Raw genomic sequence first — 72089 nt, 5'->3', positions numbered from 1 at the left:
AACTGCATTCAGGTGATATCCAAAGACTTCATTCAGGTGATAAGCCAATTAACACAACAATTAAGCCATCAATCTTAATTGGATTTGGGGTGTGAGGAGAGGTGACTGACTGGCTGGCTGGGTTGCTTGGTGCTGGAACAAACCCACACTCAGGTGATGCAATTAAGAGATTGACAGGCTAGATGCAGCAGCAGGGATGCAGAAAGCAGCACAGCAAAATACTCACAGAGGAAGGAGAAGCTGAAGTGCAGGACTCCTGAGGCAGGGCACAGCAACTTTCCACTTGCTTGCTGGAAGGATCCTTGAAATCCATCACTCAATTTCATTCTGTTTTTTTATACTGGAATAGAAAGGGTGCACCGGTTTTGGAGGTACTGCAATACCAGGTCAATGCGTGGAGTGGACAGAGCAAGCTCTTTTTCCATCTCCCTGTTCGAAAAATCCATTTAATATATGGTCCCCAGATAGGGGACGTATCAGATATTAAACTGATAAGAACAGATTTTTTTTTTTAAGTTGATATTTACCCATCGAGGGGTAAAAATCGTTTATTAAAACCACAGCAACATTACATCACATAAATATTATAAAACCATTTGTACATGTAACTTATTAAAAAGCAGGTTTTATAAAATCATATGACTGACCCCCATTCCCTTAAAAACCACTTGTGGCACATAAAAGGTGTTCTTTTTTTGTCGAATAAATAATAATTGTACATTCCATCTAAAACCATCTTTAAAACATTTTCTTCAGTAATAACTTCATTTTTAAAACATAAAATGTTCCGGGCCAACCATAGAGCTACTTTGACGCAGTTCGTGATCTTCCATGCCATAGTCTTTTTTATTCTTGAAGGGCACTCCAGACACCCATAAAAAACACCGTCCATAGATAATGCTTTCAGTCCTGTAATCTTCTTCATCAAGGGGAAACATTTTTCTCCATATTTTTTATGCGAAATAACAATAACAAAGTAAATGGTAAACGTCCTCCTCCTCTCTGCATGCTCCCCTAGGACACTCCGCGGTGCTTGCCAATCCTTTTCGGTGCTGGAATGCCCGGCATGGAAGACACTCATATACGCAGCTCCAGGCCAGGTCCTTCTGTGCGTTAAAAAGATAGTTTTCGTTAACATTTTTCCAGGTCTGCTTACATTTATTTTCGTTAAAATTCTTAAGTTGACTACCCCAAAGGGGTATATTTTATTAAAATCAATCAAATTTTACAGAAATAAAAACTCATCATAACATTAAAACATTAATCACGACATGTTATATAAAAGAGTTTTTATATATATTAAAATGACCGAACCCCATTCCCTTAAAAACCATTTAGGACACATAAAAGGAGCACGTTATTTCTTAATTAAATAATACTTATACATTTCATCTAAAATCATCCTTAAAATCATGTTTAAAACATAAAATATTTCTGGCTGACCATAGAGCTGTCTTCACACAGTTTACTATCTTCCATGCCATAGTCTTTTTAATTCTGGGTGGGCATTCCAGACCACCATAAAAAACACCGTCCATTGTTAAAACTTTGAGTCCAGATATTTTCTTCAGTAGGGGGAGTATCCTTGTCCAGATTCTTTTCGCGAAAAAACAATGCCAGAATAGATGATATATATCTTCCTCCTCCCTACAGCCTCCTCTTGGACATTCGGCAGTGCCAGTTAATCCTCTTCGGTGCTGGAATGCCCGGCATGGAAGACATTCGTGTACACAGCTCCAGGCCAGATCCTTCTGTGGATTAAAAAGATAATTAATACTCACATCCTTCCATATCTGCTTACATCGTGTGTCATTAAAATTTTTAATCGGGGCTGTCAATTTTCCATCATTTATGTTTTTTAAAATATTTTTACTATTTTTTAGCTCATGCACCCTTTTTCCACTTAAATTAAAAGAGGTCACTATTTTATCTAAAATTTTATAATCTTTGGGCAGGTTAAAAGAATATGGGGAATTTAAAACAGTGTCAAACCACTGATACCTCCTCATAAAATAACCTGTATTATAACGGATAAAATAAGACCATGCATTCAAAGGGTATTAAAACACAAGCTAAAATACTTAATTAAAAGAAACGTCTTAATGTCAGGAAAGTCCTTTCCACCTTTGCTCTTAGGAAGTATTACCAATTCTCTTCTTAATTTTTCCATTTTAGACCCCCATAAAAAGTTAAAACAAGCTTTTTTAAACTTTATTTAAAATACGTTCTGTGGGAGGAAAAACCATACTTAAATACAATAAAATTGGTAAAACAATCATTTTTGTGATTAAAACTTTTCCCTCCATCGTTAACTTCCTAAGGTTCCACATACATAACTTCTTGTTCACCTTCTCTGTCACCGCATCCCAGCTTTTGAGCCCATCGTTTGACTCACTGAAGGTGATTCCTAAAATCTGTACGGACTCGGACTCAGGGATAAGAACATCTGTTAAAACCATATCACCGATATTTAAAACATTACTTTTATTAAAATTTATCTTAAAACCGGACGAACAACAGAAATGTTCTACTTGTTTGGAAGCTTTCTGTATGGACAGGGTGTCCCTACAAATTATCGCCACGTCATCCATATACCCCACTACTTTTGCCTCTTGTCCCCCTCCACCTGGCAGGGGGACTCCTCGTATTTGCTTATCTTTTCTTATGGCACATAAAAGAGGCTCCAGCGCACAAATAAAAAGTAGTGGGGATAAGGGACACCCCTGCTTCACGCCTGATTTTAAAAGTATGTCCTGAGTCTTAAAACCATTAATTAAAATCTTACTCGTACAGTTATCATAAAAGGCTCTCAGAGATTGTAAAAAGCCCTCCGGTATACCCATCTTCTTTAAGACCTGGAACAAATAAAAATGTGAAACACGGTCGAAGGCTTTTTCAAAGTCCAGGGATAAAATCGCTGCTTTTCCTTTCCTTTCTTTAATGTTATTAATGGCATTTTTTAACCCCTTAAGGACTCAGCCCTATTTCACCTTAAGGACTTGGCCATTTTTTGCAAATCTGACCAGTGTCCCTTTAAGTGCTCATAACTTTAAAACGCTTTGACTTACCCAGGCCGTTCTGAGATTGTTTTTTCGTCACATATTGTACTTCATGACACTGCTAAAATTGGGTCAAAAAAGTTAATTTTTTTGCACAAAAAAATAAAATTTTTACAATTTTTTTTGAAAAATTAGCAAATTTCAAAGTTTCAGTTTCTCTACTTCTGTAATACATAGTAATACCCCCAAAAATTGTGATGGCTTTACATTCCCCATATGTCTACTTCATGTGTGTAGCATTTTGGGAATGATATTTTATTTTTTGGGGATGTTACAAGGCTTAGAAGTTTAGAAGCAAATTTTGAAATTTTTCAGAAATCTTCAAAATCCCACTTTTTATGGACCAGTTCAGGTTTGCAGTCATATTGTGAGGCTTAGATAATAGAAACCTCCAAAAATGACCCCATTCTAGAAACTACACCCCTCAAGGTATTCAAAACTGTTTTTTCAAACTTTATTAACCCTTTAGGTCTTCCACAAGAGTTAATGGCAGATGGAGAAACAATTTAGAAATTTCTATTTTTGGGAAAATTTTCCAATATAATCAATTTTTTCCAGGAGTAAAACAAGGGTTAACTGCCAAACAAAACTCAAAATGGGTTGCCCTGATTCTGTAGTTTGCAGAAACACCCCATATGTGGTCGTAAACTACTGTTTGGCCAAACGGCAGGACATAGAAGGAGGGGAACACCATATGGGTTTTGGAAGGCAGATTTTGCAGGACTGGTTTTGTTTATACCATGTCCCATTTGAAGCCCCCTGTTGCACCCCTAGAATAGAAATTTCAAAAAAGTGACTCCATCTAAGAAAGTACACCCCTCAAGGTATTCAAAACTGGGTTTACAAACTTTGTTAACCCTTTAGGTGTTCCACAAGAGTTAATGGCAGATGGAGAAACAATTTAGAAATTTCTATTTTTTGGAAAATTTTCCAATATAATCAATTTTTTCCAGGAGTAAAACAAGGGTTAACTGCCAAACAAAACTCAAAATGGGTTGCCCTGATTCTGTAGTTTGCAGAAACACCCCATATGTGGTCGTAAACTACTGTTTGGCCAAACGGGAGGACATAGAAGGAGGGGAACGCCATATGGGTTTTGGAAGGCAGATTTTGCAGGACTGGTTTTGTTTATACCATGTCCCATTTGAAGCCCCCTGTTGCACCCCTAGAATAGAAATTTCAAAAAAGTGACTCCATCTAAGAAAGTACACCCCTCAAGGTATTCAAAACTGGGTTTACAAACTTTGTTAACCCTTTAGGTGTTCCACAAGAGTTAATGGCAGATGGAGAAACAATTTAGAAATTTCTATTTTTTGGAAAATTTTCCAATATAATCAATTTTTTCCAGGAGTAAAACAAGGGTTAACTGCCAAACAAAACTCAAAATGGGTTGCCCTGATTCTGTAGTTTGCAGAAACACCCCATATGTGGTCGTAAACTACTGTTTGGCCAAACGGCAGGACATAGAAGGAGGGGAACGTCATATGGTTTTTGGAAGGCAGATTTTGCTGGACTGGTTTATTTACACCATGTACCCTTTCAAGCCCCCTGATGCACCCCTAGAGTAGAAACTCCATAAAAGTGACCCCATCTAGGAAACTACAGGATAAGGTGGTTGTTGTTTTGGGACTATTTTAGGGGTAAATATGATTTTTGGTTGCTCTATATTACTCTTTTTTGAGGCAATGTAACAAAAAAATTAAATTCTAAAAAATGTTCTACATTCGCTATTTAGTTTTGTGGAACACCTAAAGGGTTAACATAGTTTGTAAAGTAACTTTTGAATACCTTGAGGGGTGTAGTTTCTTAGATGGGGTCACTTTTTTGGAGTTTCTAGTCTAGGCTACATCAGGGGGGGCTTCTAATGGGACATGGTGTCAAAAAAAAAAACTGTCCATCAAAATCTGCCTTCCAGAAACCGTATGGAGTTCCCTTCGTTCTATGCCCTGCCGTGCGGCTATATAGCCATTTACGACCACATATGGGGTGTTTCTGCAAACTACAGAATCAGGGCCATAAATATTGAGTTTTGTTTGGCTGTTAACCCTTGCTTTATTACCGGCAAAAGGGATTCAAATTGAAATTTTGCCCAAAAATGGGTGTTTTGGCACCGTTTTTGTTTTATATTTTTAACACCGTTCATTCGAGGCGTTTGGTCAAATGTTATTTTTATAGCGACGATTTTTACGCACGCGACGATGCCCAATATGTATGGCTCTCAGACTTTGGAGACACTAAGCAGGCATCCTAAAAACTGCGGCCCTCCAGATGTTGTAAAACTACAATTCCCACCATGCCCTGCTGATGGCTGTAGGTTGTCTGGGCATGCTGGGAGTTATAGTTTTACAACATCTGGAGGGCCGCAGTTTGAGGATGCCTGCTCTAAAACTAATATTTTTTTGGGGAAAAAAAATTGTTTCTGTGTCTCCAAAGTCTAAGAGCCATAGTGTTTTATGTTCTCTAGTGGACTGTTGGGGATTATAAAAATTTAGTACTCCATGGAAGTGTGATACTCCCTGAAGCAATCGATAACGCAGAGGCCCGGATGATCGGGGCACGTGTCACATTGAGTGGTGGTGTCCTTCCGTATCCCCCTCTTGTGACACACTCTGCATCTTTTTTGGGTTCGTCCCTTCTTTCCAGTATGGGGGACCACACCTGGAAAGTGTTGGCCAGGGACGATCCGGGCGCCTCCAGTTCCCGAGGTACTCCGGCCTGCTCTTTCCCGGTCCGAAAAGATCAGGTCTTTGAGGACTGCCTCATAGAATTGGAGGAATGTCCCTGTGCTGCCAGCGCTTCGGGATAGTACAAAAGAGTTGTACATGGCAACCTGCACCATGTAGACCGTAACTTTTTTGTACCATGCCCGGGTTTTGCGCATGGCATTATATGGCGTGAGGACTTGATCAGAGAGATCAACTCCTCCCATATACCGATTGTAGTCGACGATACAATCGGGCTTGAGGACCGTTGCCGCGGTACCTCGCACAGGGACTGGGGTGGTGCTGTTACCGTGGATTGTGGACAGCATAAGGACATCCCTCTTGTCCTTATACCTGACCAGCAACAGGTTTCCACTGGTAAGGGCACGGGTCTCACCCCTGGGGATAGGTACCTGGAGGGGGTGGGCAGGGAGGCCGCGCTGATTTTTCCGCACGGTCCCACAAGCGAACGTGGATCTGGCGGCAAGGGACCTGAACAAGGGAATGCTGGTATAAAAGTTATCCACGTACAAGTGGTAACCCTTATCCAGCAGTGGGTGCATAAGGTCCCACACGAGTTTCCCGCTAACACCCAGAGTGGGGGGACATTCTGGGGGTTGAATACGGGAATCTCGCCCCTCGTACACACGAAATTTGTAAGTGTACCCTGAGGTACTCTCACAAATTTTGTATAGCTTCACGCCATACCTCGCCCGCTTTGTGGGAATGTATTGGCGGAAACTGAGTCTCCCCTTGAACGCAACGAGAGACTCATCAACCGCGACCTCCCTTCCAGGTACGTAGGCCTGCTGAAATGTGGCCCCAAAGTGATCGATGACCGGCCGTATCTTATACAGCCGGTCATAGGCAGGATCACCTCGGGGTGGACATGCTGCATTATCGGAATAATGCAGACATTTCCGGATGGCCTCAAACCGGGGACGTGTCATGACCATACTGTACAGTGGGGTCTGGTATAGGACGTCCCCACTCCAGTATTGCCTGACACTGGGTTTTTGGACTAGACCCATATGCAGCACGAGGCCCCAAAATGTCCTCATTTCGGCTGCACTGACCGGCGTCCAGCCACCGGGTCTAGCCAAAAATGAGCCTGGGTTTTGAGCGACGAACTGTTGGGCGTACAGATTCGTCTGCTCCACCATCAAATTCACCAGTGGGTTACTGAAAAAAAAACTAAAAAAGTCTATTTCAGTAAACCCCACTGTGGGAATCTGGATTCCAGGATTGCCAGCGAAATCCGGAATCTCAGGCTCAAAGTCCACTGGGGGACACCAGCTAAGTTCATCGGCAGGGGGCTCCGGTGAACTTATTTGGTGGGCCGGGAAACCAGTACGAACCCCAGGGCGGCTCGTACTAGGGTGGGCCACAGGATCCCTAGCATGTGTGGCCCCTGGCTCCGCCTGGCGGCGTCTCCGCCGCCTTGGTGGCTCATCGTCATCCGATGATGATGAGGAGGATGCGGATGACAGAAGGAATGTGGGGTCATCCTCATCCTCACTGGGGCTCTCGGAGTCGGAGGCAATCTGGGCGTATGCCTCCTCGGCCGAGAACACCCGGCGGGCCATGGGTGTGTGTGCGTGTAGGTGTGCGTGTGTGGAAACCTTTATTATATGTGCGTGTGTGTGGGGCAACGGGTGTTCGCGTACTAAAAAAAGGAAAATAAAGGGGCAAGTGTTAGGAAAAAAAAAAAAAAAAGTTCAAAGTTGCTGATCAGCTAACAGTGGACGGACGCTAAAGTGCCGACCAGTCAGCGAACGCAGAAAAATAAAAAAAAAGTGGTGGTAAGGGGGCTAGTGGTGAGGGGGGGGGGGCTGGGGGAGGGCTGGTGGGGGGATGGGTGGGGGGGGTGGGGGGGGCTGGTGGTGGTGGGGGGCTGGTAGGGGGGGGCAAGTGGCAGGGGGGGCTCTGGGGTCTGATAGATGGATCAAAAAAGTTTTGTGTAAAAGTTCTTTTTTTTTTTTTTTTTTCCTAACTAACTTTTCCCTTCTTTCCCTTCCTAATGGTGCCTCTCCCTCACTGACCCTAACCTACCTGAGTGGCGATGGGTGCAGGAGGGTGATGGATGCCGATTAGGGGGACACAGGAGCTGGTGCTGGACGATGCTGCACGGTCAGGGTGCTGGACAGGAAGAGGAGGGGAGAGAGGAGCGCAGGAAGTTTGAATCTCGCGCCTCTCTCCCCTGCACCAATCAGCACCCTGGACAGCAGTGTTCAGCACCAGGGCCAGCACCACCTCCTCAAATCCTCGGACTGCGATTGGTGGTGTAAAATTACGCCACCGATCGCAGTCTTTTTCCGGTTCATCGGGTCACAGCACACCCGAATGGACCGGAAACGCAGAAAACCGCAGGTCTGAATGGACCTGCGGTTTTCTGCGATCGTCTATACGGGGGGGTCAAATGACCCCCCCCTGCGTTGTTACGGGATGCCGGCTGAATGATTTCAGCCGGCATCCCGTTCCGATTAACCCCCGCGGCGCCGGAATCGCGAATTAAAGCCATGACGTACCGGTACGTCATGGGTCCTTAAGGATTCGGGAAACATGCCGTACCGATACGTCATGGGTCCCTAAGGGGTTAAAAGGTTTAAGTTATCCCATATACTCCTCCCGGGCACCCCACATACCTGGTTATGATGTATTATTTTTGCAATGATTTTTTTCATACGATTTGCGCATAACTTGGCCATAATTTTGTAGTCGCAGTTTAGCAGGGTAATTGGTCTCCAGTTCTTAATGTCAGCTTTTTCTCCTTTCTTATATAACAGTGAGACTTCTCCTTTTTTCCAGGAGCCCGGGAGAGATTTTGTATTAAAAACTTCCTTAAAAAGATAAAATAAATCCTCTCTTAAAATACCATAAAATATAAGATAAAACTCAATGGGTATACCGTCGGGTCCAGGGACTTTCTCCTTTTTAAAACTTTTTACAGTTTCTAAAACCTCTTTCTCTGAGATGTCCTGTAATAAAAATTGTTGAGAATCTTTATCTAAAATATTTTCAATCACCTTCAGTGAGTCCTTCATAAAATATTTATCAATTTTTTTCTCATCAAATAAATCTGTATAAAAACCGTGAGCTTTATTTAAAATACCGGTTATATTTCTTTCACCGTTTAACTCCTCGATCTGGGTGCGTTTGTCCTGTATTTTTTTGAAGAAATACCTGGAGCAGGTCTCATTCTCCTCAAGATGTTGCATCTTGGAGCGAAATATGATTTCTTTTCCTTTCTGCTCCAGGCATTGTGTTATTTCTTTTTTAATCTCAATAATATCCTTTTCAACATCAACACCCAGATCTCGGAGCTTATATTGCGTCTGCAGACGGGTATTTAATCTTTCATAGAAGTCTCTTTTTTCCTGGGCTTTACGCTTCCCCACATTTATAAAGAAAGCTTTTTATTTTCATTTTCATTTTTTCCCACCACATAACTATAGTTTCTTGGGGGTCTTTTACCCGTCTGCAGCGCTTGTAAAAGGAAATAAAATCGGATAAAATTTTAGGATCATTTAGTAGAGAGACATTCAATTTCCAGCTCTTTTTCTTTTTACTTTTTCCATCGTACTGTACTTTAAAAAACAATAATTTATGATCAGAAAATATATTAGATAAAAGCTTGCAATTAAAAGGCAGTATTTGACACGAACATAAAATAAAATCTATTCTGGACTTACATGTGGCACTGCACCAGGTAACGCCGGCCTCTTCAGGTAAATCACGATTACATTTTTTAAAAACATCTGTAAGCTTAAAATCAATAATAATATTTTTTAACATAGAGGAGGACTTGTCATAATTCCTGCTTACAGAGTTTGAGAACCGGCGTTCCCCTCTTAAAATACAGTTAAAATCGCCTGCTAAAATCAAGGGTTCGGTGTCATTGATAAAAAGGGGTAAAATCTCTAGCATCTTAATCCTCTCCTTCTTATCTGCAAAACCATAAAAATTTAAAAACTGCCATTTAATACCGTCTATAAAAGCTTTTACTAATAAAATTCTGCCAGGTAAAATCTCATGCACATAATCAATAAAAGCATTTCCTTTAAATAAAATCGCCACTCCCGCAGACCTGGATTCATTCGAACCTGACCAAATTGACGGTCCATGAATCCAGTCTCGTTTATATTTCCTGTAATTTTCTCTATGCGGGATGCAGCACTCCTGTAAAAATATTACTGTGGCGGTTAAAAAAGATAAATAATTAAAAAGCGCTAATCTTCTAGTTTTTGAGTGCACACTGCGCGTATTAAAGGAAATGCCACTTAAAACAGCCATGATAAAAATTTTAAAGGGTTTATCTTCTTACCTAGGCACAGTATCGGACATCGTCGGCAAACCAGATTAATCACTTCCACTTGTGTCGCCTTCTCCACCAACTGCCCCTGATCCCACTGTGTCAAATGATCCGGTTGGAGAGGAGCTTCTGTCGCTCAGCTGACCCCCCTCCTCTGCTCGCATGCTCACAGAGTATGGTTTAAAAACATTCCTCGGAACTACACAGAAACTGTCGGGACTCGGAGCCCCGGCCTCTACTCCCTCCCTTCCCAGGGCAGGGGTTTCACTCAGGGTTGTTTTAGGGATTGTGGTCTGCTCAACAGTATACACCCCCTCCCCACTGGTATGGGGAGAAAAACTCTGAGGGCCTAAGAGATCCTCGGCTGGTCCCCCAGCCGAAACCCTCCTCTGGCCCCCCTTCAAGGTTTCCGCATAACCCTTTTTCCTTTTTGAGGCCGCGGCTCCTGCCGGGTCTTCTGCCATGCTTTCACCAGGGGCCGAGTGCGGGCCAGGCGGATCAGCTTAATTCGGCTGGCCCCTATACCCCATTTCTGGAGGGGGCTTGTCCGTCGGCTGATCACTGGACTTCCGCTTTTGTTTTCCTCTCTGCTCCTTCGGCTCACCTGGTTGGGGGGGGTCTGCTGGTATCCATATGTTCAGTATCATCAGCTCGCTCCTCTCCTTGGGGTCCAGTTGGTGGTTCCTTCTGTTCTTCTGGCTGCCTCTGATATCCCGACCGTGCCTTCGCATCTGTTCTGCTGGGACAAAATTTCATGAGATGACCAAGTTTGTGACAGGCATGGCATCTCTTCCCAGCAGTACATTCACTAAAAACATGATTAGGGCTTCCACAGTTTTTACACATACTCTCGCAGCTTTCTATTTCATGGCCGTATCTTTTACACCTCCTACAGTACGATGGCATGCCGGAAAAAAACATTTCTCCCAATTTAAAACGGGCCGGGGGAAGTATAAATCCCCCATCAAAATCTGAGCTGCGGTAACAGGTAACTTTATATAACCACTTTGAGGTCCAAATCCCAGCACTATTTTAAATTTTCTTTACCATTGTGACTGTTTTAAAATACTGGCTTAAAAACGCATTAATAACACGCTCTTCAGCAAAAGGACAGTACATTTTGCTAATTACATTTTTGGACTCATCAATCTGAAGTTCAAAATTTTTTAGACCTTCTAATCTTTTATCTTTTAGTCTCAGATGGATCTTTGCAACAAAATCTTTAAAAATCACATTTGAGCTAAAAGTCACATCATACACTCTGCGCCTTGGGTAGTCCTGTATAGCTAAAATTTTCTGCTTTTGCACCCCAAAGACTCCCATTAAAACAGTTTTCACTAAATACTCAAGGTTGTACTTGTCCTTTTTCTCTTGGGTCACGAAGAGGCGCACTGTATCCTTGATACGGGCGTATGCTGGGATTTGGCCTTCCTCCTCTTGTCTCGGTATGATCTCTCTTAGTTCTTCTTCTCCGCCTCTGGACTTTCCTCTACTTGTTCCTTCTTCTCCTCTGACTACTTCATCATTAGATTTCCTCCTTCTGGATTCCTCCTTCTTTTGCGCTTTTCCTTTTCCTCCGACCACGGTAAAACTATCTCCTCCGTCTCCTCCCCCTCCTGGGTCCTCTGCCATGATGGTATTTGGCGTTTGTTTTCTCACTAGAATGCAAGGAAACAATGTGCTCCCCTAGCTGTCCTGGGACCTCTAGGGGTAACGGGGATCGCAACCCGTTGTCTGGGGACTAAGCCGGCTAACCCAATAGCAGCAAAGCTTCCAGTGCAGGCTATAAACCTGCACCTTCCACAAAGGCCGAGCGCCGGGTACCCCAGACACCTGTCAGCTAAGATCGTGTCACAGACGGTGTACAGGAAACAGGACAAAGCAACATGCATATATGACTCACTGGATCCAAAGCTAAGGAACCAAAAGGGAGACCCCTGCACAAGACCTGAGACTTTCCCTGGCTGCTCAGCCTATGCAAAGATCCCAGAGGTGGATGGTTGCATATCCACGTACCTCGACTATATAACCCCTGAACACCCTACAATAGTGAGGGGACACGACCACTGGCTCCCTACACCAGACACGGAGGGAGTCAGGGTCACCTGGGATCCAGCAAACAGAAAATAACAGATAAATGTTCAGCACTTAACTTTGTAGCAGACTGGAAAACAGGATCAGCATGCACACACACTCCAGGAAGTAGTATAAGCCGCCCAGTAATGCATTATGGGGAGGAATTTAAAGTGAAGCAATCAGTCCAACTACATGACAGCTGAGAGAGGTTAACGAGATGAGGAACTGAACAGTATAACAAAGAAAACTCAAGGAGGAGGTTCTGAAAGGCTTCTGTCAGAGCTTCTCAGCTGTCTGGTTGTGACAGATCGCCTGTACAAGTACATTTGATATTAGCCAAAAGGCCGAGAAGCGATAACCAGAAAAGGGTTCGCCCTACAGGCCGATGGTCCTCAATGCAGAACACTTGTGAAGGCGATAGGCTACAGGCCCCAGCTGCACAGACAGTCCGGGAGGCTTCTTTCTCTCACAAACCAGGGAAAACGTGCGTCCTACGCTCTGAAATCAACATCCGCATTTTTCGTATCTGCATAGCTCCACCCACCACTTTTGGTCATGCCTTTTCTTCGCACAAAATTCCTGGTCTGGTGCCAAAGCGCGCCAAGCAGAATGACCGATAAGAAGTCAATGGAGAGTAGTGAGAGAAAAAAAAAAAGGTATCTATGCATTGTTGATTGTGATGTCACGGCCCCATTGTTGAGTGTTCCACTAGTGCACTTGTGATGTCATCCACTGACCTGACCTTACTTGACCTCTGACCTTACTAGCCTCTGGTGACACGTGCAGTGTTCCGTCCATTGGCCAGACAAGGTAGGTCCAGCTGTTGCTGATACATAGGAAGTGCTGGGCTACATTTTAGCCTACAAGTCATCCAGTTTAAAAGATCCACAAGAGGGAGACACAGGAAAACAAAATTGGTTACATCAAGCAAACTTGCTACAAAAGGGTCAATTCAAAGGAACAACTCAGCAGACTGCCCAGGTGTGCACAACAGGCCCAAATCAAAACAGAGGTGCACGGAGTGGAGGGAGGTCCAAAAACTGCATTCTGGTGATATCCTAACACTTCATTCAGGTGATAAGCCAATTAACACAACAATTAAGCCATCAATCTTAATTGGATTTGGGCTGTGAGGAGAGGTGACTGGCTGGGTTGCTTGGTGCTGGAACAAACCCACACACAGGTGATGCAATTAAGAGATTGACAGGATAGATGCAGCAGCACCAGAGATGCAGAAAGCAGCACAGCAAAACCCTCACAGAGGAAGGAGAAGCTGAAGTGCAGGACTTCTGAGGCAAGGCACAGCAACTTTCCACTTGCTTGCTGGAAGGATCCTTGAAATCCATCACTCAATTTCATTCTGTTTTTTTATACTTGAATAGAAAGGGTGCACCGGTCCTGGAGGTACTGCAATACCAGGTCAATGCGTGGAGTGGACAGAGCAAGCTCTTTTTCCATCTCCCTGTTCAAAAAATCCATTTAATATATGGTCCCCAGATAGGGGACGTATCAGATATTAAACTGATGAGAACAGTTTTTTTCTTTTTTCTTTTTCTTTTTTCGAAAGCCCAAAATCGTGCTCTTACCTCGTGCAACAAAATCGTGCAGCGTGCCACACAAAAAGTGCACTCGGTCGCAGTCTATCGCAGGCCCTCTCCGAAGAGAAGGGCCCCCCACAAACCATTCCCTATCCCTCCGGGGCCAAAGCTCCTGCAAGGGACCGGGACAAGTGGCAACCCTCAGCCGAAGCCAAGGGTTCGCCCATCTATGCTCCCGGCTTTTGCCTAGGCTGCCACCCAAGGCGTCAGCCAGGAGCTTTAACAAGGTCTGGACTCTTCCCGGAGGGAGAGCCCAAGGGGTTTGGCAGGGGGTTGAGGAACCAGATGGCCACACACACCCCCCCTAGACCTCAAGGAGGGGGTACCCGTTAGGGCGCCGCAACCCTTGAAAATCCTAGTGACACACAAACGTGGAAAAATGCACACAGTGACATAAAAAATGAATAAGTGAAATGTTTGCCGTAAGGCCCGGACATTCGGCTGGAATTATAAAAATTCCTCGTATCTTCGAGGCCGAAGCCGAGCAAATAGAGGGGTGTGCTAAAATTGTGAGAAAGTAAAGTGCCTGTGCAAATGTGCCATCACTCTATGGGCCAGGACACCCGTGAGTTCAGGCACCCCAGGGGCACTACCACTTTTGGGCTTTCAACACAACCCGCACCTCATGGCTTCGATCCAGCAGAGCTCAGGGTCACTTCGCATAGGCCTCGGTTCAAACCCATGCTCCATGACCCAGAGTTGCTGTGTGGTTCTCCATTCCGCTCAACAACCTTGGGCATACCAAGGTTGGAGTACAGCCTGGAGCGTAGCTCTACAGGACTGAAGAACAGATTTTTTATTTATTTTTTTAATCGAAAGCCCAAAGTCGTGCTCTCACCTCGTGCAACAAAATCGTGCAGCGTGCCACACAAAAATCGTGCACTAGTTCGCGGTCTATCGCAGGCCCTCTCCGAAGAGAAGAGCCCCCCACAAACCATTCCCAATCCCTCAGGGGCCGTTAAGCTCCTGCAAGGGACTGAGACAAGTGGCAACCCTCAGCCGAAGCCAAGGGTAAGCCCATCTATGCTCCCGGCTTTCGCCTAGGCTGCCACCAAAGGCGTCAGCCAGGAGCTTCAACAAGGTCTGGACTCTCCCCGAAGGGAGAGCCCAAGGGGTTTGGCAGGGGGGGTGAGGAACCAATATGGCGAGACGCGAGATGACGCGCTATGCCGGCCCGCGCATGCGCAGTTCGGGCCGGCATTTCGTCGAGGACTATTTCGTCATCAGCTTGCCAGCCAATGATCGCGGCTGGCAAGCTGATGATTTAAAAAAAATCCAATCAGAGTGCCAGATAGCAGATCACATTTGTAAATATGATCTGTTATATGGCTGCCTGCTCCTCTGCTGGTTCTTTTCGTCGGTTGGATCCAGCAGAGGAGCAGGCTACACAGTGAGTACACCAACACTACACTCTTAGCCCCAGATCACCCCCCTGAACCCCAATTAACCCTTTGATCATCCCTTTGTCAATCACTAGTGAAAGGAAAAAAGTGATCAGTGCAAACTGTCACTTTTTTTTTTCACTGGTATTGACCGTTAGGTTTTAGGTATAGTTTAGGCCCCTTGGTTAGGTAGTTTAGGGATCGGTTTACGCCCAGCCCACCGCACCGCAGTCCGTTATTCGCTGATTTGCGTATCGCTAATCAGCATTTGTACTTTTATAGTATCTGGAAGTGATCAAAACTGATCACGGTCAGATCTATAATTGTATTAGTGTCACTTTAGTTCGCCCTCCACCCAAAACGCAGTGTTTGCCCGATCAGGCCTGATCGGTCACCCACACGTGCGTTCACCCACGCCCGCCCCACCGCAGTGACAATTTTTTTTTATTTTTTTGGATCACTGCACATTCACTTTACACGCACTGCGGCAATAAAAAAAATCAGTTTTAATATTTTTTATCAACCGCAGCGGCCTCCGGTACTTCGCTAGCCTCCCCTTTGTAAGACAGGCTTGATTTTTTTTTCTTGGGTAGTCTCAGGGAATACCCCTAAATTTAGTTGCCCAAAATGTCAAACAGGGGGTATTCTTCTAAAGAGGCCTACAGGCTTCTGACCCAGTCGGATGAGGAATGGGAACCCTCATCTGATGAATCCAGCGGGTCAGAATACGAACCTGTAGAAAGCAGTGGCTCTCTGACCCAAAGTTCGGACGAGGTCCCTGATAGCACCAGGCGTACCCGGCCCCGTGTCGCTAGACCGCAGGTTGCGCAGGATCCGCTTCAAGAGCAGCAGAGTGGGGCTGGTGCTGTCGGATTACGTGGTGAGGCATACACCAGCAGCCCAGCCATCCCTGGACCTAGTACCAGCACTGCCGTACAACCTGGTGAAGTAGCGAGCACCAGAAGGGCAGTTGAAGCTGGTATGGTGGCACGTGCAGTAGTGACCCTGTCGCAGCCACCGCAAAGACGTGCCCGTAGAGCCCCTAGAATCCCTGAGGTGCTGGCAAACCCTGATTGGCAGTCCCCAACTTCAGCCGCACCTGTAGTTTTCCCTTTCACTGCCCAGTCTGGAGTTCGGGTTGAGACAGCTCAGATCGGTTCGGCCCTGGGATTTTTTGAGCTGTTCTTGACTGCGGAGCTCTTAGACATAGTTGTGGCCGAAACTAGTGTTGAGCGCGAATATTCGAAAAGCGAATTTTTTTCGCGAATATCGCAACTTCGCGATTTCGCGAATATTTCGAATATAGTGCTATATATATTCGTAAAAACGAATATTCGTTTTTTGTTTTTTTTTTTCCACAAAATTACAGTACACATATAATTGATTGTTTCCCAAAGGTCCAAAAGCTCAGATCTTACTCACATTGCCTAGAAAGTGATTGAGGCGCGAATCTTCGTAAGGCGATTTTATTAGCGCAAATGCGAATATCGGCACTTGTCCCATAACAGAGACAAAGGCCTGTGCATGTATATAGTATAGCACCATATTCGCGAATACTTCGAACTTCGTAAAATTTGATTTACGAATATTCGTATTTATTTTAGTTTCCACCTTACAGATTACATTGATCTGTACTCTGTCAACTACAGTCATCACCCCCCACTGTATCTCGATTGATTCACAAAAGTTCAAAAGCTCAGATCTTACTCACATTGCCTAGAAAGTGATTGAGGCGCGAATCTTTGTAAGGCGATTTTATTAGCGCACAGGCGAATATCAGCACTTGCCCCAGAACAGAGGCAAAGGGCTTTGCATTCTTACATTAGTGATTGAATTGAGTTGCGAATCTTCGTAAGGCGATTTCATTAGCGCACATGCGAATTTTGCATCTCATAATATGTATTATGCGATGCGAAAATTCGAATTATCGCATATGCGAAATAACGAATTCGAATATTCACGAATATTTTACGAATATTCTTTCGAATATTCGCGAAATTTCGCGAATTCGAATATGGGACATGCCGCTCAACACTAGCCGAAACAAACAGGTATGCAACACAATTTATAACCGCTAACCCGGGAAGCTTTTATGCCCAGCCTTTCCGGTGGAAACCAGTCCAAGTTTCCGAACTTAAAACTTTTCTGGGCCTCCTCCTCAACATGGGCCTGACAAAAAAGCATGAATTGCGGTCATATTGGTCCACGAACCCGATTCATCACATGCCCATGTTCTCTGCTGCTATGTCCAGGGCACGTTTTGAGGCCATCCTGTGTTTCCTGCACTTTAGCGACAACACCGCCTCCCGTCCCAGAGGCCACCCTGCTTTTGACCGGCTCCACAAAATTCGGCCCCTCATAGACCATTTCAACCTGAAATTTGCAGATTTGTATACCCCAGAGCAAAGCATCTGCGTAGACGAGTCCCTGATACATTTTACCGGGCGCCTTGGCTTCAAACAATACATCCCAAGCAAGCGCGCCCGGTATGGGGTCAAATTGTATAAGCTTTGTGAAAGGGCCACAGGCTATACCCACAAATTTCGGATCTATGAGGGAAGAGATCAGACCCTGGAGCCAGTCGGTTGCCCTGACTACCTGGGGAGCAGTGGGAAGACAGTTTGGGACTTGGTGTCACCCTTATTCGGCAAGGGGTACCATCTGTATGTGGACAATTTTTACGCAAGTGTGGCCCTTTTTAGGCATTTGTTTCTAGAATGGATTGGTGCCTGTGGTACCGCGCGAACTAGTCGCGCGGGCTTCCCCCAACGGCTCGTTACCACCCATCTTGGAAGGGGGCAGAGGGCCGCACTGTGTAACGAAGAACTGCTTGCGGTGAAATGGAGAGACAAGCGTGACGTTTACATGCTCTCCTCCATTCACGCAGACACGACAATACGAATTGAGCGAGCAACCCGTGTCATTGAAAAGCCACTCTCAGTACACGACTATAATTTGCTCATGGGAGGGGTAGACTTCAATGACAAGATGTTGTCTCCGTATTTAGTTTCCCGCAGAACCAGACGCTGGTATAAGAAGGTGTCTGTATATTTAATTCAATTGGCTCTGTATAATAGTTTTGTTCTCCACAGTAAGGCTGGGAGAACTGGATCCTTCCTCAAATTCCAGGAGGTTCCGTGGCCCCATCCACCAGTGTAGTTAGCCGTCTACACGAGCGACATTTCCCCAATGTCGTTCCTGGTACCTCAACCCAACAGTCACCCCGAAAAAGATGTCGTGTCTGTAGCAGGAGTGGAATAAGGCGTGACACCCGCTATTTCTGTCCTGACCACCCTGCCCTATGCTTTGGAGAGTGTTTCCGGAAGTACCACTCACAGGTACACTATTAGCATAGGGATCATCTCACCAGGACAGGCACACAGGGCTATTAGGGCCCATTCACTCACACAGCTGCTGCAAACGTCTCCTTTCACCTGGGACAAAGTACATAACGCACTTCGCCACATCTTTGGGCGATTTGCGCTTTGCACATTGACCCATGGGGAAGGAGAGGTTTGTTCTATAAAGGTAAAAAAAACAAAAAAAAAAAACACCAGTAAGCAAAAAGGTTAATGTTCAGTTAAAAAAGTTAAAGTTTATATATTCTGTTCCAAAGTTAATAAAATTATTGCGTTGCGGCCTGGTTTTCTCTTTTTTTTTTTTCCTTCCAGGTGGACCAACCGATCGACTAGCTGCAGCACTGATGTGCATTCTGACAGAAGCATTGCGCTGCTGTTAGATTACACGCAAGTCGGTGTATGCGGCGCTGCAAGACGAGATTTCTACTCTGCAGTAACAGATACGTTTGCCAACGCATACGAGCTGAGGAGGAGGCGGCGTTCCTATGCTTTGGCAAACACTTTGTATATATAAAAAAAGTGGGTATGGATGTAGGGCGGAGCTCCTATGTCCTGGCAGACGCCTTTCCCCTCCTTTTCTTTTTTTTTGGCAGAGATTTTTTCATCCACATTGATCGATGCGAATGAAGAAATCTGTGCCGTTCATTTTTTTCTTTCAGCCCAGAGGCTAAACGGAAAAAAAAATCTCATTACCTGTATGCTCAATATAAGGAGAATAGCAAAAACTCCTAATGCTGGCCATACATGTAATGATTGCGGAGACCCTCAAATGCCAGGGCAGTACAAACACCCCACAACTGACCCCATTTTGGAAAGAAGACACCCCAAGGTATTCGCTGAGGGGCATATTGAGTCCATGAAAGATTTAAATTTTTGTCCTAAGTTAGCGGAAAGTGAGACTTTGTGAGAAAAAAAAAATCAATTTCCGCTAACTTATGCGAAAAAAAATAAATAAAAAAAATTAAAAAAAAATTCTATGAACTTTCCAGGCCCCTCATTGGATACCTTGGGGTGTCTTCTTTCCAAAGTGGGGTCACATGTGGGGTATTTATACAGCGCTGGCTTTTTAGGGGCCCTAAAGCGGAGAAGAAGTCTGGGATCCAAATGTCTAAAAATGCCCTCCTAAAAGGAATTTGGGCACTTTTGCGCATCTAGGCTGCATAAAAGTGTCACACATCTGGTATCGCTGTACTCAGGAGAAGTAGGGGAATGTGTTTTGGGGTGTCATTTTACATATACCCATGCTGGGTGAGATAAACATCTTGGTCAAATGCCAACTTTGTATAAAAAAAATTGGAAAGGTTGTCTTTTGCCAGGATATTTCTCTCACCCAGCATGGGTATATGTAAAATGACACCCCAAAACACATTCCCCAACTTCTCCTGAGTACGGCGATACCAGATGTGTAACACTTTTTTGCAGCCAAGGTGGGCAAAGGGGCACATATTCCAAAGTGCACCTTTCGGATTTCGCTGGTCATTTTTTACACATTTTGATTGCAAAGTACTTCTCACACATTTGGGCCCCTAAATTGCCAGGGCAGTATAACTACGCCACAAGTGACCCCATTTTGGAAAGAAGACACCCCAAGGTATTCCGTGAGGGGCATGGCGAGTTCCTAGAATTTTTTATTTTTTGTCGTGTCTTCTTTCCAAAATGGGGTCACTTGTGGCGTAGTTATACTGCCCTGGCAATTTAGGGGCCCAAATGTGTGAGAAGTACTTTGCAATCAAAATGTGTAAAAAATGGCCTGCAAAATCCGAAGGTGCACTTTGGAATATGTGCCCCTTTGCCCACCTTGGCAGCAAAAAAGTGTGACACATCTGGTATCGCCGTACTCAGGAGAAGTTGGGGAATGTGTTTTGGGGTGTCATTTTACATATACCCATGCTGGGTGAGAAAAATATCTTGGTCAAATGCCAACTTTCTATAAAAAAAATGGGAAAAGTTGTCTTTTGCCAAGATATTTCTCTCACCCAGCATGGGTATATGTAAAATGACACCCCAAAACACATTCCCCAACTTCTCCTGAGTACGGCGATACCAGATGTGTCACACTTTTTTGCAGCCTAGGTGGGCAAAGGGACCCACATTCCAAAGTGCACCTTTCGGATTTCACCGGTCATTTTTTTTACACATTTTGATTGCAAAGTACTTCTCACACATATGGGCCCCTAAATTGCCAAGGCAGTATAACTACGCCACAAGTGACCCCATTTTGGAAAGGGGGCACGGCGAGTTCCTAGAATTTTTTTTTTTTGTCGCAAGTTAGTGGAATATGAGACTTTGTAAGAAAAAATAAAAATAAAAATCATCATCATCATTTCTGCTAACTTGTGACAAAAAATAAAAAGTTCTATGAACTCACTATGCCCATCAGCGAATACCTTAGGGTGTCTACTTTCCGAAATGGGGTCATTTGTGGGGTTTTTCTACTGTTTGGGCATTGTAGAACCTCAGGAATCATGACAGGTGCTCAGAAAGTCAGAGCTGTTTCAAAAAGCTGAAATTCACATTTTTGTACCATAGTGTGTAAACGCTATAACTTTTACCCAAACCATTTTTTTTTGCCCAAACATTGTTTTTTATCAAAGACATGTAGAACAATAAATTTGGCGAAAAATCTATATATGGATGTCGTTTTTTTTGCAAAATTTTACAGCTGAAAGTGAAAAATGACATTTTTTTGCAAAAAAATCGTTTAATTTTGATTAATAACAAACAAAGTAAAAATGTCAGCAGCAATAAAATACCACCAAATGAAAGCTCTATTAGTAAGAAGAAAAGGAGGTAAAATTCATTTGGGTGGTAAGTTGCATGACTGAGCGATAAACGGTGAAAGTAGTATAGTGCCGAAGTGTAAAAAGTGCTCTGGTCATGAAGGGGGTTTCAGCTAGCGGGGTTGAAGTGGTTAAATAATATTTATACATTTCGTCTAAAATCATCTTTAAAACATTTTCCTCAGAAATAAAATCATGTTTAAAACATAAAATATTTCTGGCTGACCATAGAGCTGCTTTCACACAATTTACTGTCTTCCATGCCATAGTCCTTTTTATCCTGGATGGGCATTCCAGACCACCATAAAAAACACCGTCCATTGTTAAAACTCTAAGACCAGATATTTTCTTTAGTAGGAGGAACATCTTTGTCCAGATTCTTTTAGCGAAAGAACAATGCCAGAATAGATGGTATACGTCTTCATCCTCCCTACATCCTCCTCTTGGACATTCGGCGGTGCCAGTTAATACTCTTCGGTGCTGGAATGCCCGGCATGGAAGACATTCATGTACGCAGCTCCAGGCCAGATCCTTCTGTAAGTTAAAAAGATAATTAATATTCACATCCTTCCATATCTGTTTACATTTTGTGTCATTAAAATTTTTAATCGGGGCTGTCAACTTTTCATCCTTAAGACTTTTTAAAATACTCTTACTATTTTTAAGCTCATGCACCCTTTTTCCACTTAAATTAAAGGAGGTCACTATTTTATCTAAAATTTTATAATATTCGGGCAGGTTAAAAGAATAAGGGGAATTTAAAACAGTATCAAACCACTGATGCCTCCTCATAAAATAACCTGTATTATACAGGATAAAATAAGACCATGCATTTTCTTTAAAAAGGGTATTAAAACATAAGCTAAAATATTTAATTAAAAGGAACGCTTTGATGTCAGGAAAGTCCTTTCCGCCTTTATTCTTAGGAAGTATTACCAATTCTCTCCGTAATTTATCCATTCTTGATCCCCATAAAAAATGAAAACAAGCCTTGTTAATTTTTTTTTTAAATACGCTCTGAGGGAGGAAAAACCATGCTTAAATACAGTAAAATTGGTAAAATGATAATTTTTGTGATTAAAACTTTTCCTTCCATTGACAACTTCCTAAGACTCCACATACATAATTTCTTGTTTACTTTTCTGTTACCGCATCCCAACTCTTGAGCCCATCATTCGACTCACTGAAGGTGATTCCTAAAATCTGTACAGACTCAGACTCAGGAATAAGAACATCCGTTAAAACCATGTCTCCGATATTTAAAACATTACTCTTGCTAAAATTTATTTTAAAACCGGAGGAGCAGCAGAAATACTCTACTGCTTTATAAAATATACTGCTTTGAAGCTTTTGTATTGATGGGGTGTCCCTACAAATTACCGCCACATCGTCCATGTACCCCACTACCTTTGCCTCTTGTCCCCCCCCACCTGGCAGGGGGACTCCTCGTATTTGTTTATCTCTCCTCAAGGCACATAGAAGAGGCTCTAGCGCACAAATAAAAAGTAGTGGGGACAAGGGACACCCCTGGTTCACACCTGATTTTAAAAGGATGTCCTGAGTCTTAAAACCGTTAATTAAAATCTTACTTGTACAGTTATCATAAAAGGCTCTCAGAGATTGTAAAAAGCCCTCCGGTATACCCATTCTCTTTAAGACCTGGAACAGATAAAAATGGGAAACATGGTCAAAAGCCTTTTTGAAATCCAGGGATAAAATCGCCGCCTTCCCTTATCTTTATTTAATATTATTAATGGTATATTTTAAAAGGTTAAGATTATCCCATATACTCCTCCCGGGTACCCCGCATACCTGGTTGTGATGTATTATTTTAGAGATAATTGTCTTCATACGATTCGCACACAATTTTGCCATGATCTTGTAGTTGCAGTTTAAAAGGGTGATGGTCTCCAGTTTTTAATGTCGGTTTTATCTCCTTTCTTATATAATAATGATACCTCTCCTTTTTTCCAGGAACCCGGGAGAGATTTTGTATTAAAAACTTCTTTAAAAAGATGAAACAAATCCCATAAAATATTAGATAAAATTCAATGGGTAATTTGAAGAAAACAGAAGTATTGAGCAGCTCTCACCTGCCAGGGATTCCACTGGTATAGCACGGAACAGCTCCTTCACCCGAATCAGGAGAAATACGGAAGTGTAGAGGAAAAGAGATTTTGTCCAGCTTGTACTTGTGGTAATCCAAGGCTTCTTTATTGAAAATTCAGTATAAAATCCAGGTACAGAAAGCAGAGTCTACATGTTTCGGGCACAATGCAATCTTAGACCTTACTCATGACTGTTTCAGATACACTGTGAGTTACTTTTGTAGAGGGGAGGGGGAGGGTCTCTCACCTGAGATAATCAGGCTGAAAATTCAGCTGAAAATTCAACCCCTCCCTTCTACAAATGTGTACATAGGTAAAAACATGCCAAAAAGACAATTCATATGGTCCATAAAATAATACATATAAGGCTACTTTCACACTTGCGCTTGATCGGATCCGTTCTGATCGGATCCGATCATATGAATGCAGACGGCGGCTCCGTTCAGTACGGATCCGACTGCATTAATAACTTAGAAACATTTCTAAGTGCGCAAGATGCCTGAGCGGATCCGCCCAGACTCCCAACGCAGAGTCAATGGGAGACGGATCCGCCCGAAGATTGAGCCATATGGTGTCATCCTCAAGCGGATCCGTTCCCACCGACCTACAACGCAAGTCCGAACGGATCCGCTCGCCTCCGCACGGCCAGGCGGACAGCCGAACCCTGCAAGCATCGTTCAGCTGTCCGCCTGGCCGCGCGGAGGCGAGCGGAGCGGAGGCTGAACGCCGCCAGACCGACGCAGTCCGAGCGGATCCGCTCCATTCAGACTGCATCAGGGCTGGACGGAGGCGTTCGGGTCCGCTCGCGAGCTCCTTCAAACAGAGCTCACGAGCGGACCGACGAACGCTAGTGTGAAAGGAGCCTAAAGGAAATGGGAAATAGAGGAAGAAAGGAAGAGAAATAAGCCGTTAGTTAATACTGCAGAATTAGATCCAGTTTCTTATTTAAACCTTGAGGCTGGCGACTTTCAAGTCGGAAAATCCAGTATGAGTCTCTGTTTAAGAGTTTCCTCTTTCTGTCACCACCTCGTGTTGGTTTTTTAACCTTTTCAATGCCTTGTACTGACATATAGGAGACATCACCACCATGTACCATGCGGTTCTCATGGTGCGGTATGTCTGATATATGTTTTCTAATGCGTATTTTTATTGCATTTGTGGTACATCCCACATATTGTAGCCTGCAATCTGTGCATGTTATGCAGTAAATCGCATAAGTGGTATTACAATTTAAAAAGGATTTTATTTTGAAAACTTGGCCGTTAATAGTGGATTCAAAATTTTGACAGATCTTCATGTATTTACAACAAATGCAAATGGAGTGACCACATTTATAGTTTCCTGTTGTTGACAGCCATGTGTTTTGTGTTGTTCGAGATTTGTCATTTTTGAAGAGAGATGGGCTGACGGAGCTAGCTATGGTGGGTGCCTTTCGGGCTGCACATTTAATGCCATTGTGTACCATAGATGCCCATGTTTTGTCACACGCTAGCACTGGGAAGTGTTTTCTGACAATGTCACAAATTTGAGTGTATTCCTTACTATATTGTGTGACAAAAATATTTTTTCTTTCTTGGTTAGATATCTCTCTAGTTTTTTGTCTCTTTGTTTCTATATGTGTGTTCAATAGTATATTCCTGTTCATGTATTGAATGTCTCTGCTGCATTTCTTCATCTTTTTTTTCCAAATATGCTCTATGTGTTAGTCTACTTATGATGTTTTGCGCCTCTGTTTCGTATGTCGACTCGTCACTGCAGTTTCTTCTAGCCCTAATTAGTTCTCCTTTTGGTATATTTCTGATGGTATGCATGGGATGGCATGATTGTGCATGTAGTATTGTATTGCCTGATGTTGGTTTTCTGTAGGTGCTAGTGTAAATGGAGGCCGAGGCGGAGTCTCCCCTGAGGCGGAGATCCAGGAACTCGATGCTCCTGGCGCTATGTTGAACGGTAAATTGGATACCGTTCACACATGCGTTCAGATAATCTGCAAATGATGGTATGGCCGCCACATCACCAGACCAGATAAAGATCAGGTCATCGATGTAACGGCCATACCATCTTATGCTATCCGAAAATGGGTTGGTGTCGATGAGGAGAAAGCCCCTCTCCCACCATGCCATAAATATATTGGCTATGGAGGGAGAGAACTTAGCCTTTTACTGTCAGACCATGAGCTCAAGGTTCTAGGTCGAGGTTTAACATTTGCGCCGTCATGCCATTTTGATTTGTACAGGACCATATTGGACGTGAACAGACTAGCCCACAGTCTAACCCTGCAGCAACATTTCCAACCAACAGACTCACAGGTGTGTAGTCCAGGAGATGCTGCGGCTGGTGTGTCCACCTCCAACGTGGATCCTGACTTAGCTATGAATACAACTTTGAACCCAAATCATATATATGATCCAGCCAGTATGTCCTTTAATGAAATGCTACGTGTGTATGATTTATTGGAATTCGACCCACTGGCATAGGCGTTCGGAATACGACCCTATGCCTGAGACAATTGGTCTCAGTGGAGGGGGGGGGGGGAGATTGATTTATGCACTTTTGGTAAAGCATGTAAGATCGGAATAACCGGGGCTGCAACAAAGATAATCACATTCTTTTTGATTAAGAACACCTATATTGGATCCCTGTAACAACAAGTCTTTCAATTCTTTCTGAAAAGAGGGGAGCGGGTCACCAGGTAAAACATCATAGATCTTGTCATTATGTAACATCTGATGGATAAGGGATCTATAGAGTTCACTATCTAGGATGACCACCGCTCCCCCCTTGTCAGCTTGCTTCACAACAATGTCATTTCTATTGCTGAGGTTATGCAGTGCTTGGAATTCTTTTTTGGATAGATTGTGGGCATTTGGATCCCTTTGTTGTGAAACAACAGAATTGTGCAAAGAGACTAAATCCTTTTCAACTAATTCCTGAAATCTATCCAGTGCATGAGATCTAGATTGCACAGGATAGAAATCACGATTAGAGGGATTGAAATCTGACGAACGGTAAACAGGATTGGACGGTGGGCAAGTGTTTCCCAATTCCAATAAATCATACACACGTAGCATTTCATTAAAGGACATACTGGCTGGATCATATATATGATTTGGGTTCAAAGTTGTATTCATAGCTAAGTCAGGATCCACGTTGGAGGTGGACTACACACCTGTGAGTCTGTTGGTTGGAAATGTTGCTGCAGGGTTAGACTGCGGGCTAGTCTGTTCACGTCCAATATGGTCCTGTACAACTCAAAATGGCATGACGGCGCAAATGTTAAACCTCGACCTAGAACCTTGAGCTCATGGTCTGACAGTAAAAGGCTAAGTTCTCTCCCTCCATAGCCAATATATTTATGGCATGGTGGGAGAGGGGCTTTCTCCTCATCGACACCAACCCATTTTCGGATAGCATAAGATGGTATGGCCGTTACATCGATGACCTGATCTTTATCTGGTCTGGTGATGTGGCAGCCATACCATCATTTGCAGATTATCTGAACGCATGTGTGAACGGTATCCAATTTACCGTTCAACATAGCGCCAGGAGCATCGAGTTCCTGGATCTCCGCCTCAGGGGAGACTCCGCCTCGGCCTCCATTTACACTAGCACCTACAGAAAACCAACATCAGGCAATACAATACTACATGCACAATCATGCCATCCCATGCATACCATCAGAAATATACCAAAAGGAGAACTAATTAGGGCTAGAAGAAACTGCAGTGACGAGTCGACATACGAAACAGAGGCGCAAAACATCATAAGTAGACTAACACATAGAGCATATTCGGAAAAAAAGATGAAGAAATGCAGCAGAGACATTCAATACATGAACAGGAATATACTATTGAACACACATATACAGGGAGTGCAGAATTATTAGGCAAGTTGTATTTTTGAGGATTCATTTTATTATTGAACAACAACCATGTTCTCAATGAACCCAAAAAACTCATTAATATCAAAGCTGAATATTTTTGGAAGTAGTTTTTAGTTTGTTTTTAGTTTTAGCTATTTTAGGGGGATATCTGTGTGTGCAGGTGACTATTACTGTACATAATTATTAGGCAACTTAACAAAAAACAAATATATACCCATTTCAATTATTTATTTTTACCAGTGAAACCAATATAACATCTCAACATTCACAAATATACATTTCTGACATTCAAAAACAAAACAAAAACAAATCAGTGACCAATATAGCCACCTTTCTTTGCAAGGACACTCAAAAGCCTGCCATCCATGGATTCTGTCAGTGTTTTGATCTGTTCACCATCAACATTGCGTGCAGCAGCAACCACAGCCTCCCAGACACTGTTCAGAGAGGTGTACTGTTTTCCCTCCTTGTAAATCTCACATTTGATGATGGACCACAGGTTCTCAATGGGGTTCAGATCAGGTGAACAAGGAGGCCATGTCATTAGATTTTCTTCTTTTATACCCTTTCTTGCCAGCCACGTTGTGGAGTACTTGGACGCGTGTGATGGAGCATTGTCCTGCATGAAAATCATGTTTTTCTTACCTTGCAGACTTCTTCCTGTACCACTGCTTGAAGAAGGTGTCTTCCAGAAACTGGCAGTAGGACTGGGAGTTGAGCTTGACTCCATCCTCAACCCAAAAAGGCCCCACAAGCTCATCTTTGATGATACCAGCCCAAACCAGTACTCCACCTCCACCTTGCTGGCGTCTAAATCGGACTGGAGCTCTCTGCCCTTTACCAATCCAGCCATCTGGCCCATCAAGACTCACTCTCATTTAATCAGTCCATAAAACCTTAGAAAAATCAGTCTTGAGATATTTCTTGGCCCAGTCTTGACGTTTCAGCTTGTGTGTCTTGTTCAGTGGTGGTCGTCTTTCAGCCTTTCTTACCTTGGCCATGTCTCTCAGTATTGCACACCTTGTGCTTTTGGGCACTCCAGTGATGTTGCAGCTCTGAAATATGGCCAAACTGGTGGCAAGTGGCATCTTGGCAGCTGCACGCTTGAATTTTCTCAGTTCATGGGCAGTTATTTTGCGCCTTGGTTTTTCCACACGCTTCTTGCGACCCTGTTGACTATTTTGAATGAAACGCTTGATTGTTCGATGATCACGCTTCAGAAGCTTTGCAATTTTAAGAGTGCTGCATCCCTCTGCAAGATATCTCACTATTTTTGACTTTTCTGAGCCTGTCAAGTCCTTCTTTTGACCCATTTTGCCAAAGGAAAGGAAGTTGCCTAATAATTATGCACACCTGATATAGGGTGTTGATGTCATTAGACCACACCCCTTCTCATTACAGAGATGCACATCACCTAATATGCTTAATTGGTAGTAGGTTTTCGAGCCTATACAGCTTGGAGTAAGACAACATGCATAAAGAGGATGATGTGGTCAAAATACTCATTTGCCTAATAATTCTGCACGTAGTGTAGAAACAAAGAGACAAAAAACTAGAGAGATATCTAACCAAGAAAGAAAAAATATTTTTGTCACACAATATAGTAAGGAATACACTCAAATTTGTGACATTGTCAGAAAACACTTCCCAGTGCTAGCGTGTGACAAAACATGGGCATCTATGGTACACAATGGCATTAAATGTGCAGCCCGAAAGGCACCCACCATAGCTAGCTCCGTCAGCCCATCTCTCTTCAAAAATGACAAATCTCGAACAACACAAAACACATGGCTGTCAACAACAGGAAACTATAAATGTGGTCACTCCATTTGCATTTGTTGTAAATACATGAAGATCTGTCAAAATTTTGAATCCACTATTAACGGCCAAGTTTTCAAAATAAAATCCTTTTTAAATTGTAATACCACTTATGCGATTTACTGCATAACATGCACAGATTGCAGGCTACAATATGTGGGATGTACCACAAATGCAATAAAAACACGCATTAGAAAACATATATCAGACATACCGCATCATGAGAACCGCAACATATCTGCGGCAAGTCTCCATTTTGCCATGGTACATGGTGGTGATGTCTCCTATATGTCAGTACAAGGCATTGAAAAGGTTAAAAAACCAACACGAGGTGGTGACAGAAAGAGGAAACTCTTAAACAGAGAATCATACTGGATTTTCCGACTTGAAAGTCGCCAGCCTCAAGGTTTAAATAAGAAACTGGATCTAATTCTGCAGTATTAACTAACGGCTAATTTCTCTTCCTTTCTTCCTCTATTTCCCATTTCCTTTAGGCTCCTTTCACACTAGCGTTCGTCGGTCCGCTCGTGAGCTCTGTTTGAAGGAGCTCGCGAGTGGACCCGAACGCCTCCGTCCAGCCCTGATGCAGTCTGAATGGAGCGGATCCGCTCGGACTGCGTTGGTCTGGCGGCGTTCAGCCTCCGCTCCGCTCGCCTCCGCGCGGCCGGGCGGACAGCTGAACGCTGCTTGCAGCGTTCTGCTGTCCGCCTGGCCGTGCGGAGGCGAGCGGATCCGTTCGGACTTGCGTTGTAGGTCGGTGGGAACAGATCCGCTTGAGGATGACACCATATGGCTCAATCTTCAGGCGGATCCGTCTCCCATTGACTCTGCGTTGGGAGTCTGGGCGGATCCGCTCAGGCATCTTGCGCACTTAGAAATGTTTCTAAGTTATTAATGCAGTCGGATCCGTACTGAACGGAGCCGCCGTCTGCATTCATATGATCGGATCCGATCAGAACGGATCCGATCAAGCGCAAGTGTGAAAGTAGCCTTATATGTATTATTTTATGGACCATATGAATTGTCTTTTTGGCATGTTTTTACCTATGTACACATTTGTAGAAGGGAGGGGTTGAATTTTCAGCTGAATTTTCAGCCTGATTATCTCAGGTGAGAGACCCTCCCCCTCCCCTCTACAAAAGTAACTCACAGTGTATCTGAAACAGTCATGAGTAAGGGCTAAGATTGCATTGTGCCCGAAACATGTAGACTCTGCTTTCTGTACCTGGATTTTATACTGAATTTTCAATAAAGAAGCCTTGGATTACCACAAGTACAAGCTGGACAAAATCTCTTTTCCTCTAAAATTCAATGGGTATACCGTCGGGTCCGGGAACTTTCCCTTTTTTAAAACTTTTCACTGTTTCTAAAACTTCTTTCTCTGAGACGTCCTGTAATAAAAATTCTTGAGAATCTTTATCTAAAATATTATCAATCCCCTTCAGTGAGTCTTTCATAAAATACTTATCAATTTTTTTCTCATTAAATAAATCGGTATAAAATTCATATGCTTTGTTTAAAATACCTGCTGTATTTCTCTCACTATTTAGCTCCTTAATCTGGGTGCGTTTCTCTTGTATTTTTTTAAAGAAATACCTGGAGCAGGTCTCATTTTCCTCCAGGTGCTGCATTTTAGAACGAATGATAATTTATTTTCCCTTCTGCTCCAGGCATTGTGTTATTTATTTTTTTATTTCAACAATATCATTTTCAACATCCACACCCAGATCTCGGAGCTTATATTGCGTCTGCAGACGGGTATTTCGTTTTTCATAAAATCCTCTTTTCTCTTGGGCCTTACGTTTTCCCATATTTATAAAAAAAGGTTTTTATTTTAATTATAATTTTTTTCCCACCACACGACTATAGATTCTTGGGGGTCTTTTACCCGCCTGCAGCGCTTGTAAAATGAAATAAAATCTGATAAAATTTTCGGATCATCTAGTAGGGAGACTACTCTTTTTCTTTTTACTTTTACCACCGTATTGCACTTTAAAAAGTAATAATTTATGGTCAGAAAATAAATTAGATAAAAGCTCACAGTCAAAAGGCAGTATTTGACACGAACAAAAAATAAAATCTATTCTGGACTTACATGTATCATTGCTCCAGGTAACGCCGGCCTCTTCAGATAAATCATTATTACATTTTTTAAAAACATCTGTAAGTTTAAAATCAATAATTATGTCTTTTAGCATAGAGGAGGATTTATCAAAGTTTCTGCTTACAGTATTTGAGAACCGGCGTTCCCCCCTTAAAATGCAATTAAAATCCCCTGCTAAAATCAAGGGTTCCGTGTCATTGATAAAAAGGGGTAAAATCTCTAGCATCCTGATTCTTTCCTTTTTATCTGTAAAACCATACACATTTAAAAACTGCCATTTAAAACCGTCAATAATAGCTTTTACTAATAAAATTCTGCCAGGTAAAATCTCACTAACATGGTCAATAAAAACATTTCCTTTAAATAAAATAGCCACACCCGCAGACCTGGATTCATTAGAACCTGACCAGACTGATGGTCCTTGCTTCCAGTCTTGTTTATATTTTTTATAGTTCATCCTATGTGGAATGCAACATTCCTGTAAAAAAATGACTGTGGCGGTTAAAACAGATAAATAATTAAAAAGCGCTAGTCTTCTTGTCCTTGAGTGTACGCTGCAGGTGTTAAAAGAAATGCCATTTAAAACTGCCATGTTAAAAGATTAAAAAGTAAGAGTTTGTCTTACCTAGGCGCAGCATCAGACATCGTCAGCAGAATCAGATTCCAGACTCTCGCTTGAAACACCACCAACTGCCCCTGATCCCACAGTACACAACGATTCCATTGGAGAGGAGCTTCCATCACTCAGCTGACCCCCCCCCCCCCCCCCCCGCGCTGCTTGCACGCTCTCAGAGAACAGATTCCAATCTGGTGACATCGGTATCGTCTTAGTCTCATCAGGTCTCAGAGCTGTGGCCTCCATTCCCTCCCTTCCCGGGGTAGGGATTTGGCTAAAGGCTGTCTCAGGAACCCCTCAGCTGCACCCCCTCCTCACTGGTATGGGGAGGGAGACTCTGAGAGCCAGAGGGATCCTCAGCTGGTCCCCCAGCCAATTTCCTCCTCTGGCTCTCTTTTGTCGTTTCCGCATAACTTTTTTTCTTTTTGGATGCCGCAGCTCCACCTGGATCCTCTACGGTGCTTTGCTCAGGGACCGAGTGCGGGCCAGGCGGATCAGCTTCATTTGGTTGACCCCCGTATCCCATTTCTGGGGGGGGCTTGTCCATCCACTGATCACTGGACTTCCACTTTTGTTTCGCTCTTTGCTCCCTCGGTTCACCTGTTTGGGGGGGTCTGCTGGTATCCATCTGTTCTATCTGCTCCATTTTAGCAGCTGGCTCCTCTCCTTGGGGTCCAGTTGATGGCTCCTCTCGCCCTTTTGATTCCCTCCGATGTCCTGGCTGCGCCCCGGCACCTGTTCTGGAGGGACAAAAACGCATCAGGTGCCCAAATTTTTGACATGTATGGCACCTTTTCCCAACTGTGCATTCTTTTACATCATGACTTGTACTCCCACAATTTTTACACATACTTTCGCAGCTTTCAATGTAGTGTCCATACCTCTTACATCTCCTGCAGTACGGTGGTATGTTGGCAAAAAACATGTCTCCCACTATTTCTCCTATTTTAAAACGGGCTGGGGGGAGTACATTTCCCCCCTCATAGTCAGGACTGCGGTAACAGATTGCTTTATAAAGCCATTTTGAGGTCCAAATCCCAACGCTATTTAATTTTTTTTTAACTGGTGTAACCTTCTTAAAATATTGGCTTAAAAACATAGTTATATCACGCTCTTCAGCAAATGGAGAATACATTTTGATGGTAATAATCTTTGACTCATCTATCTCATGCTCGTATATTTTTAAACCTTCTAATCTCTTGTCTTGTAATCTTAATGGGATTTTTGCCTCAAAATCTTTAAAAATTACATTATTGTTAAAAGTGACATCGTATACTCTGCGTCTAGGGTAATCCTGTATCGCTAAAATCAAATTTTTTTGTACCCCGAAGACCTCCATTAAAACCGTTTTTATCAAATAATCAAGGCTATACTTCTCTTTTTTCTCTTGGGGTACAAATAGGCGCACAATATCTTTAATACGAGCGTATTTTGGGATTTGGCCTTCCTCTTCCTCCTGTCTTGGTATATTCTCCTTTAGTTCCTCCACTCTGTCTCTGGACTTTCCTCTACTGGTTCCTTCTCCTCCTCTGGCTCCTTCTCCTCCTCTGACTCCTTCATCATTGGATTTCTTCCTTCTAGATTCATCCTTCTTTTCAGCTTTTCCATTTCTCCCAACTCGGGTAAAATCTTTTCCTCCGTCTCCTCCTCCTCCTTCTCCGTCTCCTCCTCCTCGACCTCTTCCTCCTCCTCCTCCTGGGTCGTCTGCCATAGTTGTGAAGATGGCTCTTTTGAAAATATCTGCAAACGCAAAGATACTTGTGCTCCCCTAGCCGTCCGGAGACTTCTATTGGTAACGGGGATCGCAACTCGACGTCCCCGGGACTAAGCCTCTCTCCCAATAGCAGCAGGGGGGTGAAGTCCAGGCTATAAACCTGAACGATCCCCCCAGGCCGAGAGAGAGGGTACCCGGGTCCTACCTTCTGACGTCTGACCAAGTGCAGCACCAAAGATACTACACTTGATCTTAGCCAAAAGGCCGAGAAGCGATAACCAGAAAAGGGTTCGCCCTACAGGCCGATGGTCCTCAATGCAGAACACTTGTGAAGGCGATAGGCTACAGGCCCCAGCTGCAGAGACAGTCCGGGAGGCTTCTTTCTCTCACAAACCAGGGAAAACGTGCGTCCTACGCTCTGAAATCAACAGCATGCTGCACTTCGTGTTTTTCGGATCTGCATAGCTCCACCCACCACTTTTGGTCACGCCTTTTCTTCGCACGACATTCCTGGTGCCAAAGTGCGCCAAGCAGAATGACCGATAAGAAGTCAATGGAGAGTAGTGAGAGAGAGAAAAAAAAAAAAAAGGTATCTAGGCATTGTTGATTGTGATGTCACGGCCCCATTGTTGAGTGTTCCGTCAGAGCCCTTGTGATGTCATCCAGTGAACTGACCTTACTTGACTTCTGACCTGACAGGCCTCTTGTGACACGTGCAGTGTTCCGTCCATTGGCCAGACAAGGTAGGTCCAGCTGTTGCTGATACATAGGAAGTGCTGGGCTACATTTTAGCCTACAAGTCATCCAGTTTAAAAGATCCACAAGAGGGAGACACAGGCAAACAAACTTTACTTATTTAATAAAGCACTAGGAAAACAAAATTGGTTACATCAAGCAAACTTACTACAAAAGGGTCAATTCAAAGGAACAACTCAGCAGACTGCCCAGGTGTGCACAACAGGCCCAAATCAAAACAGAGGTGCACGGAGTGGAGGGAGGTCCAAAAACTGCATTCTGGTGATGTCCTAACACTTCATTCAGGTGATAAGCCAATTAACACAACAATTAAGCCATAAATCTTAATTGGATTTGGGCTGTGAGGAGAGGTGACTGGCTGGGTTGCTTGGTGCTGGAACAAACCCACACACAGGTGATGCAATTAAGAGATTGACAGGATAGATGCAGCAGCACCAGGGATGCAGAAAGCAGCACAGCAAAACCCTCACAGAGGAAGGAGAAGCTGAAGGGCAGGACACAGCAACTTCACACTTGCTTGCTGGAAGGATCCTTGACATCCATCACTCAATTTCATTCAGTTTTTTTATACTGGAATAGAAAGGGTGCACCGGTCCTGGAGGTACTGCAATACCAGGTCAATGCATGGAGTGGACAGAGCAAGCTCTTTTTCCATCTCCCTGTTCGAAAAATCCATTTAATATATGGTCCCCAGATAGGGGACGTATCAGATATTAAACTGATAAGAACAGATTTTTTTTTAAGTTGATATTTACCCATCAAGGGGTAAAAATCGTTTATTAAAATCATAACAATATTACATAGAATTTATAAAACCGTTTTTACAGGTAACATAAAAAATTACAGGTTTTATAAAATCATATAACCCCATTCCCTTAAAAACCACTTGTGGCACATAAAAGGCGTTCTTTTCTTATCAAATAAATAATAACTGTACATTTCGTCTAAAACCATCTGTAAAACATTTTCTTCGGAAATAACATCATTTTTAAAAACTAGAATATTCCGGGCCGACCAAAGAGCTACTTTGAAGCAGTTCGTGATCTTCCATGCCATAGTCCTTTTGATTCTTGTAGGGCACTCCAGACCCATAAAAGACACCGTCCATAGATAATGCCTTCAGTCCTGTGATCTTCTTCATCAAGGGGAACATTTTTATCCATATCTTTTGTGTAAAATAACAGTACCAAAATAAGTGGTAAACGTCCTCCTCCTCTCTGCATGCTCCCCTAGGACACTCCGCGGTGCTTGACAATCCTCTTCGGTGCTGGAATGCCCGGCATGGAAGACATTCATGAACGCAGCTCCAGGCCAGGTCCTTTTGTGAGTTAAAAAGATAGTTTTCATTAACGTCCTTCCAGATCTGTTTACATTTATTTTCGTTAAAATTCTTAATAGGGGCCATCAGTTTATTATCATTAATATCCTTTAAAATCATTCTACAGTTTTTTTTAAATCTCTACCCTCTTTTGGCCAAGATTAAAAATATTCGTTACTTTCTCTAAAATCCTATAAGAAGCAGGTAAGTTAAAAGAGTAGGGAGAATTTAAAACCGGTTTAAACCACCCAAACTTTCTCATAAAATACCCAGTGTTATAATGAATAAAAAATGACCAATAATTATCCTTAAAAAGGGCATTAAAACAGTAGCTAAAATACTTCATTAAAGAAACGTCTTAATGTCTGTAAAATCTTTTCCACCTTTATTTTTAGGAAGCATTACCGTATCTCATCGCAGCTTGTCCATCCTGGAACCCCAGAAGAAATTGTTAATTTTTAAAAAAATACGGTCCGATGGAGGGAACACCATGCTAAGATATAATAAAATAGGTACAACTATCATTTTGATAATTAAAACCTTTCCCTCCATCGTCAGCTTCCTTAGGTTCCACATGCATAATTTCTTACTTATCTTTTCAATAACCGTGTCCCAATTCCTGAGGCCGTCATTGGACTCGCTGAAGGCTCGCTGGACCATCTCTCCGACATTTAAAAGATTACTTTTGTTAAAATTTATTTTAAAACCGGAGGCGCAACAGAAATATTCTACTTGTTTAATTGCCTTTTGAATTGCAAGGGTGTCCCTACAAATCACGACGACATCATCCATGTACCCCACTACTTTAGCCTCTAGTCCCCCTCCACCTGGCAGGGGGACTCCGCGTATCTGTTTGTCTTTCCTTATCATAATTAAAAGAGGCTCCAAGGCGCAAATAAAAAGTAGTGGGGACAAGGCACACCCCTGTTTCACACCAGATTTTAAAACAACATCCTGAGTCTTAAAACCATTGACTAAAATCTTGCTAGTGCATTGGTTATAAAACGCTCTCAAAGATAATATAAACCCCTCTGGTATACCCATTTTCTTTAAAACTTTAAAAAGGTAAAAATACGATACGCGATCAAAAGCCTTCTCAAAGTCCAAAGATAAAATGGCAATTTTTCCGTTTCTTTCGTTTGTATGATTAATAATATCTTTTAAAAGGTTAATATTGTCCCAGATGCTTCTCCGGGGCACCCCGCAGACCTGGTTTTGGTGGACGATTTTTGAAATACTTTTCTTTAGTCTATTAGCACATAGCTTTGCCATGATTTTGTAGTCACAGCAAAGCAATGAGATCGGTCTCCAATTTTTTATATCTGTTTAATCGCCTTTTTTATATAAAAGGGAGACCTCACTTTTTTTTCCAGGATCCCGGGAGAGCCTTAGACCTAAAAACTTATTTTAAAAGAGAAAATAAATCTTCTTTTAAAATGCCATAAAAGGTAATATAAAACTCAATAGGTATACCATCGGGGCCAGGCACTTTCTCCTTCTTAAAACTCTTGACTGTTTCTAAAACTTCTTGCTCGGTGATTTCCTGCAATAAAAATCTTTGAGAGTCAGAATCTAAAACATTTTCAATCCCCCTCAGCGAGTCCTTCATAAAATGTTTATCAATTTTTTTCTCATTAAATAATTCAGTTGATAATTCATGAACTTTTTTAAGAATGCCATTTATATTTCTTACCCCCCCAAGCTCCTCAATCTGGGCACGTTTTTCTTGAATTTTTTTTAAAGAAGTACCTGGAGCAGGTCTCGTTCTTTTCAAGATGTTGGATTTTCGAACGAAACATTATCTCCTTACTTTTCTGCTCCAGGCACTGTGAAATTTCTTTTTTTATATCAGAAATTTCTTTTTTAACATCAATACCCAGATAGCGGAGCATGTACTGTGTCTGCAGACGGGTATTTAAATCATCATAAAACTTCTTTTTTTCTTGGGCCTTAAGTTTCCCCCTATTAATAAAAAAGGTCTTGATTTTCTTCTTCATACCTTCCCACCATTCAGTAATAGGTCTTCTGGGGTTCCTTACCCGCCTGCAGTACTTGTAAAACACAATAAAATCTGATAAAATTTTGGGGTCTTTTAAAAGGGAGACATTCAGTTTCCATGTTTTTTTCTTTTTGTGGTTGCCACCCAACTGCACCTTAAAAGACAATAATTTATGGTCTGAAAAAATATTGGTTAAAAGCTTACAATTAAGAGGCAGTACTTGATTAGAGCAGAAAATAAAATCGATTCTGGATTTACAGGTTGCGTTACCCCAGGTGACGCCGGCCTCTTCGGATAAATGACTATTACATTTTTTTAAAACGTCAGTGAGCTTGAAATCTATGACAATATTTTTGAGCAGAGAGGAGGATCTGTCATAGTTCCTGCTCACTGCGTTAGAGAACCGGCGTTCACCTCTTAAAATACAATTAAAATCTCCTGCTAAAATCAATGGTTCTGAGTAGAGTTGAGCGAACACCTGGATGTTCGGGTTCGAGAAGTTCGGCCGAACATCCCGGAAATGTTCGGGTTCGGGATCCGAACCCGATCCGAACTTCGTCCCGAACCCGAACCCCATTGAAGTCAATGGGGACCCGAACTTTTCGGCACTAAAAAGGCTGTAAAAAAGCCCAGGAAAGAGCTAGAGGGCTGCAAAAGGCAGCAACATGTAGGTAAATCCCCTGCAAACAAATGTGGATAGGGAAATTAATTAAAATAAAAATTAAATAAATAAAAATTAACCAAAATCAATTGGAGAGAGGTTCCATAGCAGAGAATCTGGCTTCCCGTCACCCACCACTGGAACAGTCCATTCTCAGATATTTAGGCCCCGGCACCCAGGCAGAGGAGAGAGGTCCCGTAACAGAGAATCTGTCTTCATGTCAGCAGAGAATTAGTCTGCATGTCATAGCAGAGAATGAGGCTTCACGTCAGCCACCACTGCAACAGTCCATTGGCATATATTTAGGCCCAGCACACACACAGGCAGAGGAGAGAGGTCCCGTAACAGACAATCTGGCTTCATGTCAGCAGAGAATTAGTCTGCATGTCATAGCAGAGAATCAGGCTTCACGTCACCCACCACTGCAACAGTCCATTGGCATATATTTAGGCCCAGCACCCAGGCAGAGGAGGGAGGTCCCGTAACAGAGAATCTGTCTTCATGTCAGCAGAGAATTAGTCTGCATGTCATAGCAGAGAATGAGGCTTCACGTCAGCCACCACTGCAACAGTCCATTGGCATATATTTAGGCCCAGCACACACACAGGCAGAGGAGAGAGGTCCCGTAACAGAGAATCTGGCTTCATGTCAGCAGAGAATCAGTCTGCATGTCATAGCAGAGAATCAGGCTTCACGTCAGCCACCACTGCAACAGTCCATTGTCATAAATTTAGGCCCAGCACCCAGGCAGAGGAGAGAGGTCCCGTAACAGAGAATCTGGCTTCATGTCAGCAGAGAATCAGTCTTCATATCATAGCAGAGAATCATGCTTCACGTCACCCACCACTGTAAGAGTCAATTTTCATAAATTTAGGCCCAGAACCCAGGCAGAGGAGAAAGGTCCCGTAACAGACAATCTGGCTTCATGTCAGCAGAGAATCAGTCTTCATATCATAGCAGAGAATCAGGCTTCACGTCACCCACCACTGTAAGAGTCAATTTTCATAAATTTAGGCCCAGAACCCAGGCAGAGGAGAAAGGTCCCGTAACAGACAATCTGGCTTCATGTCAGCAGAGAATCAGTCTTCATATCATAGCAGAGAATCAGGCTTCACGTCACCCACCACTGTAAGAGTCAATTTTCATAAATTTAGGCCCAGAACCCAGGCAGAGGAGAAAGGTCCCGTAACAGACAATCTGGCTTCATGTCAGCAGAGAATCAGTCTTCATATCATAGCAGAGAATCAGGCTTCACGTCACCCACCACTGTAAGAGTCAATTTTCATAAATTTAGGCCCAGAACCCAGGCAGAGGAGAAAGGTCCCGTAACAGACAATCTGGCTTCATGTCAGCAGAGAATCAGTCTTCATATCATAGCAGAGAATCAGGCTTCACGTCACCCACCACTGTAAGAGTCAATTTTCATAAATTTAGGCCCAGAACCCAGGCAGAGGAGAAAGGTCCCGTAACAGACAATCTGGCTTCATGTCAGCAGAGAATCAGTCTTCATATCATAGCAGAGAATCAGGCTTCACGTCACCCACCACTGTAAGAGTCAATTTTCATAAATTTAGGCCCAGAACCCAGGTAGAGGAGAAAGGTCCCGTAACAGACAATCTGGCTTCATGACAGCAGAGAATCAGTCTGCATGTCATAGCAGAGAATCAGGCTTCACGTCAGCCACCACTGCAACAGTCCATTGTCATAAATTTAGGCCCAGCACCCAGGCAGAGGAGAGAGGTCCCGTAACAGAGGATCTGGCTTCATGTCAGCAGAGAATCAGTCTGCATGTCATAGCAGAGAATGAGGCTTCACGTCAGCCACCACTGCAACAGTCCATTGGCATATATTTAGGCCCAGCACACACACAGGCAGAGGAGAGAGGTCCCGTAACAGACAATCTGGCTTCATGTCAGCAGAGAATTAGTCTGCATGTCATAGCAGAGAATGAGGCTTCACGTCACCCACCACTGCAACAGTCCATTGGCATATATTCAGGCCCAGCACCCAGGCAGAGGAGAGAGGTCCCGTAACAGAGGATCTGGCTTCATGTCAGCAGAGAATCAGTCTGCATGTCATAGCAGAGAATCAGGCTTCACGTCAGCCACCACTGCAACAGTCCATTGTCATAAATTTAGGCCCAGCACCCAGGCAGAGGAGAGAGGTCCCGTAACAGAGGATCTGGCCTCATGTCAGCAGAGAATCAGTCTGCATGTCATAGCAGAGAATGAGGCTTCACGTCAGCCACCACTGCAACAGTCCATTGTCATAAATTTAGGCCCAGCACCCAGGCAGAGGAGAGAGGTCCCGTAAAAGAGGATCTGGCTTCATGTCAGCAGAGAATCAGTCTGCATGTCATAGCAGAGAATCAGGCTTCACGTCAGCCACCACTGCAACAGTCCATTGTCATAAATTTAGGCCCAGCACCCAGGCAGAGGAGAGAGGTCCCGTAAAAGAGGATCTGGCTTCATGTCAGCAGAGAATCAGTCTGCATGTCATAGCAGAGAATCAGGCTTCACGTCAGCCACCACTGCAACAGTCCATTGTCATAAATTTAGGCCCAGCACCCAGGCAGAGGAGAGAGGTCCCGTAACAGAGGATCTGGCTTCATGTCAGCAGAGAATCAGTCTGCATGTCATAGCAGAGAATCAGGCTTCACGTCAGCCACCACTGCAACAGTCCATTGTCATAAATTTAGGCCCAGCACCCAGGCAGAGGAGAGAGGTCCCGTAACAGAGGATCTGGCTTCATGTCAGCAGAGAATCAGTCTGCATGTCATAGCAGAGAATCAGGCTTCACGTCAGCCACCACTGCAACAGTCCATTGTCATAAATTTAGGCCCAGCACCCAGGCAGAGGAGAGAGGTCCCGTAACAGACAATCTGGCTTCATGTCAGCAGAGAATTAGTCTGCATGTCATAGCAGAGAATCAGGCTTCATGTCAGCCACCACTGCAACAGTCCATTGGCATATATTTAGGCCTAGCACACAGGCAGAGGAGAGGTTCATTCAACTTTGGGTAGCATCGCAATATAATGGTAAAATGAAAATAAAAATAGGATTGAATGAGGAAGTGCCCTGGAGTCCAATAATATATGGTTATGGGGAGGTAGTTAATGTCTAATCTGGACAAGGGACGGACAGGTCCTGTGGGATCCATGCCTGGTTCATTTTTATGAACGTCAGCTTGTCCACATTGGCTGTAGACAGGCGGCTGCGTTTGTCTGTAATGACGCCCCCTGCCGTGCTGAATACACGTTCAGACAAAACGCTGGCTGCCGGGCAGGCCAGCACCTCCAAGGCATAAAAGGCTAGCTCTGGCCACGTGGACAATTTAGAGACCCAGAAGTTGAATGGGGCCGAACCATCAGTCAGTACGTGGAGGGGTGTGCACACGTACTGTTCCACCATGTTAGTGAAATGTTGCCTCCTGCTAACACGTTGCGTATCAGGTGGTGGTGCAGTTAGCTGTGGCGTGTTGACAAAAGTTTTCCACATCTCTGCCATGCTAACCCTGCCCTCAGAGGAGCTGGCCGTGACACAGCTGCCTTGGCGACCTCTTGCTCCTCCTCTGCCTTGGCCTTGGGCTTCCACTTGTTCCCCTGTGACATTTGGGAATGCTCTCAGTAGCGCGTCTACCAACGTGCGCTTGTACTCGCGCATCTTCCTATCACGCTCCAGTGCAGGAAGTAAGGTGGGCACATTGTCTTTGTAGCGTGGATCCAGCAGGGTGGCAACCCAGTAGTCCGCACAGGTTAAAATGTGGGCAACTCTGCTGTCGTTGCGCAGGCACTGCAGCATGTAGTCGCTCATGTGTGCCAGGCTGCCCAGGGGTAAGGACAAGCTGTCCTCTGTGGGAGGCGTATCGTCATCGTCCTGCCTTTCCCCCCAGCCACGCACCAGTGATGGACCCGAGCTGCGTTGGGTGCCACCCCGCTGTGACCATGCTTCATCCTCATCCTCCTCCACCTCCTCCTCATCCTCGTCCTCCTCGTCCTCCAGTAGTGGGCCCTGGCTGGCCACATTTGTACCTGGCCTCTGCTGTTGCAAAAAACCTCCCTCTGAGTCACTTCGAAGAGACTGGCCTGAAAGTGCTAAAAATGACCCCTCTTCCTCATCCTCCTCCTCCTCCTCCTGGGCCACCTCCTGTTCCATCATCGCCCTAAGTGTTTTCTCAAGGAGACATAGAAGTGGTATTGTAACGCTGATAACGGTGTCATCGCCACTGGCCATGTTGGTGGAGTACTCGAAACAGCGCAACAGGGCACACAGGTCTCGCATGGAGGCCCAGTCATTGGTGGTGAAGTGGTGCTGTTCTGTAGTGCGACTGACCCGTGCGTGCTGCAGCTGAAACTCCACTATGGCCTGCTGCTGCTCGCACAGTCTGTCCAGCATGTGCAAGGTGGAGTTCCACCTGGTGGGCACGTCGCATATGAGGCGGTGAGCGGGAAGGCCTAAGTTACGCTGTAGCGCAGACAGGCGAGCAGCGGCAGGATGTGAACGCCGGAAGCGCGAACAGACGGCCCGCACTTTATGCAGCAGCTCTGACATGTCGGGGTAGTTGTGAATGAACTTCTGCACCACCAAATTCAGCACATGCGCCAAGCAAGGGATGTGCGTCAAATTGGCTAGTCCCAGAGCTGCAACGAGATTTCGCCCATTATCACACACCACCAGGCCGGGCTTGAGGCTCACCGGCAGCAACCACTCGTCGGTCTGTTGTTCAATACCCCGCCACAACTCCTGTGCGGTGTGGGGCCTGTCCCCCAAACATATGAGTTTCAGAATGGCCTGCTGACGTTTACCCCGGGCTGTGCTGAAGTTGGTGGTGAAGGTGTGTGGCTGACTGGATGAGCAGGTGGAAGAAGAGGAGGAGGAAGCCGAGAAGGAGGAGGTGGCAACAGGAGGCAAAGAATGTTGCCCTGCGATCCTTGGCGGCGGCAGGACGTGCGCCAAACAGCTCTCCGCCTGGGGCCCAGCTGCCACTACATTTACCCAGTGTGCAGTTAGGGAGATATAGCGTCCCTGGCCGTGCTTACTGGTCCACGTATCTGTGGTTAGGTGGACCTTGCTACAGATGGCGTTGCGCAGTGCACACTTGATTTTATCGGATACTTGGTTGTGCAGGGAAGGCACGGCTCTCTTGGAGAAGTAGTGCCGGCTGGGAACAACATACTGTGGGACAGCAAGCGACATGAGCTGTTTGAAGCTGTCTGTGTCCACCAGCCTAAATGACAGCATTTCATAGGCCAGTAGTTTAGAAATGCTGGCATTCAGGGCCAGGGATCGAGGGTGGCTAGGTGGGAATTTACGCTTTCTATCAAATGTTTGTGAGATGGAGAGCTGAACGCTGGCGTGTGACATGGTTGAGACGCTTGGTGACGGAGGTGGTGGTGGTGGTGTTGGTGGTACATCCCCTGTTTGCTGGGCGGCAGGTGCCAACGTTCCTCCAGAGGCGGAGGAAGAGGCCGAGGCGGCAGCAGCAGAATAGGCCGAGGCGGCAGCAGCAGAAGAGGTAGCAGGGGGAGCCTGAGTGACTTCCTTGGTTTTAAGGTGTTTACTCCACTGCAGTTCATGCTTTGCATGCAGGTGCCTGGTCATGCAGGTTGTGCTCAGGTTCAGAACGTTAATGCCTCGCTTCAGGCTCTGATGGCACAGCGTGCAAACCACTCGGGTCTTGTCGTCAGCACATTGTTTGAAGAAGTGCCATGCCAGGGAACTCCTTGAAGCTGCCTTTGGGGTGCTCGGTCCCAGATGGCGGCGGTCAGTAGCAGGCGGAGTCTCTTGGCGGCGGGTGTTCTGCTTTTGCCCACTGCTCCCTCTTTTGCTACGCTGTTGGCTCGGTCTCACCACTGCCTCTTCCTCCGAACTGTGAAAGTCAGTGGCACGACCTTCATTCCATGTGGGGTCTAGGACCTCATCGTCCCCTGCATCGTCTTCCACCCAGTCTTGATCCCTGACCTCCTGTTCAGTCTGCACACTGCAGAAAGACGCAGCAGTTGGCACCTGTGTTTCGTCATCATCAGAGACATGCTGAGGTGGTATTCCCATGTCCTCATCATCAGGAAACATAAGTGGTTGTGCGTCAGTGCATTCTATGTCTTTCACCGCTGGGGAAGGGCTAGGTGGATGCCCTTGGGAAACCCTGCCAGCGGAGTCTTCAAACAGCATAAGAGACTGCTGCATAACTTGAGGCTGAGACAGTTTCCCTGGTATGCATGGGGGTGATGTGACAGACTGATGGGGTTGGTTTTTAGGCGCCATCTGTGCGCTTTCTGCAGAAGACTGGGTGGGAGATAATGTGAACGTGCTGGATCCACTGTCGGCCACCCAATTGACTAATGCCTGTACCTGCTCAGGCCTTACCATCCTTAGAACGGCATTGGGCCCCACCATATATCGCTGTAAATTCTGGCGGCTACTGGGACCTGAGGTAGTTGGTACACTAGGACGTGTGGATGTGGCAGAACGGCCACGTCCTCTCCCAGCACCAGAGGGTCCACTAACACCACCACGACCATGTCCACGTCCGCGTCCCTTACTAGATGTTTTTCTCATTGTTATGGTTCACCACAACAACAAATATATTATTTGGCCCAATGTATTGTATTCAAATTCAGCGGGATATAAATTTGAGGCCTAGTATTTAGGCGCTGGGTGACCGGTATGGATTTAGTGACAGAATTAGACTTGGAAATGCACAGAAGCGTGTGTGTGAAGTTATTCTGAATGACCCAATGTGCACCTTGAATATTATATACCCTTTTTGGGATAGATTTCAAATAGCTCTGATATAGCAGGAACCACTAAATTATGAAATTGCTAAATTGGGAATTGTACTTCAACCCAGAACAAAAAATGTGCTTTGACGGGCACTAAATAACTTTCACAGCTACAACAGTACAGCGGTAACGAGAGATTTAGAGGGATTTAAATTTGAGGCCTAGTATTTAGGCGCTGGGTGACAGGTATGGGTTTAGTGACAGAATTAGACTTGGAAATACACAGTAGCGGGTGTGTGTGAAGTTATTCTGAATGACCCAATGTGCACCTTCAATATTATATACCCTTTTAGGGATAGATTCCAAATAGCTCTGATATAGCAGGAACCACTAAATTATGAAATTGCTAAATTGGGAATTGTACTTCAACCCAGAACAAAAAATGTGCTTTGACGGACACTAAATATCTTGCCCAGCAACAACAGTACAGCGGTGGGTAACGAGAGATTTAGAGGGATTTAAATTTGAGGCCTAGTATTTAGGCGCTGGGTCACCGGTATGGATTTAGTGACAGAATTAGACTTGGAAATGCACAGAAGCGTGTGTGTGAAGTTATTCTGAATGACCCTATGTGCACCTTCAATATTATATACCCTTTTAGGGATAGATTTCAAATAGCTCTGATATAGCAGAAACCACTAAATTATGAAATTGCTAAATTGGGAATTGTACTTCAACCCAGAACAAAAAATGTGCTTTGACGGACACTAAATATCTTGCCCAGCAACAACAGTACAGCGGTGGGTAACGAGAGATTTAGAGGGATTTAAATTTGAGGCCTAGTATTTAGGCGCTGGGTCACCGGTATGGATTTAGTGACAGAATTAGACTTGGAAATGCACAGAAGCGTGTGTGTGAAGTTATTCTGAATGACCCTATGTGCACCTTCAATATTATATACCCTTTTAGGGATAGATTTCAAATAGCTCTGATATAGCAGAAACCACTAAATTATGAAATTGCTAAATTGGGAATTGTACTTCAACCCAGAACAAAAAATGTGCTTTGACGGACACTAAATATCTTGCCCAGCAACAACAGTACAGCGGTGGGTAACGAGAGATTTAGAGGGATTTAAATTTGAGGCCTAGTATTTAGGCGCTGGGTCACCGGTATGGATTTAGTGACAGAATTAGACTTGGAAATGCACAGAAGCGTGTGTGTGAAGTTATTCTGAATGACCCTATGTGCACCTTCAATATTATATACCCTTTTAGGGATAGATTTCAAATAGCTCTGATATAGCAGAAACCACTAAATTATGAAATTGCTAAATTGGGAATTGTACTTCAACCCAGAACAAAAAATGTGCTTTGACGGACACTAAATATCTTGCCCAGCAACAACAGTACAGCGGTGGGTAACGAGAGATTTAGAGGGATTTAAATTTGAGGCCTAGTATTTAGGCGCTGGGTCACCGGTATGGATTTAGTGACAGAATTAGACTTGGAAATGCACAGAAGCGTGTGTGTGAAGTTATTCTGAATGACCCTATGTGCACCTTCAATATTATATACCCTTTTAGGGATAGATTTCAAATAGCTCTGATATAGCAGAAACCACTAAATTATGAAATTGCTAAATTGGGAATTGTACTTCAACCCAGAACAAAAAATGTGCTTTGACGGACACTAAATATCTTGCCCAGCAACAACAGTACAGCGGTGGGTAACGAGAGATTTAGAGGGATTTAAATTTGAGGCCTAGTATTTAGGCGCTGGGTCACCGGTATGGATTTAGTGACAGAATTAGACTTGGAAATGCACAGAAGCGTGTGTGTGAAGTTATTCTGAATGACCCTATGTGCACCTTCAATATTATATACCCTTTTAGGGATAGATTTCAAATAGCTCTGATATAGCAGAAACCACTAAATTATGAAATTGCTAAATTGGGAATTGTACTTCAACCCAGAACAAAAAATGTGCTTTGACGGACACTAAATATCTTGCCCAGCAACAACAGTACAGCGGTGGGTAACGAGAGATTTAGAGGGATTTAAATTTGAGGCCTAGTATTTAGGCGCTGGGTCACCGGTATGGATTTAGTGACAGAATTAGACTTGGAAATGCACAGAAGCGTGTGTGTGAAGTTATTCTGAATGACCCTATGTGCACCTTCAATATTATATACCCTTTTAGGGATAGATTTCAAATAGCTCTGATATAGCAGAAACCACTAAATTATGAAATTGCTAAATTGGGAATTGTACTTCAACCCAGAACAAAAAATGTGCTTTGACGGACACTAAATATCTTGCCCAGCAACAACAGTACAGCGGTAACGAGAGATTTAGAGGGATTTAAATTTGAGGCCTAGTATTTAGGCGCTGGGTGACAGGTATGGGTTTAGTGACAGAATTAGACTTGGAAATACACAGTAGCGGGTGTGTGTGAAGTTATTCTGAATGACCCAATGTGCACCTTCAATATTATATACCCTTTTAGGGATAGATTCCAAATAGCTCTGATATAGCAGGAACCACTAAATTATGAAATTGCTAAATTGGGAATTGTACTTCAACCCAGAACAAAAAATGTGCTTTGACGGACACTAAATATCTTGCCCAGCAACAACAGTACAGCGGTGGGTAACGAGAGATTTAGAGGGATTTAAATTTGAGGCCTAGTATTTAGGCGCTGGGTCACCGGTATGGATTTAGTGACAGAATTAGACTTGGAAATGCACAGAAGCGTGTGTGTGAAGTTATTCTGAATGACCCTATGTGCACCTTCAATATTATATACCCTTTTAGGGATAGATTTCAAATAGCTCTGATATAGCAGAAACCACTAAATTATGAAATTGCTAAATTGGGAATTGTACTTCAACCCAGAACAAAAAATGTGCTTTGACGGACACTAAATATCTTGCCCAGCAACAACAGTACAGCGGTGGGTAACGAGAGATTTAGAGGGATTTAAATTTGAGGCCTAGTATTTAGGCGCTGGGTCACCGGTATGGATTTAGTGACAGAATTAGACTTGGAAATGCACAGAAGCGTGTGTGTGAAGTTATTCTGAATGACCCTATGTGCACCTTCAATATTATATACCCTTTTAGGGATAGATTTCAAATAGCTCTGATATAGCAGAAACCACTAAATTATGAAATTGCTAAATTGGGAATTGTACTTCAACCCAGAACAAAAAATGTGCTTTGACGGACACTAAATATCTTGCCCAGCAACAACAGTACAGCGGTAACGAGAGATTTAGAGGGATTTAAATTTGAGGCCTAGTATTTAGGCGCTGGGTGACAGGTATGGGTTTAGTGACAGAATTAGACTTGGAAATACACAGTAGCGGGTGTGTGTGAAGTTATTCTGAATGACCCAATGTGCACCTTCAATATTATATACCCTTTTTGGGATAGATTTCAAATAGCTCTGATATAGCAGGAACCACTAAATTATGAAATTGCTAAATTGGGAATTGTATTTCAACCCAGAACAAGAAATGTGCTTGAACGGACACTAAATAACTCGCCCAGCTACAGCACTAGGGACAGATTTAGCTGGATATAAATTTGAGGCCTAGTATTTAGGCGCTGGGTGACCGGTATGGATTTAGTGACAGAATTAGACTGGGATATGGCCAAAAAATAAACAGACTATTGCTGGTTAAATGCACTTGGTGTGACAGCTTCACCCTGATGTAGGCTTTAGCCAAAAAACAACCACACCATTGAGGGTTAAATGCACTTGGTGACAGGCGCAGCTTGCCCCTGATTTTGTATATGGCCAAAAAATGAACAGACTATTGCTGGTTAAATGCACTTGGTGTGACAGCTTCACCCTGATGTAGGCTTTAGCCAAAAAACAACCACACCATTGAGGGTTAAATGCACTTGGTGACAGGCGCAGCTTGCCCCTGATTTTGTATATGGCCAAAAAATGAACAGACTATTGCTGGTTAAATGCACTTGGTGTCACAGCTTCACCCTGATGTAGGCTTTAGCCAAAAAACAACCACACCATTGAGGGTTAAATGCACTTGGTGACAGGCGCAGCTTGCCCCTGATTTTGTATATGGCCAAAAAATGAACAGACTATTGCTGGTTAAATGCACTTGGTGTGACAGCTTCACCCTGATGTAGGCTTTAGCCAAAAAACAACCACACCATTGAGGGTTAAATGCACTTGGTCGCAGCTTGTGCTGGCGCACCACAAGACACAAAATGGCCGCCGATCACCCCAGAAAAATGAGACTGACAAACGGTCTGTGCAGCCTAAAAACAGTGAGCAATTGAGGATCAGCAGCTCAATGATCCACAGCTGCAGATCGATCAGTTAATCAAGTCCTTTGGAGGAGTTAATCTGCCTAATCTCGCCCTACTGTCGCAGCCGCAACCTCTCCCTACGCTAATCAGAGCAGAGTGACGGGCGGCGCTATGTGACTCCAGCTTAAATAGAGGCTGGGTCACATGGTGCTCTGGCCAATCACAGCCATGCCAATAGTAGGCATGGCTGTGATGGCCTCTTGGGGCAAGTAGTATGACGCTTGTTGATTGGCTGCTTTGCAGCCTTTCAAAAAGCGCCAAGAAAGCGTCACAAAAGCGCCAAGAAAGCGACGAACACCGAACCCGAACCCGGACTTTTACGAAAATGTCCGGGTTCGGGTCCGTGTCACGGACACCCCAAAATTCGGTACGAACCCGAACTATACAGTTCGAGTTCGCTCATCCCTAGTTCTGAGTCGTTGATAAAAAGAGGTAAAACTTCAAGCATCTCTGCCCTCTCTTTTTTATCAGTAAAACCATAAAAATTTTAAAACTGCCATCTAAAACCATCAATAAAAGCTTTGACCAATAAAATCCTCCCTGGTAAAATCTCATTAATATGTTCTATTAAAACATTTCCCTTGAATAAAATAGCTACACCCCCCGACTTGAAGGTCCGAGCTTCCCTTCAGTTTTGTATTTTTTATAGTTCTGACTGTGGGGGATGCAGCACTCCTGTAAAAAGAACACCGAAGCTGATAAAATAGATAAATAATTAAAAAGTGCGATTCGTCTGGATCTAGAATGCACGCTTCTGGTGTTCAGGGAAATGCCTTTTAAAATAGCCATAATAAAAGATTAAAAAGGGAGTTTATTATCTTACCTCGGCACAGTTCAGACAGCATCAGCAGGCTCAGAGAGTTCCCCGCCGTTTTCTTCACCACCTAGCGCCCCAGATGTTACGGTACGCACGGATTCTGCAGGAGAGGAGCTACCATCGCTCAGCAGACCCCCCTCTCCCATTAGCATGCACTCCAGAGACATCTGCCACACAGGGCTATTGTACGCAACTTTAGGTCTCGGAACCACAGCGTCAACCCTCTCCCGTTCCGGGGCAGAGGGCCCACTGAGGACAGTTTCTGGCACCGTGGTGACTGTACACTCAGTGTCACCACTCGGGTGAGAGGAAGGACCTGGTTGGCTGCCTCCGGGATCCGCCACTGGTCCCTCAGTTGGCATCCCCCTTAGCTTTCCGCCACCGATGTTAGGTCCCTCCTCTTTTTGGACGCCGCGGCTCCACCTGGGTCCTCTGGAGTGTGCCCAGGGACCGAGTGCGGGCCAGGCGGATCAGCTTCATTCGATCCACCCCCAGTCTCCATCTCTGGAGGGGGCTTACTCGTCGGCTGATCACTGGACTTCCTCTTGTTCCGCTTTTCCTTCGGCTCACCTGATTGGGGGGGTCCGCCCGTGGTATCCATATGTTCTGGCTCCTCTCCTTGGGGCTGTGGTTTGGCTTGATCTCGTCTTTCAGGTTCCGTCTGTCTCTCTGGCTGCTTCTGTTGCCTTGGCTGTGCCTCGGATTTTCTAAAAGGGCAATCTCGTGAGAGGTGACCTGTACGAGTACATGCATAGCATATTTTTCCTGTGGTACACTCTCGGATGTCGTGCTCAGTGCTACCGCAATTTTTGCATGTACTCATACAGTCGTTATTGTAATGCCCATACCTCTTACAAAGCCTGCAGTAAGGTGGCATATTAGAAAAAAACATGTCACCTACCATGTCCCCCAGTTTAAAACGTGCTGGGGGTAAGATGAGACCTCTTGGAAGATTGGAATCACGGTTACCAATAACTTTAAAAAGCCACTTTGACGTCCGGATCCCGGCGGTGTTTAAAATTTTCGTAACTGAAATGATTTTCTTAAAATATTGGGATAAAAATGTAGTGATGACATTTAAGTTAGCGAATGGCGAATAAATTTTTATAACCACAGTAAAAGCTTCATCAATTTCATGCTCGTAAATCTTAAGACCTCGTACTCTTTCATCATTTATGCATTGTGGAACCTTAGCTAAAAAACTTTTAAAAATACAGTTTTGAGTAAAAGTCACATCGTAAACACGCCTCTTCGGGTAGTCCTGTATGGCCAAGATCTCTTGCCTCTGTACGCCAAACACGCCATACAGGACTTTATCTACTAAATAAAGCAGGTTATATTTATCTTTTTTACCCTCAGTGACGTATAAACGGACGGTACCTTTAATTTTAGCATAGTCCGGGATCTGGTGCTCGTCATCTTCTTCTCTTCTCGGTACATTTTCTTTCAGCTTTTCTGTTCCGCCTCGGGATCAATCTTTCTTGGTTTCTTCTTTCCTTCCATCATCTTTTTTGAATTTTTCCTTGAAGCTCCGCCATTCTTTTTCTTTCCCATTGTCATAAATCCGACATTATCGCCTCCTCCGATTTCTCCGGCTCCTTCGACCCCTCCTCCTCCCGGGTCGTCGTCTGCCATAGCTGAAAAAATGGCGCTGTTGTATCTATAAAGCAAAGACACAATACTCCCCTGCAAGTCCTGAGACTCCCAGAGGTAAGGGGGATCGCAACTCGACGTCCCCGGGACTAAGCCTCTCTCCCAATAGCAGCAGGGGGGTGAAGTCCAGGCTATAAACCTGAACGATCCCCCCAGGCCGAGAGAGAGGGTACCCGGGTCCTACCTTCTGACGTCTGACCAAGTGCAGCACACAGGTTTGATTAACCATTGCAAGAAAACTAGCAGGTTAAACAAATCATCCTCTGGCACTTTTATTTCAAGAATATAGCATCAAAAAGCATCACAGTTTCACAAGATCTTACCATTTCTTCGTTTTCCAGATCCCCTCCGCATCAAATTTTTCACCTTTTTTAATATCCCACAAATAAACGATATACAACCGACTCAAAAATAGCCTGATACAATCATTTTCCTCCCACACTTCTCTTTTGTACACACACATATTCCTTGCATCCCACAACACTTCTTTCAAAACAGTCATTATCAACCACAAAACTCTACTCTCTTTCTTACCACTCAGACCAATGCCAAACAAAACAAAGGCAAAAGTAAGGTTACTAATCCCCATCAAGTCTTTCACTAAACCTCCCACCTTCCTTAATACATTTTGGGCAAAGCCACAATTCCAGAAGACATGAATAATGCTTTCCCTACCCCCACACCCCTGTCTTGGACACATATCACTCCTTGCCAAACCACAATTTTTTTGTACTTCTCTCACTGGCAAAGCCCCATGCATACTCAGCCATACCAAGTCTTTCTGCTTATTCAACATCCCATCCGTATCCATACTCTTCCACACTTTCTCTGCCTCAGATGACCGCAGTAAGTTAATTTCTTCTGCTATTTCTTCTTTCTTACATTCACTCAAAACTTTCTTCTTATTACCTAAATCATTCATACTAAACCCACTCAAACCATACTTTTTCACAAAGGTCTCCAATCCCACGTACCAATAAGGACACACAAAAGCCACAGGCTGCTTCAGACTCCTTTCACACCAACCCAAACGACACAACAACCATCCTCCAGAATATCTCATCATACATGCTACCTTACCACTCCTTTTTAACAGCCTCAGTACATTCACCATAAAATTATTACGCAAATATAACTCAACATCCGGAAAATTTAGACCACCATTCTCTCTAATTTTCACCACAGTCGAACGCCTCACCCGCTCTATTTTCACCCCCAACAAAAACAAAAACAGCACTCTATTAATTCTCCTCAGATTCACATATGTTGGTGGGAAAACATTCCCAATGTATAACAAAATAGGTAGAATGACACACTTAATGACCAAAATTTTCCCTGTAAAGGATGGGTCACGCAACTTCCAGAAATCCACCTTTCTTACCACTTTCTCTCTCACCTCTTCCCAACTCTCGTGACTATTCATTCTCTCATCAAACTTAACTCCCAACACTTTAATACTATTAACCACTTTCACACTTAAATCCGAAACATCACAACCACCCCCAAAACACTTCACTTCACACTTATCCCAATTCACTCTGAAAGCGGATGCGCCACAAAAAATGTCTGCGTGCAGTTTGGCTCTCTGCAGTTCCGCTTTGTTCTCACTCACCACACATACATCATCCATATATCCAAACACTATCACACTCTTACCACAACTTCCCGGAACACTCACCCCTCTCATAAACTTATCATTTCTGATCATAGATAATAATGGTTCAATAGCACAGGCAAAGGCAACCGGTGAAAGTGGGCACCCTTGTCTTACACCAGAATTAACTCTGATCCTATTGCTTTCATACCCATTCACTAACACACGACTCCCAATACCCTCATATAAACTTTTCACCGCTCTCACCAACACACTCGGAAATCCCATTCTCTCTAATACCTTAAACAAAAAACTATGTGAAAGCCTATCAAAAGCTTTCTCAAAATCAATAGAAAACACATTCACACTCCTATCTCTCTGTAAACCATCCCAAATAATATCTCTCAACAAACTCAAATTACCAGCTATACATCTCTCAGGCACCCCACACACTTGTTCCTCTTGCACTACTTGCCCAATCACCCTACTCATTCTTTTCGCTATCAATCTAGCATAACCCTTATAGTCCGCATTCAATAACGTAAATCATTCTTCTCTCCTTTCTTAAAAATTAAAACCACAACTCCTTCCCTCATAGACTCACTAATCCTCCCTTCTACCCACATATACCTGTAAATCTCTACCAGATCCTTACCCAAAATATCCCAATATTTAATATAAAATTCCACCGGGATCCCATCCCTTCCTGGAGTTTTATTCCTTGCCATACAATCTACCACGCTCCTGACTTCCTCTTCAGTTATCTCTTTTACTAAGCCTCCCAGCTCATCATTCCCAACCCTATTCCCCAAAGACCCAAGCACCTCCTCCTCCAGACCCACATCCCTGCTCTTTTCCCTATATAACTCCCTATAGAAGTCCTCCACTACCTCCTTTACCCCTTGCCCATGAACCTCAACCCCATTTCCATCCTTCAACCCCTCTAAATCCCCCTTCACATTCACTACCTTTTTAAAGAAAAAACGAGAACAACATTCATCCTTCTCCAATACATCCAATTTTGCTTGAAAAATAATCTGTTTACCTCTTTCACGCAATAAACCACTCATCACCTTCCGTTCTGCACACAATTCCTCATCCACATCATGACCTAATTCTCTCATTTTATACAAGAAATCCAACCGAAGGTTAGATCTAGCATACATATTCCTCTTTCTTGCTGCCCTTCTATAACCCATTCTTTTAAAAAACACTTTCACATTCTCCTTCACCCAATCCCACCAATCCAGAATACACTCATACTCACTCTTCTTCTTACACCATCTCCCATACATACTTTGAAATTGTTCCTTCACTTCCTCATCATCCAACATACGCACATTTAACCTCCACACTCCTCTTCCATACTTCCTTACTCCCTCCAATTCAAATTCACACTGCAACACTCATGATCAGAATAACTCACCCTTACTTGAGAATAATTTTTAACAGAAAAATCCCTAGAAACAAAAATATAATCTAACCTGGAGTGTATACCCCCTCTGTCAGCATGATATGTAAAAGGGAAAGGATTAATTTTACAAACACAAACGACATCTCTCAGCAAGTTATCAACCATACTTTGACGAATTAACTTACCGGTGATATCCATTTTATCACCTTGCAGGTGACAATTCATGTCTCCTACTACTATACATGGTGTTCTACCTGTCAAAAAAAACAGAATTTTCTCAAACAGCTCCTTTCTCAGGTTTTTCTCCATTGGAGCATAAATATTTATAACTTTAAACAAAATGTTCCTAAACTTAACATAAGCCATAACACATCTACCAGGTTCAATAACAATATAACGCTCTAACACAAAATTCTTATTTTTAAACAAAATACCCACCCCATCATTCTTATTATGTGATGAGGTGGACCAAACTGACTCCCCATATACCCATTCTGATTTTTTGGGAGCCACCTCCAACCCACACTCTTGTAAACAGAAAATATCACCAGGTCTGGCAGCAAGGTCCTCTAAGATGGCAGCTCTTCTTGCCTTATCCTTAATGACCCTTACATTAAGGGAAAAAACAGAAAATTTAGTGAAGGTTAGACATTAAGGTTATAACATAAAAGTCACGAGTTAGGTGGCATTTGCATCGCGTCGGCAAGCTGCTCCACTGCATCGGAGTCCAAAAAAGGAGAAGAAGCCCCACTCAAAGGGCTTAGAAGTTCATCAGCAATATCACCCAACACTGAAAAATAATTTTCCAACACAACACCCGGGGACTCTGGCATCTGTTGCCCACAAGGGGGCGTCGCATCCTCCGAGCATTCTGGACCAGGGTCTCTTTTAGGTCTTTTTGACTTGAAGGCCACCTCCTGCCACCTATCATCATCTCTGACATTGTCCTGACTGAAATAAAAAATGCTCTCTCCAGATCCTTCTGAGATAGCAGGTGTTTCAAGCAAAACTAGAGGAGGGGAAGGTTGGGCTACCTGCCCCTGCTGAACTCCCCCACTAGCCAGGGCACAGCAACTTTCCACTTGCTTGCTAGAAGGATCCTTGAAATCCATCACTCAATTTCATTCTGTTTTTTCATACTGGAATAGAAAGGGTGCACCGATCCTGGAGGTACTGCAATACCAGGTCAATGCTTGGAGTGGACAGAGCAAGCTCTTTTTCCATCTCCCTGTTCGAAAAATCCATTTAATATATGGTCCCCAGATAGGGGACGTATCAGATATTAAACTGATAAGAACAGATTTTTTTTAAGTTGATTACCCCAAAGGGGTAAATTTATTAAAAATCAACGTTTACATAAATAAGATACATCATACTCATAAAATCAATTTACATAAATTCATACATAAAATTGATTTAAAATAAGATTATATTACAGACCCCCATTCCCTTAAAAACCATTTGTGACACATAAAAGGCATATTTTTCTTGTCAATTAAATAATATTTATACATTTCTGCTAAAATCAATCTTAAAACATCGTCCTCAGAAATCGCATCATGTTTAAAACATAAAATATTCCTGGCCATCCACAGAGCTTCTACCCTTTTTCCTTTTAAATTAAAATTAGTCACTATTTCCTCTAAAATTTTATAATAATTAGGTAAATTAAAAGCATAAGGTGAATTTAAAACTGTCTTAAACCACTGATTACGCCGCATAAAATAGGACCAATAATTATCTTTAAAAAGGGTATTAAAACACAAACTAAAATATTTAATTAAAAGGAACTCTTTTATATCTGGGAAGTCCTTACCACCTTTGTGTTTGGGAAGCATTACCAATTCTCTTCGGAGTTTCTCCATTCTCGATCCCCATAAAAAGTTAAAACACACTTTATTAATATTTTTTAAAAGGTGTTTGGACGGCGGAAAAACCATACTTAAATATAATAAAATTGGTAAAATTATCATTTTTAAAACTAAAATCTTCCCTTCCATCGTTAGACTTCTCAGAACCCACATACCTATTTTCTTACCTATTTTTTCTGTCACCGTGTCCCAGCTCTTAAGACCATCATTTGACTCACTGAAGGTGATTCCTAAAATCTGCACAGACTCAGCTTCGGCAATAGGGATGTCCTCTAAAACCATTTCACCAATATTTAAAATACTACTTTTATTAAAATTAATTTTAAAACCAGAGGAGGAACAAAAATATTCGATTTGCTTAGATGTTTTTTGTATTGACGGGGTGTCCCTACCGATCACCGCCACATCGTCCATGTACCCCACTACTTTAGCCTCTAGTCCCCCCCCCCGCCTGGCAGGGGGACTCCGCGTATTTGTTTGTCTTTGCTGATCGCACATAAGAGAGGCTCTAAGGCACAGATAAAAAGTAGTGGGGACAAGGGACACCCCTGCTTCACTCCAGATTTCAAAAGGACATCCTCAGTCTTAAAACCATTTACTAAAATCTTACTTGTGCAGCCATCATAAAATGCTTTTAATGATCGTATAAAATCATCCGGTATACCCATCTTCTTTAAAACTTAAAAAAGGTAAAAATGTGATACACGATCAAACGCTTTCTCAAAGTCCAAAGATAAAATTGCTACTTTCTCCTTCCTGTCTTTAGTATTATTAATTATATCTTTTAAAAGGTTCAAATTCTCCAAAATACTTCTCCCGGGTATCCCGCAGACCTGATTTTGATGGATTATTTTGTGGACTATCTTCTTCATTCTGTTTGCACATATTTTCGCCATTATTTTATAATCACAATTTAAAAGTGTAATCGGTCTCCAGTTTCTTACATCTGTCTTGTCTCCTTTTTTGTAGAGTAGGGACACTTCTCCTTTCTTCTAGGAACCCGGGAGAGTCTTGGATCTAAAAACCTCTTTAAAAAGACAAGTCTTCCCTTAAAATACCATAAAAAGTAGCATAAAACTCTATGGGTATACCGTCTGGCCCAGGAACTTTTTATTTTTTAAAACTCTTAATAGTCTCTAAAACTTCTTGTTCTGTGATGTCCTGTAATAAAAGCTTTTGTGATTCATCATCTAAAACAGTTTCAATTACCTTCAGTGAGCGTTTCATAAAATATTTGTCAACTTTTTTCTCATTAAAAAGATCTGAATAAAACTCATGCACTTTACGTAAAATATCTTTTATATTACTCTCACCTTCAAGCTCCTCAATCTGGGTATGTTTTTCTTGAATCTTTAAAAAAAAAAGTACCTGGAACAGGTCTCGTTTTCTTCTAGATGTTTTAATTTTGAGCGGAAAATAATTTCTTTCCCTTTCTGTTCCAGGCACTGTGCTATTTCTTTTTTACTTTCTTCTATTTCTTCATTAATATCTATACCCAGATCTCGGAGCTTGTATTGCGTCTGCAAACGGGTATTTAATTTCTCATAAAAATCTCTTTTTTCCTGGGCCTTCTCTCTTCCTACTCTAATAAAAAAGGTTTTAATTTTTTTCAGCATTTTCTCCTACCATAGCGTTATCGGTATTTGGGGATTTCTTACCCGTTTGCAGCGCTTGTAAAATGCAATAAAATCTGATAAAACCTTCGGATCTTTTAAAAGGGAGATATTTAACCACTTCAGCCCCGCTAGGTGAAACCCCCTTCATGACCAGGCCACTTTTTACACTTCGTCACTACACTCCTTTCACCGTTTATCGCTCGGTCATGCAACTTACCACCCAAATGAATTTTACCTCCTTTTCTTCTCACTAATAGAGCTTTCATTTGGTGGTATTTTATTGCTGCTGACATTTTTACTTTTTTTGTTATTAATCAAAATGTAACGATTTTTTTGCAAAAAAATGACATTTTTCACTTTCAGCTGTGAAATTTTGCAAAAAAAAACGACATCCATATATAAATTTTTCGCTAAATTTATAGTTCTACATGTCTTTGATAAAAAAAAAATGTTTGGGCAAAAAAAAAAAATGGTTTTGGTAAAAGTTATAGCATTTACAAACTATGGTACAAAAATGTGAATTTCCGCTTTTTGAAACGGCTCTGATTTTCTGAGCACCTGTCATGTTTCCTGAGGTTCTACAATGCCCAGACAGTAGAAAACCCCCACAAATGACCCCATTTCGGAAAGTAGACACCCTAAGGTATTCGCTGATGGGCATAGTGAGTTCATAGAACTTTTTATTTTTTGTCACAAGTTAGCGGAAAATGATGATGATTTTTTATTTTTATTTTTTATTACAAAGTCTCATATTGCACTAACTTGCGACAAAAAATAAAAAATTCTAGGAACTCACCATGCCCCTCACAGAATACCTTGGGGTGTCTTCTTTTCAAAATGGGGTCACAGTATAACTACCCCGGCAATTTAGGGGCCAAAATGTGTAAGAAATGACCAGTGAAATCCGAAAGGTGCACTTTGGAATATGCGCCCCTTTGCCCACCTTGGCAGCAAAAAAGTGTCACACATGTGGTATCGCCGTACTCAGGAGAAGTTGGGGAATGTGTTTTGGGGTGTCATTTTACATATACCCATGCTGGGTGAGAGAAATATCTTGGCAAAAAACAACTTTTCCCATTTTTTTATACAAAGTTGGCATTTGACCAAGATATTTTTCTCACCCAGCATGGGTATATGTAAAATGACCCCCCAAAACACATTCCCCAACTTCTCCTGAGTACGGCGATACCACATGTGTGACACTTTTTTGATGCCAAGGTGGGCAAAGGGGCGCATATTCCAAAGTGCACCTTTCGGATTTCACCGGTCATTTTTTACAGTTTTTGATTGCAAAGTACTTCTCACACATATGGGCCCCTAAATTGCCAGGGCAGTATAACTACGCCACAAGTGACCCCATTTTGGAAAGAAGACACCCCAAGGTATTCCGTGAGGGGCACTGCGAGTTCCTAGAATTTATTTTTTTTTGTCACAAGTTAGCGGAAAATGATGATGTTTTTTTTTTTTTTTTTTTTCTTACAAAGTCTCATATTCCACTAACTTGCGACAAAAAATAAAAAAATTCTAGGAACTCATCATGCCCCTCACAGAATACCTTGGGGTGTCTTCTTTCCAAAATGGGGTCACTTGTGGGGTAGTTATACTGCCCTGGCAATTTAGGGGCCCATATGTGTGAGAAGTACTTTGCAATCAAAATGTGTAAAAAATGGCCTGTAAAATCCGAAAGGTGCACTTTGGAATATGTGCCCCTTTGCCCACCTTGGCATCAAAAAAGTGTCACACATCTGGTATCGCCGTACTCAGGAGAAGTTGGGGAATGTGTTTTGGGGTGCCATTTTACATATACCCATGCTGGGTGAGAGAAATATGTTGGCAAAAGACAACTTTTCCCATTTTTTTATACAAAGTTGGCATTTGACCAAGATATTTATCTCACCCAGCATGGGTATATGTAAAATGACACCCCAAAACACATTCCCCAACTTCTTCTGAGTACGGCGATACCAGATGTGTCACACTTTTTTGCAGCCTAGATGCGCAAAGGTGCCCAAATTCCTTTTAGGAGGGCATTTTTAGACATTTGGATCCCAGACTTCTTCTCACGCTTTAGGGCCCCTAAAAAGCCAGGGCAGTATAAATACCCCACATGTGACCCCACTTTGGAAAGAAGACACCCCAAGGTATCCAATGAGGGGCCTGGCAAGTTCATAGAAATTTTTTTTTTTGTTTTTTCTCACAAAGTCTCACTTTCCGCTAACTTAGGACAAAAATTTCAATCTTTCATGGACTCAATATGCCCCTCAGCGAATACCTTGGGGTGTCTTCTTTCCAAAATGGGGTCAGTTGTGGGGTGTTTGTACTGCCCTGGCATTTGAGGGTCTCCGCAATCATTACATGTATGGCCAGCATTAGGAGTTTCTGCTATTCTCCTTATATTGAGCATACAGGTAATGAGATTTTTTTTTCCGTTCAGCCTCTGGGCTGAAAGAAAAAAATGAACGGCACAGATTTCTTCATTCGCATCGATCAATGTGGATGAAAATATCTCTGCCAAAAAAAAAAAATGGAGGGGAAAGGCGTCTGCCAGGACATAGGAGCTCCGCCCTACATCCATACCCACTTAGCTCGTATGCCCTGGCAAACCAGATTTCTCCATTCGCATCAATCGATGTGGATGAATAAATCATTGCCGGGATTTTTTTTTTTATATATATATATATATATACATACAAAGTGCTTGCCAAAGCATAGGAACGCCGCCTCCTCCTCAGCTCGTATGCCTCGGCAAACGTATCTGTCACTGCAGAGGAGAAAATCCCGTCTTGCAGCGCCGCATACACCGACTTGCGTGTAATCTGACAGCAGCGCAATGCTTCTGTCAGAATGCACATCGGTGCTGCAGCTAGTAGATCGGTTGGTCCACCTGGAAGGTAAAAAGACAAAAAAAAAAAGAAAAAACCAGGCCACAACGCAATAATTTTATTAACTTTGGAACAGAACATGTAACTTTAACTTTTGGAACTAAACATTAACCTGTTTGCTTACCTGTTTTTTTTTGTTTTTTGTTTTTTTTGTTGTTTTTTTACCTTTATAGAACAAACCTCTCCTTCCCCATGGGTCAATGTGCAAAGCGCAAATCGCCCAAAGATGTGGCGAAGTGCGTTATGCACTTTGTCCCATGTGAAAGGAGACGTTTGCAGCAGCTGTGAGTGAATGGGCCCTAATAGCCCTGGTGAGATGATCCCTATGCTAATAGTGTACCTGTGAGTGGTACTTCCGGAAACACTCTCCAAAGCATAGGGCAGGGTGGTCCGGACAGTCAGGACAGAAATAGCGGGTGTCACGCCTTATTCCACTCCTGCTACAGACACGACATTTTTTTCGGGATGGCGGTCGGTTTGAGGTACCAGCAACGACACTGGGGAAGTGTCGCTCGTGTAGACGGCTAACTACACTGGTGGATGGGGCCACGGAACCTCCTGGATACAGGAGGTTCGCGATGATCTCTTCCTGAAATTTGAGGAAGGATCCAGTTCTCCCAGCCTTACTGTAGAGAACAAAACTATTGTACAGAGCCAATTGAAATAAATATACAGACACCTTCTTATACCAGTGTCTGGTGCGTCAGGAAACTAAATACGGAGCCAACATCTGGTCATTGAAGTCGACCCCTCCCATGTGGAGGTTATAGTCGTGGACTGAGAGGGGCTTTTCAATGACACGGGTTGCTCGCTCAATTTGGATTGTCGTGTCTGCGTGAATGGAGGAGAGCATGTAAACGTCACGCTTGTCTCTCCATTTCACCGCGAGCAGTTCTTCGTTACACAGTGCGGCCCTCTGCCCCCTTGCAAGACGGGTGGTAACGAGCCGTTGGGGGAAGCCCGCACGACTAGTTCGCGCGGTACCACAGGCGCCAATCCGTTCTAGAAACAAATGCCTAAAGAGGGCCACACTTGTGTAAAAATTGTCCACATAAAGATGGTACCCCTTGCCGAATAAGGGTGACACCAAGTCCCAAACTGTCTTCCCACTGCTCCCCAGGTAGTCAGGGCAACCGACCGGCTCCAGGGTCTGATCTTTTCCCTCATAGACCCGAAATTTGTGGGTATAGCCTGTGGCCCTTTCACAGAGCTTATACAATTTGACCCCATACCGGGCGCGCTTGCTTGGGATGTATTGTTTGAAGCCAAGGCGCCCGGTAAAATGTATTAGGGACTCGTCTATGCAGATGTTTTGCTCTGGGGTATAAATATCTGCAAATTTCAGGTTGAAATGGTCTATGAGGGGCCGAATTTTGTGGAGCCGGTCAAAAGCAGGGTGGCCTCTGGGACGGGAGGTGCTGTTATTACTAAAGTGCAGGAAACGCAGGATGGTCTCAAATCGTGTCCTGGACATAGCAGCAGAGAACATGGGCATGTGATGAATTGGGTTCGTGGACCAATATGACCGCAATTCATGCTTTTTTGTCAGGCCCATGTTGAGGAGGAGGCCCAGAAAAGTTTTAATTTCGGAAACTTGGACTGGTTTCCACCGGAAAGACTGGGCATAAGAGCTTCCCGGGTTAGCGGTTATAAATTGTGTGGCATATCTGTTTGTTTTGGCCACAACTAAGTCTAAAAGCTCCGCAGTCAAGAACAGCTCAAAAAATCCCAGGGCCGAACCGATCTGAGCTGTCTCAACCCGAACTCCAGACTGGGCAGTGAAAGGGAAAACTACGGGTGCGGCGGAAGTTGGGGACTGCCAATCAGGGTTTGCCAGCACCTCTGGGATTCTAGGGGCTCTACGGGCACGTCTTTGCGGTGGCTGCGACGGGGTCACTACTGCACGTGCCACCGTACCAGCTTCAACTGCCCTTCTGGTGCTCGCTACTTCACCAGGTTGTACGGCAGTGCTGGTACTAGGTCCAGGAAGGGCTGGGCTGCTGGTGTATGCCTCACCACGTAATCCGACAGCACCAGCCCCACTCTGCTGCTCTTGAAGCGGATCCTGCGCAACCTGCGGTCTAGCGACACGGGGCCGGGTACGCCTGCTGCTATCAGGGACCTCAGCCTCCTCGTCCGAACTTTGGGTCAGAGAGCCACTGCTTTCTACAGGTTCGTATTCTGACCCGCTCGATTCATCAGATGAGGGTTCCCACTCCTCATCCGACTGGGTCAGAAGCCTGTAGGCCTCTTCAGAAGAATACCCCCTGTTAGACATGTGGGCAACTAAATTTCGGGGTATTCCCTGAGACTACCCAAGAAAAAAAAAGCAAGCCTGTCTTACAAAGGGGAGCCTAGCGAAGTACCGGAGGCCGCTGCGGTTGATAAAAAATATCAAAACTGATTTTTTTATCGCCGCAGTGCGTGTAAAGTGAATGTGCAGTGATCAAAAAAGAAAAAATTTTTTGTCACTGCGGTGGGGCAGGCGTGGGCAAACGCACGTGTGGGCGACCGATCAGGCCTGATCGGGCAAACACTGCGTTTTGGGTGGAGGGCGAACTAAAGTGACACTAGTACTATTATAGATCTGACCGTGATCAGTTTTGATCACTTTCAGATACTATAAAAGTACAAATGCTGATTAGCGATACGCTAATCAGCGAATAACGGACTGCGGTGCGGTGGGCTGGGCGCTAACTGATCGCTAACTACCTAACCAAGGGACCTAAACTATACCTAAAACCTAACGGTCAATACCAGTGAATTAAAAAAAAGTGACAGTTTGCACTGATCACTTTTTTTCCTTTTCACTAGTGATTGATAGGGGCAAGAAGGGGTGATCAAAGGGTTAATTGGGTGCTGGGAGGTGATCTGGGGGCTAAGTGTAGTGTAGTGGGTACTCACAGTAATGATGTGCTCCTCTGCTCCTCTCCTGGAACCAACCGACCAAAAGAAGGAGCAGAGGAGCACAGCAGCCATATAACCCCATCATATTTACTAATATGATGGGTTATCTGGCTGCTGATTCATTCTTTTGAAAATCATCAACCTGCCAGCCAATGATCGTGGCCGGCAGGTTGATGACGAAGTTCTTCTTTGAATTTTGCCGGCCCGCGATGCGCATGCGCGGGCCGGCATACCCGGAAATCTCGCGTCTCGCGAGAGGACGCACCGGCGCGTCCAGCCAGAACAGCACGACCGCCGCGAAGACGCAATCCTGCGTACGGCGGTCGTGAGGAGGTTAATTTCCAACTTACTTTCTTTTTATTATTACCACCATACTGTACCTTAAAAAATAATAATTTATGATCAGAGAAAATATTGGATAAAAGCTCACAACTAAGAGGCAGTATTTGATAAGAACAGAAGATAAAATCAATTCTTGATTTACAATTAATATTGCTCCAGGTAGCGCCGGCCTCTTCTGGCAAACTGCTATTACATTTTTTAAAAACATCGGTAAGTTTAAAATCTAAAATTAAATTCTTTAAAATTGAGGAGGTTTTATCTATATTCCTACTTAATGAGCTTGAGAACCGGCGCTCCCCTCGTAAAATACAATTAAAATCTCCTGCTAAAATCAAAGGGTCAGAATCATTAATAAAAAGGGATAAAATTTCTAACATTTTTGCTCTTTCATTTTTATCCGTAGACCCATAAAAATGTAAAAACTGCCATTTAATACCATTAATAAAAGCTTTCACCAATAAAATTCTCCCCGGTAAAATTTAATTTACCTGATCAATAAAAACATTTCCTTTAAATAAAATGGCCACCCCTGCAGATTTCGATTAATTAGAACCGGACCACACTGAAGGCCCTTGCTTCCAATCTTCTTTATACTTTTTGTAATTTCTCTTGTATAGTATGCAGCACTCTTGTAAAAATACGACTGTGGCCGTTAAAACCGATAGATAATTAAAAAGGGCCACTCTTCTGGTTTTAGAATGTATACTTCTAGTGTTAAAAGAAATGCCGGTAAAAGAATAAAAATAATAAAATTATCGTCTTCTTACCCGGGCACAGCTTCAGATCATGTCAGCCTTACCAGAGGGCTCGCTTTCACTCGTGTCGCTTACATCCCCGATGAGTCCCGATACCGTGCTCATAGGAGAGAAACTTCAATTGCTCAGCTGACCCCCCTCCGGATTTAAAAAGCCGGCATAGCACGTATCCCAGGGTGGACAATTGGGGTCCACCGCAGGTATCGGAGCTGCTTAATCGCACCCCCCCCTTTACGGGGAAGGGGTTTCATCTAGGATGGTCTCTGGTACCTCGCTCTGCTCCGTGACCGTCTGCTCCTCCTCCTCTTTTGCAAGAGGAGGAAGATTTTGTTGTGGGCCCGGAGGGTCGGCCGCTGGTCCCCCAGCTGGCTTCTTCTCCAGGCTCGTTTTTGTCATATCCGCAAAGCTTCAAAGTTTTTTTGAATCCGCAGCTCCACCTGGATCCTCCGACGTGCTTGCCGGCTGACCAGGGACCGAGTGCGGGCCAGGCGGATCACATTCGGCTGGCCCCTCTCCATTTCTGAAGGGGGCTTGTCCGTCCGTTGATCACTGGACTTCCGCTTGTTTTTCTTCCTTCTCTGCTCCCTCGGGTCACCTGGTTGGGGGGGTCTGCTGGTATCCATCTCATCAGCACTCTGTTCCTCTCCTTGGGACTCCATCTGGGGTTCAGCTTGCTCCTCTGGCTGCTTTGAAGGCCCTGGCTGTGCTCTGGGTTTTGTATAAAACCTGTAGGGACAATTCCACAAAATGTGACCAAATTGGTGACAAGCATGGCATTTCACTCCTGCTGTACATCTTCTTATATCATGTTCTCTACTTCCACAATTCTTACACATGCATTCACATTCTTCAGTATTATGTCCATATTGAGTACACCGTCTACAGTATGGTGGTATGTTGGAAAAAAACATATCTCCCACTGCATCCCCCAGCTTAAAGCGAGCTGGGGGTAACCTAAAACCACCATAAACCTTGGGATCACGGTGACAGACAACCTTATATAGCCATTTCGATGTCCATATCCCAGCGCTATTATTTATTTTGCTTACTGATAAAACCTTTTTAAAATAACCCATTAAAAAATTAGTAACAATCTTTTCCTCAACAAAGGGGTTATACATTTTTATTACTACGGTTTTATACTCCTCCATCTCTTGTACGTAAATTTTTAACCCGTCTACTCTGGCATCTTTAGTTATAGTGGGGATTTTTGCTACAAAATCTTTAAAAACACTATTTAAAACAAAAGTAATATCGTACACACGTCGCCTGGGATAATCTTGGATGGCTAAAATTTCCTGCTTTTGAACTCCGAAGACACCAATCAATACATTGATTATTAAATACTCAAGGTTGTACTCTTCCTTCTTTCTCTCTGTGACGAAAAAACGCACAGTATTCTTCACTTTCGCATATTCTGGCACTTGGTTTTCTTCTTCTCTTGGTATATTTTCTTTAAGTTTCTCTGTTCCTCCTCTGGTTTCTCCTCTGCCGTCTCCTTCTGCTCTGAATTCGTCTCCTCTGGGTGATGGTCCAACTCCAGTTCCTCCTTCTCCTCCTACTCCTCCTCCTCGTCCTCCTCCACGTCCTCCTCGTCCTCCTACTCCTCCTCCTCGTCCTCCTCCACGTCCTCCTCGTCCTCCTCCACGTCCTCCTCGTCCTCCTCCACGTCCTCCTCGTCCTCCTCCATGTCCTCCTCGTCCTCCTCCACGTCCTCCTCGTCCTCCTCCACGTCCTCCTCGTCCTCCTCCACGTCCTCGTCCTCCTCCACCTGAATCATCTGCCATGGTGGTATTTGGCGTTTTGTTTCTATAAACAAAAGAAACAAATGCTCCCCCAGTCGTCCGTAGACTCCTGGAGGTAACGGGGGATCGCAACCCGACGCTCCCGGGACTAATCCTCTCTCCCAATAGCAGCAGGGGGGTGAAGTCCAGGCAATAAACCTAGGACGATCCCCCCCAGGCCGAGAGAGAGGGTACCCGAGAGCTACCTTCTGACAACAGACTAAGTGCAGCACTCAAGATTTTTTTTTTTCCCCTCAGTTAATAGACATTATTGCACTAATCAGTCCACTCTAGGCCGTGGCTCAAACCATATAATGTCTAATATACATCATAGGAACCCTACTAGAAACAAAACAAAAAGCTTAGATAAAGATCAAGATCTACTCACAAAATTTCTCCATTGGGATACCTTCCATATTTCGTCCGCTTTTTCTTCTCCAAACTTTTTCTTATCCAGCAAGAACATCACGAATACTCTGGATAAAAATACTTTTGCACCTTCTTTTGGAGATAAAAACACTTTTTTAAAAACTACTAAATTTCTGATATCCCATAAAACTTCTTTAAAACTGGTAAAAACCAAAAAACTAATACGTGAGTTAGATAAAACCCTAAAATCTTGACCAATAAAAACCTTCTCGTAATTAAAACTTTTCCATCCTGTCAGTGCAATAAAAAAACCTTTTAAAATACTAAAAACTTCTTTAGCGTAAGAGCAGCCCCAGAATAAATTATAAAGATCTTCTGTGCCTCCACAGCCTTCTCTGGGACATTTTTCAGGCACTTTCACCCCCCTTGAGTTCATAAAAGACCTTGTTGGAAGGCATCCATGAAAACAAAGCCAAGCGACATCTTTCTGCTTATTAGAAAGGCCTAAAACATTAAAAAGTTTCCATATTTTTGCTGCCTGTGTGGTATTGCAGAATGGAACATCATATTGGATCTCGTCTTTTCTCCCTACTTTTACAATTTCACTTTTTTCAGTTTTACTTAGGAGACTTAGTCCATGTTGATCATAAAAGGACCTGAGTATCACATAAAATTTTGGTATAACAAGCGCCATTGGTCTACCCAGTTCCCTTTCACACTATCTCCATTTTATGAAAATCCATCCTGCCAAATACCTACACATGGCAGCAGTTCTATTATTGCACTTTAAAATCTTAAAAACCACTAAAAAATAATGCATTTGAATAAAAAAAATCTACATTGGGGAAATCATATCCACCAAACTCTGTCTTTGTCATCACAGCAGTCCTTTTAACTTTCTCCATTTTGGATCCCCAGAAAAACACAAAGAGCCTTCTTGTCATCCTCCTTATCCACAATTTTCCCAGCGGTAAAATAATTGAGGTATATAAAATAAGAGGTAAAATCACGGATTTAATAATTAAAATTTTCCCTTTTAAAGATAACTGTCTTAATTTCCAGAAACACAACTTCTTTTCCACTTTTGCTTCTAGATTTGCATGGCTCTTTGTACCTTTATTGTCTTTCTCGAATATTACCCCTAAAATCTCCGCCTCCTCTTTTTTTGGAATCCCAGTCACATTAACATCCATTTGTTTCCCGTAGTTCACAAGTTGGCACTTACCCCAGTTCACACTCATCCCTGCAATACTACAAAAAAAAAATTTAAGATGCAAATTAACTCTATTCAAGTCAGCTTGGGATTGGCATGCGAAGACCACATCATCCATATATCCAAATGATTTGATTCTTTTTCCAGAACCTCCAGGCAAGAAAATCCCATCCACACATTTGTCCTTCTGAATGGATTTTAAAAGCGGCTCCACAGAGCAGATAAAAAGAATTGGGGAGAGAGGGCATCCCTGTCTGACTCCAGACCTGACTTCCACAGCAGAACTAACATTCCCATTTATTAAAATGTGACTAAAAAAATCTTTGTACATACCTTCAATCACTTTTAAAATTTTCATAGGGATCCCTATCTTCTTCAGTGTACAAAACAAATATCTATGTGGAACTTTATCAAAGGCTTTCTCAAAATCTGTTGTTTCAATAAATAAAGGGGTATCATTAAAACCAGCATAATAAATAATATCTCTTAATAAAATCAGGTTATCGGAGATCCTCCTACCAGGGACTGCGCAAACCTGGTACTCTCCTACCATAAAACCAATCACCTCAATAAGCCTTTTTGCAAGATTTTTGCGATAATTTTATAGTCGCAATTAAGTAAGGTTATTGGACGCCAGTTCTTAAGCTCATTCTCATTACCTTTTTTATGTATTAATGTAACAATCCCTTTCCTCATCGAGGGAGAAAAAAAACCATTATTAAAAACATACTGAACAACCTCACACACCTTTTCCCCTAAAATATCCCAATAAATAGAATAAAACTCAGCAGGGAGGCCATCACTTCCAGGGGTCTTCCCTTTTGCCATCCTCTGCACTGCATTCCTGACCTCCTCCTCACTGATATCCCCTGTCAGAAAATCCTTCTCCTCTTTTGGAATATTGTCGGATAAGACACTACAGTACTCTTGCATCTCCTTATCAGAAGCCTGACTCTTATTCTTAAAAAGTGTCTCATAAAAACCACAGATATTTTGAATCATCTCATCACCATACACTTCACCTTTAGGAGTTAAAACAGACTTAAAAACACCCTTAGGCTTAAAACTCTTTTTAAAAAAATATCTGGAGCATTTCTCATTCTCTTCAAGGTGTTTAACTTTGGATTTGTACACTATATTTTTCCCTTTTTCCTTCAACTCCTTCTTTCTCTCCTCTTTTATTTCACTAATCTCCCTATCCACCTCCCAACCACAATTTCTCAACTTATAAAGCGCTTCCAGCCTGGAAATCAAACTTTCCTCCTTCTTTCTCTTTTCCTGTGCTCTTTTAATACAGACCTGCTTAAAAAAGAAAGCAAACCTACTCTTGGCCCAGTCCCACAATCTAAAATGCTGGTAAAACCCCTCTGTTGCCTGACACAGAATAAAAACATTTCTCTAAAATCATCTTTAACCTCCACTTCCTGTAGCAAACTTACATTCAGTTTCCAAAAACCTGTACCAAACTTTACAGAATCTTTAACACATATCTCAGCAAAAACCACTTTATGATCTGATAGACTGGTCATCATATGGTCACATTCATCCCATCAGAAGTCAGAATATAATCTATCCTTGACTTGGATCGCCCACTATCCGCCAGATAAGTATATCTCTCGTCTGCCTTGACCATCAGTCCAGCATCCTTGAAATGCAGATCCTGCACCATCTCATTAAGTAAAATAGAAGTCACGTCTGTTTTAACCTCTGAGGCACTCTGTCTATCCTGTATACTTCTTATACAGTTAAAATCACCTAAAATAATAGTAAAATCTCTGCCAGGCATAAAAAGTTTAAGAGCTCTTAAAAAAGACAACCGTTCACTTTTATCTGCAGGTGCATAAACGCTAAAAACACTAAAACGCTGCCCTAAAAATTCCAAATTTAAAAGAATACACCGCCCTGGCACCACAATTTTATATTCCAACACATTAATACTATTATTTTTCAATAAAATCCCCAATCCTTCATTTTTATTGACAGTACAAGGTGACCAGTAAAAACTACCAAAAGTCCATTCTGACTCATGAGGTGCAGATCTTATAGCACACTCCTGCAGGCAAATTATATCTGCTTTCACACTTGCTAAATAATCAAAGACAGCTGCTCGCCTAGTGCTGGATCCCATCCCACGCACATTCAGAGTGGCAACTACCAGACTCATGAGTAAAAAAATATATGTACTTCCAGCCATTTTACTGATTTAAAGAAGTCTGGCTCAAACTACTACTTTCCATCAATAAATTAAACTCAGGCGATCCTTGATCAGGATCCCTGTCTCCCTGACTGAAACCAGGATAAGCAGGGTCACCCTGGTTTCCAGACCAAGCTCCATCTTCACCTTTTTTATATCTTTTTGCTTCAGCAGAAAACTCTTCCTCAATTTCTATGTCCTCCTCACTATTAACTCTTTGCCCAGGGGTTAAGGGAGCATTAGAATCACATTCACCCACTTGACACTCCATATCTTCCCCCTCACCAATCTCATGATCCGGGCACTCTTCACTCTCCTCACTGCTAGAGATCTCTCCAAGCATATCAACCTCCTTCTGGGGCCGTCTCTTCTTCTTCTTCTTTTTCCCAGCCTTTGGCTCCGCCCCTTTTTTTGAATTTCCCTCCAAAACTTCTTTTCCCTCCATATTTCCCTGAGTACTATCCTCCATTTTCTCCTCCATACCACTTACACCATTCTCACCAACGGTCTCATTTTCCACATTTGAAACATTTTGGACAATCACACTTGTTCCCCCTTTCACTCTATCTGCATAAGTACCACCTATTTTATCCTGGCCACCTCTTTTATCCTTTGGATTATCAGCATGCGATTGTCTGGTACTAAACAGATTACATTTCCTAGCCAAATGGTCTCCACTCCCACAAATATCACAATACTTTTTCTCAACACAATCTTTTACATTATGACCTGTTTTTCCACAGTTCCTACAGATTTGCCCCTTCACAGGACACTCCTCCTGTAAATGCCCATATGTAAAGCAATGCCTACAGTACTTTAACTGACCCTGGTAGAAACAGAAACCCCTCTCTCCGCCAATAGAAAAAAACGCAGGAACCGATACATCTTTTTTAAATCTGACAAAAAATCTTCTTTTCCCATTTAAATAACCATGCTTGTTTGTGAGTCTCCTATCAAAATTAACTTCGTCACAGTATCTTCTTAGAAAAGCACTTACAGTCATGTCATCCACTTTGGGGTTATACATATGAACAATTAATGCTTGTTTTACCATTAGAAAAGATGGCGTAATCCTCACGTGTTCCAGGAAAACCGGTTTCTTCTCCTCCTTCATCTTGATCAGATCCATATAAATCATTTGACACAAACCCTCGGAACAAACGGTCAAATCATAAATTCCCTGCTTAGGGAAATCTTGCAATGCAAGTACATCCGTTACCTGTAAGTAAGAAATCTTCTTCAGCAACTCTCCTACAATCCGGTCCAGTCCAATATTCATTCGAAATCCATCTTCAACCTCCAGTCGAATCGTGTCCTCGAGACATTTTGAAATATAGCGCAGGTTCACAGCGACATTCAGCTACAGATCGC

General features: G+C 43.3%; 4 non-coding genes and 1 pseudogene across 4 annotated transcripts; all 5 read right to left on the bottom strand.

Annotated features, from left to right (window-relative positions):
- Positions 1 to 349: 349 nt before the first annotated feature.
- LOC122942760 lies at positions 350 to 549 on the bottom strand. Its single transcript, XR_006390696.1, has one exon. It is a non-coding gene; the product is annotated as a U2 spliceosomal RNA (small nuclear RNA).
- Positions 550 to 13531: 12982 nt separating this feature from the next.
- LOC122942784 lies at positions 13532 to 13720 on the bottom strand. The gene has a single exon (XR_006390708.1). It is a non-coding gene; the product is annotated as a U2 spliceosomal RNA (small nuclear RNA).
- Positions 13721 to 33696: 19976 nt separating this feature from the next.
- LOC122942895 lies at positions 33697 to 33787 on the bottom strand (annotated as a pseudogene).
- Positions 33788 to 34846: 1059 nt separating this feature from the next.
- Positions 34847 to 35044, bottom strand: LOC122942970. The gene has a single exon (XR_006390804.1). It is a non-coding gene; the product is annotated as a U2 spliceosomal RNA (small nuclear RNA).
- Positions 35045 to 55933: 20889 nt separating this feature from the next.
- LOC122942767 lies at positions 55934 to 56124 on the bottom strand. Its single transcript, XR_006390699.1, has one exon. It is a non-coding gene; the product is annotated as a U2 spliceosomal RNA (small nuclear RNA).
- Positions 56125 to 72089: the final 15965 nt, after the last annotated feature.

The sequence above is a fragment of the Bufo gargarizans genome, chromosome 6 (genome assembly GCF_014858855.1).
Source record: "Bufo gargarizans isolate SCDJY-AF-19 chromosome 6, ASM1485885v1, whole genome shotgun sequence".
NCBI lineage: Eukaryota > Metazoa > Chordata > Amphibia > Anura > Bufonidae > Bufo > Bufo gargarizans.
The sequence above is the reverse complement of the archived record's forward strand: the minus strand, read 5'-3'. Positions and strand labels throughout refer to the sequence as shown.